At 50.7% G+C, this 60,948-nt stretch overlaps 2 protein-coding genes across 3 annotated transcripts; one reads left to right on the top strand and one right to left on the bottom strand.

The window, feature by feature from the left end:
- Positions 1 to 226: 226 nt before the first annotated feature.
- TMEM271 (transmembrane protein 271) lies at positions 227 to 4,162 on the top strand (the record flags this gene model as incomplete). Its single annotated transcript, XM_081149609.1, has 1 exon — positions 227 to 4,162. One exon carries the CDS (start codon positions 227 to 229, stop codon positions 1,355 to 1,357), a length of 1,131 nt encoding a protein of 376 aa, XP_081005735.1. The 3' UTR covers positions 1,358 to 4,162.
- A 5,236-nt stretch (positions 4,163 to 9,398) lies between these two features.
- Positions 9,399 to 31,211, bottom strand: PIGG (phosphatidylinositol glycan anchor biosynthesis class G (EMM blood group)). 2 transcript variants are annotated; one of them, XM_081117291.1, is made up of 13 exons: positions 30,885 to 31,211; positions 29,790 to 29,995; positions 29,403 to 29,612; positions 27,962 to 28,150; positions 26,983 to 27,124; positions 24,089 to 24,301; positions 22,158 to 22,375; positions 21,618 to 21,899; positions 19,957 to 20,411; positions 17,799 to 17,990; positions 14,633 to 14,942; positions 12,261 to 12,424; positions 9,399 to 10,573 (listed from the first exon to the last, which is right to left on the bottom strand). In XM_081117291.1, the coding sequence occupies exons 1-13, from the start codon at positions 31,039 to 31,041 to the stop codon at positions 10,324 to 10,326; spliced, it is 2,988 nt and encodes a 995-aa protein (XP_080973417.1). In that variant the 5' UTR covers positions 31,042 to 31,211; the 3' UTR covers positions 9,399 to 10,323. The 2 variants fall into 2 exon arrangements, with proteins under 2 accessions (XP_080973417.1, XP_080973418.1); XM_081117292.1 differs by lacking the exon at positions 27,962 to 28,150 and having other exon boundaries at positions 30,885 to 31,192.
- Between the last annotated feature and the right edge of the window lie 29,737 nt (positions 31,212 to 60,948).

The following is a 60,948-nucleotide window of genomic DNA, read 5'->3' as shown; positions in this document are numbered from 1 at the left end:
CCGCGGGCCGGGGAGGGGGCGCGTGCCCTGCGGCCCCCCGCGCCGTGCCGGTTCCCGTGTCGGCAGAGGATGCGGGCTCCGGCGGCGGCGGTGCGGGCCCGGGAGGACGCGGGAGGATGAGCACCAGGCCGGCGGTCCGGCCGCGCGGCGCCGGGAGGAGGCGCAGGCGGCGGGGGCGGCGGCGGGCGGCGGGCGCGCGGGGCGCGGGCCGGCTCGGGCTCGGAGGATGAAGTGCAGCGCCCGCGGGGCCTGCGCCGCGCTCTCCTCCTGCCTCCTGCTCGCCTGCGCGCTCAGCGCCGCCGCCGTCGGCCTCAAGTGCTTCTCGCTGGGCTCGGAGCTCCGCGGGGAGCCGTTCCGCCTGGGGGCGGCCGCCGGCGCCTTCTACTCGGGGCTGCTGCTGGCCGCCGGCCTCTCGCTGCTCGGCGCCGCCCTGCTCTGCTGCGGGCCCCGGGACGCGCCCCTCGCGGGGCCGGGGCCGGGGCCGGGGCCGGGGCCGGGGCCGGGGCCGGGGCTCGGAGTCCCCGCGGCCCCGGCAGGCGCTCCAGAGACCGCTCCGGGCGAGCCGGAGGCCGCAGTCGGGCCCGCGGGGCCGGTGAACAGCCAGAACCTGCTCCTGCTGGGCGTTCTCGTGTTCATGCTCGGGGTCCTCAGCGCCTTCGCGGGTGCGGTGATCGACGGCGACACCGTGTCCCTAGTGGAACGCAAGTACTCCCACTACTGCCTGCCCCCGCGCGCGCCGGCCGCGGCTCCGGGGCCTGCGGCCACCGCCCCCGGCGCGCCGCGCGCCCGCAGCACCCTGGACAGCGCCACGTCCGCCAAGTGCCGCCAGCTGAAGGACTACCAGCGGGGCCTGGTGCTTTCCACCGTCTTCAACTCGCTCGAGTGCCTCCTGGGCCTGCTCAGCCTCCTGCTGGTCAAGAACTATAGGTCGTCGCAGGCCCGGCGCGGCCGACGCGCCCGGCGGAGGGGAGGCCGGGCCCTGGCGCGGCCCCGCGGCGGCCCGGGGCTCCGCGCGCAGCCGCCGGTCTCCCGGGTGCGGCGGGGCCCGCGGGGCCGGCGGGGCCGGCGGCTGCAGCACCGCCCGAGCGAGGCGTCCATCCTGTCTCCGGAGGAGTCGGACTTCGCCGCGCCCGGGGACTGCGCGGGCCTCGTGGCGCACCACGCCGTCTCCTACATCAGCGTGGGCGGCTTCCACACGCCGGACGAGGCAGGCGTGGAGGTGTGCTGTGGAGGGCACCCGTCCGTGGAGCTGCCCGGGTACGCGCCCTCGGACCCCGACCTCGACGCCTCCTATCCTTACTGCTGCAGGCCGCCCTGCGAGGCGGCGCGCCCCTGGGAGCCAAGTCGGGCCTGTTGACCCCCCGGGCACACCCCCAACACGCCAAGACCGCGCTCCACCGCACCCGCCACCGCAGCGCGTGGGGACCGGGGCTGGCGGGGTGCAGAGCCAGGCCTCGCCGTGGTGTCTCATCGCCAGGGGCTGTTCGGCCCGGCAGCTGCCTCCGAGGTCTCTCCACCACGAGACTGGGCCTCCAGTGTTACCGTTTCTGTGTCCAGGAGGCTTCTCTTCTTTTCTGTATCTGTTCGTATCGGGATTCCACTTTAAAGTTTACAATAAATGTTTGGGGTTAGCTCGCCCCCAGCGCACTTCTCTCTGGCAAGTCCGTTCCCTGGGTGATGCTCCCAGGTCCCCGGTGAGAGCTCGCCCGGCCAGGGTGATTCCTGGTAGGAAGACCCCTCCCGCAGAGGACAGAAGGATCACTATGGGAGAGAAAGAAAGAAAGGAGAAGGGCCGGACAGCAACACTTTGTACACGGATGTGCCTGCTTTTGTCGAGACTTTCTTATTGTAAAGCTCCATAAACAGTGAACATGTTTGGTAAATTTATTGCAATTTAAAATTGGTGAGTTCCTTTATTAAATTAATTGCTATGTTATTGGAGTTAGAGGGTGTATACACACAGGTCATTTGGGGGGGAAACGGTTGAATTGATCAGACAGATGTGAACTCCAGCAGCTGTACTCGGGTTGCAGGTTGGCAAAACCCAGCCCCCTTCCGAAGCCAGTTTTCTGTGTGCACCAGGCCCCATCATCTCTTGTTTTGGGAGCTGATGATGAGGTTTCTGCTGCAAAGCTGAGCTTATTTTTGGTTCATACCCACAGACAACCCCATCCTGTTTTGGAAAACCAGTCATAGTTTTTTTGGCAAAGATGATTTGCCTGTTGATTAATTCATTATCTGGTAACTGGAGCATTATACCATTTCATTTAAAATATGCCCCTTAACTGATGTGAAGGTCATAGTTTAAAATCCTTAGGATGTGTGTGTGCATATTTGCACACACAGGATGAAATGTGTCCCAAACGACGGTGAAGATGAAGGTAAAGTGAATGTCCATTCAGTCGGGGGCTGGCTGGAAGCCACATGGGCTCAGAGTCTCTGGGAAAAGGCGATTTGACTCCCACACGTGGGAACTGTGGTGTCGGGCAGGTATGCATTGACTCTGAACTCCTTCAGAGGAGAGCCCCACACTGACCGAAAGGTGTGTGCCTCCAGCAAACCTCAGTGGGGACACACCAGTGCTCTGCCAGGAGGGAGCACAGCACAAACCCTTTAGTTGAGAAAAGTGAAAGAAATAATGTGTCGTGTATTTTTAGTGTTTGGGGTCCACTTCTCATTGTGAAAAAGAACCCAGATTTAGGAGTGGAGGTGGAGTTCCCAAGTCCAGGTTCTGGGGTGAGACCTCTCCTCAGCTCCCAGGTGTCCTGCCCAAAGCCCCTGTCCTGGCCAGGGTCTAGCCAGGCTGCCCAGCTGCAGCAGAGGCTGCTAGAGAGGTGTGGAGGCCTCTCACCGTTCAGTGGCGACAGACCCATCGGCCTGATGCTCAATGATTGTAAAACTCAAATATCTGATCAAAGAGCCAATGTCCTCTCCTGATACATTGATGCTGCCTGAGGAAAAAGGGTCATTCGTGTCCAGGTTACTCGGTTATCGCCCAGAGGCCTCTTCAGATGTGTGTCCTTATTAGGCCTCTGGATACAGCCAGGCTGAGGGCATGACCCAAGCAGTTTCCCCCATGGGGCCTTAGAGCCTGGCCCCTCGCCTGTCCCCACACCAGCAGCCCACTGGCCACCAACCTAAAAAGCAAATGTGATAAGTGGCAGCAAAAGTGACTTTAAAAAATACTTTCCCATCTACCTAACTCAAACCAATCAGGCCCCTCCAAGCATTTCCTGCTTCCTGAGCAGGGCTGAGCCCACTCCCTGTGGGGATGGCTCAGAGCTGCACAGCAGGGGTGGTCGGGTCAGAGTGATGCGAGGCATCAGACCCCCCAGACCCTTGTCCTCTTAGGTGGTTCATGTTACACAATTTGTGCAGCTCACATGTCAGATGCCTCATGAGTCTCAGATTTACATAAAAATCAGTGGCCTCTCTAGTTTCACACTTTTCCTGTGATGGAGCAGAAGGCAGAGCCGATGGGGCAGGCTGGGCCAGCTGGAGCCAGCCGCATCCTTTCTCTGTGGGCGTATGGATGGGCAGCAGGGAGTGCCTGGGTCACATAGAAGTGAACGTTGAAGTGACGGAAAAACTAGGTGACATTTTTTTAAAGATGCAAATGTTTCTAACCTCCCAGATACTCTTAACCCCACTCTATAGACCCTGCTATAATGATGTGGGACACCGGGGTTTTATTTTTATAGTTTACACAGGAAATGAAATCCCAAATATCCGAAAGCTAAAGTTGTTCCTAGGACCGGCAGTCGGGGAACAAGTGGAATCAGGAAGCCTCCGGCCTTCCTGTCCTTGGGACTAGCTTCCCTGGGAAGCCTCCACACCCTCGGATGTCCCACACTCACCCGTGCTCTGTCCACACTCATCCTGCTTTTTGAAAGTTTAAGTTAGTTGTTTAGAGTTGATTCTTTGTGCTCTTTGGAAACCAATGCCAGTCCTTGGACCTTTCTCACAATGGCTCTTATTGTGCTGCTCAGAATAATATTAAATGCTTGGCCTGGTGGAGGCCCAACCAGGAGTTTATTATCACAATGAAATACCAAAATTAAACACATTTTAGCGTTTTTAGATGGCTTCATCTTGAGTTCATAAGTTGTAATTTTAAACATACTTTTAAGGGAATAATTTAATGAAAATAAAACATGATGTGGTCACCAAACAAGCCACGCTTTCTGAAGATAGATAAACAGATGCTCCTGGGCTCCAGGCATCTGGGTTTACCCACCGTTCCTTAGTCAGAGGGGTGTTCTGCCTTGGCAGCACAAACCTGAACCTCACAACTGAATTTTTCACTGGATTCAATTAAACAATCAGTTAATTTAAAAACCAGTTCAGATGGTGTTTGTGGTGAAGATCAAACTGCTGGGGATTAAATTTTACACTTAGTGTCATGATCTAGCACAAGCGGAAGCCTCAACTATGCACACAGACACACATAGGCAAGTACACACACATGCATACAGGAGCACATACACGTGCACACACATGAGCCCACATGCACATGCACACACACACACAAGTGCACAAACACGGGAGTACATACAAACATAAAATGAGTGCATGCACACATGCATCTGTGCACGATACACGCATATTGCACACATGTGCACAGACACATGTATGCACACATGCACTGCCTTCTGGGCATGTTTGAGGGCCAGGCCAGCAGCCTTGCCTGGGGCACCCAGGACTCCAGGTGGAACCCGTATTGGGGAAGTGGCCTGGTGCACGCCTGCTGCAGCACTGTAGGACATGCATGTAAGGAACATGTCTTAGAGGGTAGCTTGTGGGTGCTGAGCTGCACATTGGCCCACACACTCTGTCACAGCCAGGTGAGGCAGGCGGGTGGGGTGCTCACTCACGCAAATGCCGGAACAGATCAGCACAGCTAACCACAATGGGGCTGTGTTGGGGTCTGGGTGAGTGGTGAGGGCCAGGCCGAGTTCCTAGGCCCCGAGGTGGTCTGTGTTGCACAGACATTGTGCTTGGTTGGTGCTGACCCTTGGGGTCACCTTCGGGTCGAGCTCCCCACATGACCAGGTCTGTGCACATGCCATGCTGCCCCACGGTGCCCTCAAGGTTATTATTGCCCCAAAGTGCTGTTTCCTCACCAAGACATAAAGAAAACTGATAAATGGCAGAGACCTTAAGAAAAATGAATTCCGGTGTGTAAGTAAGTATAAACTTTATGGACCTGTGTGCCTGTTTTTAAGTATGAGACAGAGACAAAAGCCTAATGTCAGCTGGTTTACCTTCCAGGTGGGATACAATGTCTTTGCTTAATTTGCTACTTTCCAGCACAGTGATTCAGCACAGGAACAAAACACCAACAAAATGGAAGAAAGAAGTTTAACTCAGGAAGATAGTATGCATATCTCATCATGTCCCCAATTTGAATTCTCAAGACTCCCAGGGGTGGGAGAGGAAAGCCTGGGGAGTCCCCTCACAGAGCTGTGTTTAGGAGAGTTCTCTTAAAATCTCTGCATTTGGTGGGAATCTGCTCATACACACAAGTTTCACCTAGAGAAGCCCTGACCTCAGTTTACCACTTTATCTGCGATTGATCCTCAGTAGGATGCCAATAAAAACCTTGTCGCTATAGGATCAATACAACCTGTGCTAAAGCACAGTGCTCTCCACAGAGCAGAGCCTCGCTGTCTGTGTCTGCTGGGCTCTCATCCTGGCCTTGCAGACCCTGGTGGTGTGGGTGTGGCCAGACCTACCTGGATGTGCCAAAGGCAGGAGGGCTGGGCAGGTGAGTGGGTGAATGGAGGCTGCTCTGGCCCTGCGCCCCTGCCTGGCTCTGCTCACAGCACAGGAGAGGGGCCCAGCCTGCCTGCCTTTTGCCCGTCACCCCAGGCCTGGATTTGGCCTGTGCACTTGCCGCGGTCTTCCGTATGCTTCCTAAATGCCAGCCTGGTCCCTTTTTTGACCTCTACTCCTGACCCAATGTTTTCCTACTCAGAAACTTTCAAGAACTGCCCCTTTCCTGAAGGAAAAGTTATACCTCATGGAGCTGGCCCAGCTGGACCCTCCCGCCTTCCCTGTGGGCCTCCAGGGGCCAAAGGTGAATGGCCAGGTGCTCCAGTCTGTGGGGCCCTGTGAATAAATGGTGTGGTGACTGAGACTGGTGCTCCTTGGACTACCTCAGGGGCCTGGACTGTCTCAGAGCTCCATTCCCTGCTCTCTTCTGGCTTCTGGTGGCTGCTGACAGTCTTTAGCTTGTAGACTTGTCACCCCATTTTCTGCCTCTGCCTTCACCTGGCCTTCTTGTACATCTCTGTGCCCTGTCTCTTGTAAGGACACTGTCATCAGTGTAGGCCCAGCTCTAGTTCAGTCTGATCTTTAAAGACCCTATTTCCAAATAAGGTCATAATCTGAGGGGACAAACATTTGGGGGGACAAGATTGAGCCCAGTACAGAACTGTCAAGGTTGGCAGTTTGCTCATTTCTTCCTGCCTGGGGCTCGCTTGGAAGACCTTGGGGCCAGTAGCCCTTGCTGGGCTGGGGTCCTGCGTGGACGGAGTTGTGAAGCCTCGTCACCAGGGTGCTCACGCACCTGAATGCATCTGTCAGGTGAATAACCTTTAAAGAGCTCAAACATTAAAATTGATTGCCCAAAGAGAAAAGTTTGTTTTTTTTTTTTAAAAAAGTTTTTATTGATCTCAGAGAGGGGAAAGGAGAGGGAGAGAGAGCAATAGAAACATCAATGATGAGTCATTGATCGGCTGCCTCCTGCACGCCCCCTGCTGGGGATCAGGCCTGAAACCCCGACACGTGCCCTGACGCAGAATCAACCAAGATCTCTTTGCTCATAGGGTGACGCTTAATCACTGAGCCACGCCCGCCAGGTGAGAAAAACTTTCTTAAAATAAGTTACCCTTGGCTTATTTGCAAATGTTTTCAGGTAGCAACCATAATAACTTATTTGGCAAATTTATACTGGCACATCACTTTCCTGAAACTCCATGGCAGCTTGGGGCAGAAGTGGCCTCGGAGCTGGGGAAGGGAGGCTCCTTATCCAGTTGGAGAACACAGCCAAAGTGCCAGAGGACGGGAGTTCAATGCCCCGGGGCTGCTCTGAAAGGGACCGTCTCCACTGACCAGGGTCCTCCGGGACTCTCTGCCTCAGACCAAGCCTGAGTCTTGCTCATTTTAGGGGCTATCTTTCTGTCGTCCTCACCTCCCAGCCTGTTTCCTGCCCTCAATCCCAGGCCCCTTGTCCTGACCAGGTGGTATGTTACCTTTGTTGGGACCCTCCCCTCAAATTCACCTACAGGACAGTGCCTTTTCCGCTGGCCCTTTTGCCCCAGGGCTGCTACGCCTGTCCCAGTGGGCCTGCTCCTGAGCATCCCTCCTGCCTCCCAAGTGTGACTCTCCTAGTTTTTCCTTAAGTGCACAACCTCAGTTTTCCCATGTAGGAGCTTGTCTGCCCCTGTGGAGTGCACACAGGCCACCCTCCCTCACTTCCTGCCCCTCTCAGCCATCCCTCCAAGCTCTACCAGCTGCCACAGGCCAGCCCTCACCTGGGACCCTGTGGGGCACCTGGAGCACTCCCCTCCCCTGTAGGTGTCAGCTGGTCAGTGACTAATTGGTCTTGAGGGCTCCTCATGGCCATCTATCGAGCACTTTAGGTTCAGTCTCCCTTAATCCCAAACACAGTCACTTCACAGGTGGGAAAACCAAGGTTTAGGGAACCTGCTTCTGTCCCTAGGATGGAGCCCGTTTGAGAGCCAGAGGCCTCTGTTGTCTCTTCTGTTGCTGGGACCCTGCCTTGTTCTACATGCAGGGACCAAGGATCTGTTCCTAAGCAGCCTCTGTGGGACTTTGTCAGCTCAGGTACGGGGTGGGCAGTGTGACAACCTGAATCTCTTTCCAGACCTCTGGGCCTTAACCACATGCTAACTACCATCCCTCAGTCCCTCAGAACCCCAAACAGCCTTTCCTTCCAAACTCCGTATCTTCCCCTTCTCAGCCAAGTGGCTCCACCCCCAGGATCCTGTCCCCATGCCCTCAGCAGGCCCTTCAAGTCCACACTCTGCTAACTCATCTCACTCAGCTTTCCATTCAATAACCATCATGTGGGCTGGATGCCATGCCTTTGGAGGGTGCTTGCAGTCTGCCACTTGCCATGACTCCAAGGCATGTGCTTGCTCCAGGGGGACCCATAGGACACAGATTCTTCATTCTTTTCCATACTAAGTCCAGAAATCTGGTTGCCTCTGACATGTAGAGCACACCTCAGTCTTTCCAGCCACATTTCAAGTGAGCATCAGCTGCGTGTCTGACTTAGAATGACAGCGTCTTCTCCCTCACACTTATTTTCACCAGGAAATGTGTTAAATGTAAAGTACTTCACACAACATAACCCACACGTACCCACCACTGAGACTCAGTCTGCGTTGCCATTGAAACTAAAACAGCTGGCGTGGCTCAGTGGTTAGAGTGTTGGCCTGCGCACTGAGGGATCTTGGGTTCAATTCCTGGTCATGGGCAAGTACCTGGGCTGCAGGTTTGATTCCTGCCCAGTCGAGGTGCATGCGGGAGGCAAGCCATTGATGTTTCTCTCTCACATTGATGTTTCTCTCTCTTTCTCCCTTCCACTACCTCTAAAAAGCAATGGAAAAAATATTCTCAGGTGAGCATTAACAAAAAAAAATTACAAGTGACATCATTACTTAAAAAGCAGGGGCAGATCCTGGGGAGGAGAGGAATTGGGGGAGGAGAGTGAAGGCTGCTGGTGAAGAGCACAGCTGGGCTCAACCCCCCATTCTCTGAGATCACATTACTTTTTGGAATCAGAAGTTTTAAAGGCAGAGGCAGCAGTGGGCCCAAGAGTGTGCCACATGATGTGTCCTGTGGTAACTGTGGAGAGTGTGTCCTCTGGGACACCCTGGAGAGCAGGACCACAACTGATTGGATGAAATCCCCATCTATGATTGGTGCCGGGTACCCGGTGCCCACCTGCTCCCCTCAGACCGTGAGGCTGTCTCCAGGAGAGCCCCTCAGCACGGATCGCAACGCTTGCCTGAGAGAATGGCAGCCTAATGGTTTGGGGCATACATTTCCTTGAAAACCAAGTGGCCTGTCGTGGAAGCAGCACCCACCATAGATGCTGTTGATTACGACATTTGAGCTTTCACACTAAGAGTTTTGGGAAACTTATATCCGCCCCTGTGCTTCCAACATTTTGAGAGTTCTCATGAGACTGGGCAAAGCAACTGTTGATTTGTGGCTTTGCATAATGAACCGTGCCACCATGTGGAACCCTTATTTTCCAGATGCGAGAGTGACAGAACCACAGCTGGGGAGGGTCCCTCACAGCCCCACAGAAGCAATGAGCCCAGCCCACTGATGTGCTTTCAGACCGTATAGTGCAACTAAGCTTCCTTTTCAAAATAACTTTATTTTGCAGAAGTTTAAATCTCACAAGAAGTTGCAGAAACAGTGCAGTTCCTTGTCCTATGCCCCAGCTTCCCCCAGTGGCATTTAAAGCCACATAGGACCTGTGGAAACCTAGTGCCTGAGGCCGGTGCAGCACTAACTCAGATGCAAAGTCTCACATGCACTCATTGCTTTTCCTCCTACTCATCTTTAAGAGACTGTCATTTGTTGAGTTTCAGTGAAGTGTCCGAACAGAACAGCCATGAGGACCAGAAAAAGAATGAGCTACTCCCCCCGTTCCAGCAACAGGCCTGCGAGACCATGTCACCTGCACACACATCACAAGAGACCGAATGCAGAATCCAACCATCTTCAACTGAGCCAGACACTTGGGATTTGCAAAAATATAAGGTAATGCCACTCTTCTTGCTAAATATTTTTGTTGTGGAAAATAGTTATTTTTCTTAAAAATATTTTTTATTAACATTTTCAAATGAATAAGTTTCTGAAATGTCTTAGTTTTAATTTCAAATGCACCAGTGCCAACAGCTGTAACCACATGAAGCAAAGCTCTGTGGGCCCCTGGTTTCTACGGTTGTGTGAAGGGGTCAGAGCTCTGCAGCCAAGGAGCCAAGGAGCCTCCTCCCCCAGGCCTGCGGGGCTCTCTGAAGGTCACACACATGACAACCTCGCAACCTTCTTATACACTGTTTTAAACACACAAACTCGGTCGTACCATAACTTACCCAGAAGAAATTGAAAGTTCAGCAGTTCTGTAGTGACTGTTGACAGGGGAAGCTGATTCGTACTCGCACCAAGCGCTCTAGAGTGACCCTTGTGATGCGACTTACCACTGACTCTAGTTCAAGTATGGTAAACCGAGAAACTGAAGCCATTCATCAACATGGTAGAATCCGCACCTTCTCTTTAGGATAATCTTGCATTTATAGCTATTTTCCCAAGGTCTGCCTTTGCACTGGCCCGGCCCACGGCGGTAAAGCACACGCAGAGGGCAGCTGTGATGAGCAGGCGCGTCCCCTCATACAGGAGCTTTGGAGAAAACACACTCCATATGAACAGGTGGTAGCGCAGGGCCGTCACCAGGATGATGTAGGCAGCAACTGGGATGGAGCCAACCAGCGCGTAGCAGAAGCAGGCGTGTCTCAGCGCTGAACTTCTGTTAACAAGAGGGAGGCAGGGTTAGCACTTGCCACTGTGCCACCTGAGGCACAAACGCATCGCTGACATTCTTACTTTGATGTGTTTTTATTGATTTCAGAGAGAGGAAGGGAGAGGGAAAGAGAGAAACATCAACAATGAGAGAGTCATTGATCAGTTGCCTCCTGCATGCACCCGACTGGGGATTGAGCCCGCAACCTGGGCATGTGCCCTGACCAGGAATCGAACGGGAGACCTCTTGGTGCAGGGGACAACCTCAACCATGGAGCCACACTGGCCAGGATATTTTGGAAATGATGAGGTAATTCTGGCTACTAGGTCAGGTCAGTCTGGTGGGTGGAGACTGCATTTCCAATGGGCACTGAGATGCTCCAGGAGACAGTGTGCAGGTGGGCACCTCCCCCATGCTCCAGGGCCACTGTGATCTGAAGTATTTTTGAAAACTCTACCCCCACGTCCACACAGTTATCTATTTTAAAGTGATATGCATGTACTACTACACTGTCACATATAAAATATAAACGCTGAAAAGAAAATCACACAAGACTATGAACAGCTATATGCCAACAAACTGAACAATCTGTAAGAAATGAATAAATTCCTAGAAATGTACAATCTTCCAAGAGTGAGTCAAGAAAGAAAATCTGAACAGACTAGTAACTTACTACTAATGAAGTCAAAGCAGTAATAAAAAAACTCCCAATAAACAAAAGTCCTGGACCAATGGCTTCCCACACAAATTTTACTAAACACTCAAAAAAGAATTAACATATATCCTTCTTAAACTGTTCCAAAAAATTAAAGAGGAGGGAAGGGTCCCAAGCTCATTTTACGTGGCCAGCATGATCCTAATTCCAAAACCAGACAGAGAAACTAAAAAAGGAAATTAAAGGCCAATGTCCCTGATGAACATAAATGCAAAAATCCTCAACAAAATATTAGCCAACTGAACCCAGCCACACGTTTAAAAGATCACACACCATAATCAAGGCTAAACAGAGAGCCCAGAAATAAACCCCAGCCTACATGGTCAATTTGTCCACGAGAGAGGAGGCAAGAGCGCACAGTGGGGTAATGACAGTCTCCTCAATAAATGGTGCTGGGAAAAATGGAAAGATGTGGAAAAAATGAAGCTAGATCACCAAATTCCACCACATAAGAATCGACTCAAAATGGACTAAAAACCTAAATGCAAGGCCCTCAGCACAGTGTATGCCGCTTTCCTCTACTCTCAGGCCCACACGGACCCCATGGGCTCCCCCACAACAGCCCTGCTCTGGGAAGCATCCTGACCCAGCGCTCTGGATCTGGTCCACACTGAGGCCCCTCCAGACCTTGAGCTCCTGCAGGGAGTCCTTGTGCACCATAGGCCCCAGTAGGGATCCAACCCATCACGGAGGGGGAACCCAGGGAGTCGTCACCTCCTGGAGCCACGGCACCAACAATAAAGGGGAACCTGGGAGAAGCTTCGTGGCTGGACAGGCCTTGGCCCCTTGCTGCCCTTGCCTGGGGATTGCGTGTCTGTGCTCAGCCCAGAGACTCTGTCCTTCCCCCACCACAGAGCACAGGCCTTCTGTAGCCACACCCAAGGCCACCACTCCCATCACCTTGGCAAAGGGTGACCTGCACTTGAGAACAGACAGCCCTGTGCCAGACTCTGCTGAGGGACAGGGGAAGAGCTGCACCTGCTGGGTTCTGCACTCAGGAAGTTCACCAGGTGGCTGGCCCATAGCACGGGCCCTGTGTATGTCGCAAACGCCGTCAGGAACATGGCCGGGATCTCCACGTAGGTGCTCAGGCCCACGAATCCTGCCGAGATGTCCACCGTGGCGATGTTGTTGGAGTTTCCCTGCAACATAGACAGACAGCGCTGACAAGCCACTCTCATACCACTGCCACTGTGACGAGAAGACGGTCGTGGTGACAAAAACACACAAGAGCCCTGGCCTCCCATCCACCCCTTGCTGTCCTGGCTGACCCTGGACACACTGCCCCTCCGCCAGCTGGCCTCCTCAGACAGTGAGGAGCAAGGGCAAGGTCAGGTCCTTGAGAAACAATATAGACAGAAGTCTGATGAACTGCGGCAAATTCTTAACTTCCTTTGTTCTATCTACTTAACACAGACACACTGGCACCCCCATACCCCCAGGGCCCTGTCTGAGGGCTGCATGTGACCCTGGGAGGTAACTGGTCCCGGGGCCCTGGTTGGAGGCTGAGGGTGGTATTCCCCCTGAGGTCTAGTCTGACAGGATGCTGCTTTTTGGCTGGAGGGCTTTGGCCATTTCGCTGGTAGCGAGGAACCTGCTGCCACCCAACTTGTCTTGCACAAGAGGGTGGGGTTCTGGTCTAGGGAAGGGTTTCCTGGCATTCAGCCCCTCTCTCTGCCTTCAGGCTCTATCGATGCTGGCAACCTCTCCTCAGAAATTCAGGACATTTACAGCCCAGCAGGGCCCCTCTGCTCCAGGTACCCAGCGGCCCAGGACACAATCCTGCAGGTGTTTGCAGCTCTGCAAACTCACAGTCAACCCCACTGTGTCTTCCCCGGGCTGGTGCCATTCCAGGCAGTCACAGTGGGAGGCCTCCCAATATCCTGTCCTCACTGCTGGACCTTGGGCCCATCCTCGACAGTCACCCCTGAGTACGACTTCCCCTTCAGTCCACTTTGCCCACGGCTACCTGGGCTCCCCTGATGCCTCTTAGCCGCCCTCCCCAGAGACCGAGACCTGGAGCTAAGACAGTCTCAAATGCCAGGGTGAGGGGAAGTGTGACAAGGGTAGAAGAGCAAAGTGGCTGGAGGTCCACAAATGTATTGCTGTTTGTGCAGCTAAGGCATGAACCACGCGCCAGGCTTTCTTGAATTAATTCATTTAATCCTCAATAGTCCTGACATGGTGCCATGTAACCCTTAGTGTACAGATGGGAAACCGAGGCAGAGCCCCAAGGACCTGTGGGGGCCAGCAGATGCCATTAAGGAGTTCACTGCAAGGGGCACTTGCCCTGGACTTCACTCCACACCCCTCTAGGCTTCAGGGAACAGACAGAGAAACCATGTGACTGGGCTGCTGTGGTGAGGCAGGAGCAGCAGAAAACCAGGAGAGGAGGGGGAGAGGGTGGGAAGAGGCCCAGGCCGACCTCGGGACACACAGAAACAGACAAGTCTTTAGGTCTGGACAGAGCAGGAGGAGGCAGGAACTTTGAGAAAATAGAGACCCTCTCCTAAGGATGGGAAAACAAAAGCTGAGCCGCCCAGCAGCCTGTGGTCCTCAGGGTGCACAGTGGGAGGGAGTAGCCCAGGAGCCTCAGGCAGTGACCAGGTCAGGGGTGGGGCTTGGAGCCACATAGTAAGAAGGCTGGGAGGTAACTGGGTCCCTGCAAGGAGGGGAGCTGTACCCCCATCCACCTGTCCAGGTGCCCTTCCAAGTTCACCGTGCACACTGAGGTCTATCCTGGAGGTGGCCTGGGCTTGAGTCTGATGAGCCTTTCAACATCGGAGAGGAGCCCGGTTGGGCGTGGCTCAGGGGTTGAGCATGGACGTAGGATCCAGGAGATCGAAGTTCGATTCCTGGTCAGGGCACATGCCTGGGTTGCGGGCTCAATCCCCAGTCAGGGGATGAGCAGGAGGTAGCCAGTCAATGACGACTCTCTAATTGATGTTTCTGTCTCTGTCTCCCTCTCCCTTCCTTTCTCTGAAATCAATAAAGATATCTTTTAAAAAAACTAAAACAAAAAAAAAACATCAGAGAGATGTGCTGACTGCCAGGCACGAGAGCACAGACACTGTCTCAGCAGATGGGTGGTGGACATGTGCTCTGTGCTGGGCAGGAGCCGTGTAGCAGCCAGCTCAGCTGCCGTGGACCCACCACGCACGTCTCACAGACTGTGTTACATCCTATAAAACACACGGAGACTGAGCATCAGTTACCATTCCACTGACAGCTCTTTCACTAACAAACAGTGTAACTTCCCAGCTTACGGTATAACTTTCTCAAAGAAAAATTAAATGATACATGACATTAAGTGTTAGTGGTCTTCTACCCATGATAATGATGAAGCCTACCTGAAAATAAAAGAACGCCTGCCCGAACCAGTAGTGCATGGCGGCGACCTCCACAGCAGCGTGCCGCAGGGGCCTCCAGACGAACCTGGCCATCATGGTCTGGGTTAGGAGGCTGCACACCAGGACGGGGAGGTTATGGGGCCTGAAGAGCAAGGCTGCCAGGAGCACCAGTCCACTGTGCACATCCCACAGACACATGGGCTGGACTGGGACATCGGAAGCGAGGGCGCAAGACTGAAGCATGCCTCTGGTGCCCGTGAACAGAATGCCGAGGACAGACACATACACACAGCGAGCTTCAATGATGCCCCTAAAAAGCCAAAACAAATTAGACCTGTTAGCACCACCTAGAAAAATGCAAGCACATATTTTCCCATGAAGATGCGTGTCTACTCAGCGGGCTCACAGGCCATAAGCCCTGCCTGCCGGGTGGCCAGGGGAGGAGGGTGTCTGCCTGGGCATGGCCCCCGGACCCCTTTCTGCATGCACTCCTCTGATGAGCTGGCATACGGAAACCTTTCTCCTCTTGCCCAAGGACCACAGGGCCCGGCTCTGCCAGGAACTTCATGAGCTGACAGATGTGGACACCACCCACACACGCATGGCCACACAGGTTAAGCTGCCTCTGCACGTGTCTGTGCACACAACTGTGCAGTCCAGCAGGGGTCTGGAGAAAGGTAGGGCAGTGAGTCTGGGCTCTGCCACTTCTTAGCTCTGCTGTTGTGGGCAAGTGAGTCAGGACTGCTGATGCTTAACTCTGTTACTTGTCACTGAAGGGAAATGGCGCCTGCACCTCACAGGGCTGCCCTGGGAACTAGGTGTCTCCGCACTTCGTTTACGGTTGCCTGCAAAAGACACAACTGCTGACACTATGCCGAAGAGCATAAAATACATGTTCCTAGGACATGTTTAAATAAGTTTCACAAAGAAAATATTTTATATGAGAAAGGCTAATTGCTTAAGTAATGCTAAATAAAAATATTTTTAGTGAAATAATCATAACATATATTTTGAAAAAATAAACTTTCATATTTTCTCAGGAAGGTTTATGCATTTGATTTACTTTTTAAAGAATGGCTTATTGATTTGTTGAGACAGAGGGAGAGGGAGAGAGAGAGAAACATCGATGGGCTGCTTCCTGCTTGCAGACTGGGGAAAGAGTCCCTAACCCAGGCATATGCCCTGACTGGGAATTGAACTGGAGACCTCTTGGTGCACGGGACTACACTCAACCAACGGAGCCTCACTGGCCAGACCAGGCTTATGCATTTTAAAAACAACTCTTTTTAATACGATGAGTTAATTCCAATAGTGGAAGCATGGTTAATTCTACCGTGTGATGACTCAAGCCTGTCCCAGGGCCACGCCCTGCCATGGAGCTGAGGTCAGGTGCACTCACAGTCCAGGTGAGCTAAGCTGAGCTAACGACAAACCCCTATGGTTAAAGGAGAGAGCAGCGGAGGCCTGAGCAGTCAGAGCTGATGGAAGAGAGGGCTGGGCTGTGTCTGCAGCCCCAGGGCAGGCTGAGTGGCACCCAGGAGGAGGAGGCCGCTGAGTCCAGGCTTAAGCACGAGCAGCCAAGAGTAAATGTAAAGGAGGGTTTTAGATACTGATGGGCAGCAGTGCCTGAGGCCCAAGAGGAGAGAAGCAGCTGTCCGGTGATCTAGAATCAGGACAGCTCTGGAACCAGGGTGGATCTAGAATCGGGACAGACAGGTGGAGATAGAGCATTTTACAGGAAAAGTGAGTCAAGCAGCACAGACCAACCAGGACATGCTGCTCTGCGAGTGCCCCGTGCCTTGGAAGGGAACCTTGTGCGAGTGCTCCATGCCCGGGACAGGAACCCTGTGCGTGAGTTGTGCCTGGGACAGGAGAAAGCCTGTGTGTGCCAGTGAGCCCAGGAAAGGTAAGACATGTGTTCCAAGTTTTGAAGTGAGTGATGCTGGAATTGGGGCATTGGCCCAAGAGGAAGTGAGGGATTTATTCGTGTCTAACAGTGAGATTTAGACAAATGACCCTGCAGTAAACACCAGAAGTGTGACCTCCAGCCCTGGCACATGTCCAGTCTCAGACTCTGAACTGCACGTTCTTTGAGATGCTGTCCCCACCTGGCTGCCTCCTCAGGTGAAGGCCCACCTCCCTGCTGTCCCCTCAGCTAGGCCCTGGCATCACCTCGACTCCCCACACCAGTTGGCAGGTCATTTCCAGGGATGCCTCTGTGCGCCTTGGCTACCCACACGGCCTAGCTCAGCCCTCAGCTTTCACCAAGACCTTCTGCGAGATAACACTTGGTTTTCTCCCTCCGATTAGACAAGCAATACAGAACTGAGTGAAGGGAAGATAGACCCCCATCTACAATCCGTGTCCCAAACACAATCACTGCCAATTACGTATTTTAGTCTTTCACACAGGAAAGACTACTTCCTAAGGTCAGGCCGCACACAGCTGACAGCCTGCTGCTCCACATCCCCGCGCGTCCTAGAAACACAATGCTCCCTAAACGATGCGTGGCTGTGAGAGTCCAGCACAAGCTCCCACTAGCTCAGAGGCTTGTCCACTACAGGTAGCCAACCACCCCGTGTTCCATTCTGTGCAACTGTGGGTGCCTCAGAGAGCAGAGCAGTCTGCACCCGTCTCAGGCCTCCTCTCCACTTGTCTCTGGACATAAATTCTCCAAGAGGATGCCTGAGACAGAGGGTTCTCCATGTTTCATACAGTCATCAACACACCACTCCACATCTCCACTATAGAGCAGCTGCCCCCAACCTGCAGGGATGGACACGGGCTCAGCCAGCACGAGGCTCCTCCTCAGTTCACTGCAAAACGTGGAGAGTTGAGTTTCTGCTGTTTCCCAAATGCTGGGAACGCCCTCTGTCACCTCATTACCTCCCAGATAAACAAAGCCAAATCCTTTAGATCCCTTGTTCTTAAAAAAATCCCTTATTTTAAAAAATGACCTTCAAACCTCTCCCTCCCGAGTTACTGTCTCTCTCCCACCAGAAGAGAGAGGGAGACAGTTCACTGGGGCCCTTTCAGTTGGGCCCTAGGAACTGTTGCGAGATCACTTCACAAACAGCAAACCCAGTGCCCTGAAGACGGCAGGGCCTGTGTGAGCCACAAACCAGGAGGGACCTTGAGACAAACCCAGGGGCTGCCAGTGCACTACCTTGAAATGTCTTTGTTGCCTCGTTGCCATGGGGACAGCACCTGGCCAATGGCTGCCCTGTAGCAGTAGACGCCCAGCAGGCCAAGCGCCAGGGCTGCTCTGGACACTGGGGAGCACCTGCCCTGAACCAGCACGAAGATGGCAATGAGGGACAGGGCAGCCAGGACGGAGAGCTCGGCCTTGTGGTCAGAGCTGAAATGGAATGGAAAATGCCAGAAATTACTGACCAGTGTAGCTGGTGATGTTATGGGTCCATACTGAGTGGGTTTTTAAGGGCTGTACTAAAAATAGCCGATTTCCCTGAAAAACATGAAAGAAAATTGCCGATTTAAATGCAAACTGAGATTCTCACAATGAAGGGCTGCTGACATGAACTCCAGCTTCTTGCCGTGGTTCCCCTCACTGGCTCCGCCCTGGCCAGGACAGTGATGTGTATAAAACACTGTCCCCTGCACCTCTTTTCTGAGGCAGCCACACGTGTTCCCCAACACAGGTGAGGAGGTGCTGGGCAGACCACATGTTTCTCAGGGCACATCCACTCACGGGAGACACCACCTTCTTGTGGGATCCCGTGCCCAGGTGGGAGAACCCAAGAGGTTCTGAGGCTCATAGGCAACACAGGGCAGGGTCGGCCTCTCTCTGCCTGGCCCATGCCCACCGCTGCTGCCCCGGGGAGCACTGCTCAAGAACAAAGCCCAGACATACATTAGCTGCAAGGGGATGAGTGACTCTGCCCAGTTACATAAAGTGAAACACGGCTGGGAAACATACAGAGGGCACGTGTGGCCTGGTCTTTGCTCTGGAGGTGGTCACATGGGTGCTCACTCATTGCTGGTTTGAACTAAGCATTTCATGCACTGTCCTGAGTTAATTGCCATAACTGAAAAAGAGAAACAGAAAACAAGTGTGACACCCCAAACAGGTCTGTCGTGGAGCAGTGGGGTCCAGCTGCTGCCTCTGCTAACTGGCAGGGACAATGTGACACAGGAGAGGAGCCCAGCCAGAGGGACGGGTCCAGTGTCGGTAAGGTCCAGACTGGGCAGGGCACCACTGGGCAGGAGCCGGGCAGGGCGGTGGGGTGCCCTACACATACGTGAGTGCACCTGGGTGGGGAACCAGCAAATTTTCCTGCATGGCTGCAGTTTTCTGAACAAGGGGTGGGGCCACAGTGCTGTCCCAGTGCCATGGGGCTTGGGCTTGGCTCCCTCACCCCAGGTGGGACAACAGTGTCCTCTCTCCAGGGCCGCTGTGAAAGTGAGATGAGTGGGCTTGCAGCAGGATGCCCACCAAACCTTGTCTCCCGTGGCTGCTGTGGCTGTCAGGGGCTTGCTAATGTTGTTGATGGCTGGGAGAGATCCCCCAGGAAGCACTTGCCAGAGAAGTAAACACACTCACTGGCTCTGAGGCAAGGTCAAGCTGTCTTCCAGAAGGACTGTGTCAGCATGTGGTTTCAGGGTCCCTGGGCTTCACCCAGGCTGGGTTCTATCCCTTTTGTTTCTCTACATTGTTAGGTACAAAGTCACACCTTGTCATTTACCTGAAGCTTTCTAACTGCTAGTGGGAGTGAGCACTTCCCTTGCTCCTGCTGGAGCCCCTCCTTTAAAAGCAGGGGTCTGTGACTGTCCTGAGCCCTTCCTTGCAACGACCAGACTTGACCTTATCCACTGCACTCCCGGGAAACTGTTCTTTCACTGGGCCAGTTCTCCATTGATGGACAGTAACGGCTGCACTGCTGCCAGGCCTGGACCTTTTCCTGTCTGGCTTCCACCTGCTGTACCTTCTCCCAGGTGTTGAAGGACCTGCACAATCAGCAGCCAGCGAGGGTGAGGGCAGAGCTTTGCTGCTTCCAACCACTGGCTGAGCCCTGCCCTGTCGTCTTGTTGGGAAGCAGGTGAGCCACATCCTTGCTGCGACTGTCACTGAAAACTCAGTTTTCAGACACTGATGACAGGGATTTGGCAATAAGACACCACATGTACGAGGCTAACATTGTGTGAGGTCACCCTTCAACATCAACTCACAGGTTAGGGTGCATTTTTCCCCTTCTTCCAACATCAAATACTGTGTCTATCCTGAAGGTGAAGAATAAACAGATCTACATTTGGAAAAAGGAGATTGCGTGGGGCCAGGCAGCCATGGCCACGGCGCGTGCTCTCACCTGGTGAGCCAGTGCCCCAGATCAGGACGGTGGGCCCACTGCACCCCAGTCTGGTTCAGGGACCGCAGGAGGCGGCAGCAGCCGAGGATCAGCCATGGGCCAGCCAGCATCATGCACTTCTCATGGCCTGGGAGTGTGTCCAGGGAGGACAGGCTCTTATGTTCCTGGTTGACCTCTAACACATCGCAGCCAGTACTCTTGTCCTGCAAAACTGGTGCCACGCTGGCAGATGCTCCTTCCACATGTGAGCACCGCTGCGGCTCCCTGCCATCCCGCAGGAAGCAGTCCCTGTAGCTCCTGTGACCCAGGGCCAGACACAGGGTGCTGAGGAGGAAGTACCAGGTCTGGTGCTCCTCCTCAACGAAGCTGCTTGCACCCAGACTCAGGGCGTGACCCACAGTCCCAGCGAGGATAAGGAGACTCAGCTCTGACCAGGAGCTGAAGAGGGCCAGATTCTGTAAAAAGGAAGGTGTGTTTGTAAGGGAAAATCTGAAAATTGCACATGACCTGCTGCATGCTGGTCACAGAGCTTCACTCTCCGTGACACTCACCGGTGATCCCTGCTCTGGAGGGACGGCCCACTCTCCTTGGCACAGCCAGGGACTTGGCTGTCCGCACCCTGGCAAGCCTGTCCTAAGCTGAGTGACATGGTGGATTGTTTAGACCTGAACTGCCTGAGCAGTATAGGGCTGAGAGAGCTTGTCTTGGTCCCTGGCCTAATCCTTCATACAACGTCCTCACCCTCTCGAGCCTGGGTCATCAGGTGGCCACAGCCAGTCCTGCTACTAAAATCAAAGAATCTTGAGGACATTTCCCAGTGAATCAGACCTCTGACTTCTCCATGAATGTTCCAGAATTTCAGAAGTTTCCACTGAAAGGGTTGATTCCATTGAAATGAAAAGTTGGCATCCTAGTACCATCCCCTCTGCACCCACTTGAAGCATGAGAGGGTGAAGATGAGCACTAGCAACTCACTGGATAACTCCTTGGTATCTATTCTCCGGTGTTCAGCTGGGATGCATCGGATAGGCACAGTGGGCCTTATCAGGCCCTAGAGTCATGCGGCCCAGGAAAAGCCTGCACTACGCAGGTCCCACAGATGCGGTCCTGCGCCAGGCCTGGGCTCTGGGCCAGGCCGTTTGCCCACCTCTTCCGTCCTGCCCTGCTGCCACACAAAGCTAAGAAACGAGGGTGTGAGAGGCCACAAGCTTGAAGAGTTCTAAAGGAAATCGTCCACAAATAAGACGACCCTGTACCAGGCAGGTTGGGGTTGGAGGGCAAGGTTTGGAAGGGGTCTGTGCCGCGTTCCCCCTTCCCTGGGCTGCAGCCCAAACACCCTGAGAGATGGTCTGACTCACGCACATCCCATCAGCCAGCTGCCTACTTGGCTGTGACCAGCAGCTCTGCATAGCTCCTGTTTGACAGTTACAGGACCCTGTCTTTCCCCGACAGGGGAGGCCTGTGATATGACAACATAGAGCTCAGAGTCTGAAGTAGGCACCCACAACCTAGGGACAGGCTGCCCTCACCAGCTCCTTTCCTGCCCCAGCCAACGATGTGCCTGCTGCACACCAGGGCTTTGCCCAAGGCCCAGTGAGTGAAAGACCGACTAAGTAACAAAATCCAGAAAGATGGCGCCACATCTGTGGAACCAGCCTTACCCTCCTCAGAAGCTGCCCGTCCACACACGTCCTGGTCAGAGCAGACACAACTGCGCAGAACATCACGGAGACCAGCACCATCACCGAACCCACTGTGGGCCACGAGAGGCTGCAGAGGTAGCAGAAGCCCTCGGCCGAGGTACACACGACGACGTGCGTGGCCCAGAGGAGCAGGAACATCAAGTAGAAGAGCAGAGAAAACAGAGGCGACGACAGGGGAACCTCCAGCTCAGCCGTGGCGCCCAGGGCCTGTGGGATACTGAGCAGGAGCAGGGCGAGAACCTGCGACAGGAAAGCAAGGGCCACGTCCACGACCGCTGGGCCTGCAGAGAACTGCCCAGAACGGCACCTGAAGCACTGCGGTGAGCAGTGCCGGGCCCTGACAGGACTGTGTGCATAGGACCCACGTGAACAGCAGGAAGATGCCTATTTTTTCATTTTTGGGAACAGTGATATCCTACAGACTCTACACTGTAATGTTCTGGCTGGGTTATCAAGTCTGTTCCACACCTGAGCCACGAAGCCACATGAGCACTGTACCTCCAGAACCACGACGGTCCCCACCACCATCGAGTAGATGTCGTAGTGTGCCACCTGTCTGCTCAGGGCCAGGCTCAGGGCCTTCAGGGCATCCAGGTACTGCCTGCGGACCTTGGTTCCCAGGTTGAGAAGGACTTCTGAGTTATTTTCCTCTAAGTACAGTCTGACCCAGTTCCCGTGCAGCTTTTCTGACATTCTGAACTGTTCAAATCCAGGCTCTGACAAGAAGAGAAACACGTCACACAGACACAGCACAGGCAAATGCAGATGTGTAACTTCAAATATCGGTCATCCGCGGCCTGGGGAAAACTGACACCTGATGTAGGTGAGCTCTTCCTGTGTGTGCCAGGTCATGGACCACAGCCTTGGACATCGGCCTCCCCGCCCACCGCCCTGCCCACTCCTGCATCCTGCCCAGACCTTGCCCTCTCCCCTGCTCTTCTCTCTCACTCAACTGCTTATGATGTGCAACAGAAAAACCATCCAGAAATGTGTCGGGCTAACAGGCCTTGGCTTTACTGAAACTTCCTGTGCTCATGCTCCGTGCGAGAACTAGGTAAGCAGGCCTGACAGTGTCTCCATCGTGTCCATGTCCCCAGCGCAGCTGCCTGCCCCGCCTCTCAGCAGCAGCTAGCATTGTCTACAGCCCCCGTCACCACATCCTCCCTTCCGGGCAGGACAGCCGTCTCCCTAGCTCTGCTGCCACCTACGCTTCCAATGAGCAATGTGGCTGCAGGACCCACCCGATGCAAAGCCAGGGCTCCTCCAGGAAGCCCAGCCCCAACAGCTGCTGCTCCCCCGCTGGGATGGCAGTGCCCTGCTCCCCAAGGTCAGAGGGCAGCCTTCCTTCCTCTTGGAACTAGGCCAGATGCACAGCCTGGCATCCACGCTGTATGAGCCCTGAGCACAGGCCCAAGGCCGACAGCCCCACCTCTGCTGCTGCATCAGCCAACCAGCACCCCATACGGGTACCAGCACCACCCTCATGAGCAGCGCTCTACACGGCTATGCATTTCCTCCTCCTTGAAGTTCTTTCTTTGCCTACTTGGCTTCGACACCAACCCCCTCACCCACAAACACTACGTGGTGAACCTACCATTCTCACCTCATCAAGGCCCCCATTCCTTCACTGCCAGCTGAAGCCGGGTACTCCTGACCTCTGGCTCGCTCGGGCCCAGCATATAGGCACCAGCACATTCTGCCAGCAACATCCAGATCGCCACCCCTGCCCCAGCTGCACTGCCACTGCCTGGGCTCCACACCCTCAACCGTCCCCAAAGGGCTACAGCCGCCTCCACCTCTCCTGCAGCACAAAGCACAGCCTGTCATGGCCCAAGCTAGCCTCGGAAAACGCAAGTCCAAGAGCTTGGGCTCTGTGAAGGCCAAAACCCCTACTTCAGCCCAGTGTCCCAAAGGGCCCTCACACCCCTATGACCTCATGTCCTTATGCCTTCCTCGGCGTTCACTCTGCTCCAGCCACTCTGGCCCCTGGTCATTCCTTCAAAGTGCAGGCATGTCCTCACAAGACCCTGCATCTGCCACATGCTCCCTCCCAGACCCAAAGGCCAGGCTGATCGAGGGCCCTCACCCACATGCACTCTCCACCCCTCTGGAGGACCCACTGTCCCCGAGGCACCCATCCCCCCTTGACGCTGACTACTACTTCTCTCTCCCCCCTCCCAGACATAAGCAGAGCCCCTGTACTGCTCTCTCCAGAGCTTGTAATGGTCCCTGATCAAAAAGAAACTTAGTGAAAGAAACTCTGTATTTGTTGAGTGAATAAACTTATGAAAGAACTTGTTCAGATGATGGCCTCTGTGGGTGTTGCTCACGGCAATGGCCGGGGCTGTAAGATAACAGGGCACAGTCCACAGTCGAGTAGTCAGGGACAGAGGTCACGTACGCCTGACAGACATCAGCAGCCGACTAACCTCTCTCGTATGATGGCACGTTCTCCTGCAACAGCCTGCTGAGCTGCACTGTGTTCAGGTGTAGAAACCTCAGCTGCTCTCGCATCGCCCTGCCTTCCACAACCGGGAATAGGAGGCGGCCCACACTGTGCTTTGGAATAGGCAGGCCAAGCCCTATTGCCAGTGTGGCAGCCAGGTCAGTCTGCTGAGCACGTGCTGGGGGCCTGACATCACCTAGGGAAGAAAACAGTTTCAGGGCCAGGCTCTCAGACATGTCTGATCTTCTGCAACGAACACCAATCACCCATCTCTTCCAACCATTCTCTATAGGTTCCCATGAAAGCACCTCATTGTTCTGTAAGTGGACAGACTGAACTCCACTGTGTGGGTCATGTGCCTCCCTGGAGCAGTGACAACGTAGGGAGAAGCCAGCACACACTCAGTCCCGAGTGAGCCTACAGCAGGCAGGCACAGGGGCAGGTGGCTCAGCAGATGTTCACCCGAGGGATGTCACTCAGCGAGGGTGACAGTCATACCCCTGGAGAGGGTGAGGGCGGATCCCTGGTGGGGCTGCCTCTCGGATTCAGAGTGATGCACACAGCCCCTTGGAGAAGCTGATGCAGACTCCCTGTGGCTCCAGGGTGGTGGCAGCACCTCTCTTGGGAGAGTGGAATGAGGCAGGTCCAGCAGGGCTGAGTCCCAGAGCCAGCTAGTCAGACAAGCCTCTGCCTGCTGTGGCCTGGGCACGTGCAGTGCTTCTAGCCCAGCAGTGGTTGGCTGTCCGACTAACTCCTGTGAGGAGACTGGGTGTGACACCAGGACCCCGGGCTCTGGACCGGCTCTGCCATCATCCAGTGCAAGGGGTTGGACAAAACTCAGCGTCGTAGGTTCTCTTATCTGTGAAGAGAACACCCAGCCCCCACACCCTATATGCTGCAATGCAAGCCCTGCAGGCGGTGTCTGGTACAAGTCTCTCACTCTAGTGTGTTTGTAGAGGTTTGGCTTTGATTGTGGGAATTTTTGGTTATATAATTTTTTTAATTGGGTAAAATTTATTCATCTTTTCTTGTCCAACCCTCTACTGATGGCTTCTGGGTTACGCTTGGAAAATTTTCCACTCCAATATTATTACTTTTCTTCTCATATTCTCTTACGTTAGGTGCCTGATCTGAAGCAAATCAAGACTCTTCTGGCACTTACTGGTGGTGGGCGACCATCATCCTGAGACCACCAAGCTGTGAGCCCCAATGCTTACATTGACCACCTCACAGTCCAAGCCCCAGTGCCAGGGCCAGCTGTACACAGAGTTGGCTGTGGGATTACGTCAGCCGGTAACAAGCAGAAATGTACCTGACAACATCGGCACAGAGAAGGGAGGTGGGGCAGAGGTGTAATGGAGGAAAAAATGACACTATGTGGAAATGTGTCTCAGAAACACTTGTTCATGAATGCTCACAGCACCACTACTCACAAGGGCCAGGAAGTGGATGCAGCACCCTCCCGATGGATGGACACACGGACATGTGCATCCACATGACAGACATTCCTGAGTGGTAGGAAGGAGTGAAGATCGGGCACAGCAACAATGTGCACGAACCTTGACACAGTCTCCAGCCGCATGAGCACAGGCCCCTGTACATGAAGCAGGAGAGGCAGAACTGGCAGCGGGAAGGCAGCTGCTGCAAGTGGGGGGTGCTGGGGTGGCAGGAAGTAGCCGTGGCCACTAAAGAGGTGGTGAAATGTCCCAACACACATGCTGATGGCGCTGCCCAGCTGAGTGAACCAAAAGGAGTCATTCCTGGTTCGCAAACTGAGCACAATGAGATTATAGAACAGAATTATTCTTAAAGCAAACTGACAAATTAAATAAACCCAGAGTCCACTGTTGGCACTGAGGCCCATCACCAAGCAGCCTTGCAGGCCATCCACATGCATAGCCACCTGGGGCCTCCCTGGCTGGGGGACGCAGGCAGGCCTCCCAGGGAGGAGACACAAAGACCCACTTTAGTTAAAACAGTAGCCCTAACCTGCTGACAATGAAGACCCGCCACCTAGTGTCTTTCTTTCTCCCCTTCCTGCCACTCAGGAATGTCTGTCATGTGGATGTAAGTGTCCGTTTGTCTGTTGGGTTGGGTGCTTGCTTCCACTTCCTGGCTCTCGTGAGTGGTAGTTCTATGAACACAGGTCTGTGAATCATGTTTCCACAGTGTGTCATTTCCACCACAGAGCTCGGGAACCTGCGGGACGATGGCAGGGAAGAGAAGGCTGTTTCTGGCATAGGACTGGCTCTCACTCAGCTCTATGGGACCCTGCTGTGGTCTGAGTGTGGACAGCAGGGTGTGGAGGCCGGTGCTGTGGTGGGCTCTGTGCAGCTCACGGGAAGGCAGGCTCCCAGGGAGGGTGATGGAGAGACAGCTGAATGCAGGAGGCAGGCCTTGCAGGTGACAGGGGCCCACACATGTGTGGATGGAGAGCTGGGTGTGTCAATGATGATAGATGAGTCCCCAGGTAATCCTTCTCAGATTGGCCTGTGACGCCTGTTGACATGACCATTGAATATATAATATCCGATAATGTATACTTTTCAGGCAGTTCAAGTATTTAAGTTCCTTTCAACTTATATATGTGGCTCAGAAGTCTCTAAGCCATGGGAAATTCTCATCAACAGTTCCAGATATCCAGGCAGTGATACTCATTCAACAAAATTCCCACAAAGGATATTTGTACTTTAAGAATCTGGGCAAGAAATCTAAACTCCCAATCCTGACTGCCCCTCGCCCCGTTACAATTCATTCTGCCATTACTTAGGGTGTTTCAAACTTACCTTCCAAAAATAGCTTTTAAAATTAAAATCAGATGACAGAAAACAGAAATAAAATAGAGTTCCAACCTGTTAAACATTTCTGAATTCTCACCAGGTTTCCTTTTGAATGCAGAGCTGATGAAGAGCAAAGCAGTGTTCACCTCCTCCAGGGATGAGGCCCCGTGTCCCCCATGCTCAGACATGCCGTGATCGCCACAGAGAACCAGCAGGCTGGGCGGATGGGCTTCTCTCTCCTGTAAGGCAAAGGGAACGTTTCAGCTGCATTTACACGAGAACGTGTACTCTCGTTAACAAGGAACTTCAGGTTTAGCTTTATCAACAGTTGCTCTTTCTACATTAGCAGTTTCTTGTGTGTTTTTTTAGCTATGAGCTTACAATCAGGTCAAAAGACCAAAGTCAAACAATGTAATGTACAAAACGAGTAGAGTCCCACAGAGATTACACAGCATGGAGGCCTGACTTGGGGCCTCTCGTGGCAGAGGGTTTGGGTCCGGACATCTCTGTCATGTCCAAGCTGGGAGGTTGTGGGCACATTACTCTGCATGCCAGTGTCAACTCAGCCACCTTGCTGCCTGTGGCTCTGGCCAGCGGCCTCTGCTGCCCTGGACATGCCTGGCAGGCTCTACCCCACCCTTGTTCTTGGCCTGGCAATGGCACATCTGCCCCATGTCCAGTCTCTGCTTGCATCTCACGTGACTGTTCTGCTCAGGCTGCTGAAAGTCCAGCCTTGCAGACACTGCCTCCTCCTCCTGCCCTATTTCCTGTGGCCATCACCTTTGAGAACACTCAGGCTTGTGCATTCTGTTTGCTCTCCCAAATACAGCCTCAGTCCCACAGACACCCAGAAAGGCGGTGATACAGGTTTCTAGATGTGACTGGGTGGAGGAACAGAACACTGGGAGGGGAACCAGTGCAGGTGGGCACCACTGTGGCAGCACATGCTGAATGAGGCTATCTGAGGGATGCTGGGGGCAACATCACTCAGGCAGCCCAAAACTATGCTCCAGCTTTAGTTCCCCTGGGAAACATGGGCACTAGGACCTCCAGCACCACATCCCACAGCAGCTCACCTCTGACAGCAGCGAGGTGTGGATTTTCATCAGGATGCTGTCCATCTCGCTGAGCTTGTGCCCGATCAGGGGACTGCTGGGCCCAGAAACGTGGCCGATGTGGTCCAGCCCCAGGTAGTGGAGAATCAACACATCCCAACCCCCTCTTCCCAACACTCCATCCAAGTGCCGCGTCACGTTGCTGTCCACCTTGAAGGGGAAAGTGCCTGTGAAGAGCTCCTGGCTCCTCCTGTCTTCACCCCTCAGGACAAAGGGTGTGGTCATTATGAACTACAGGGGCTTATTTTAGGTTAATAGGACTCCTGGGAGTTTGAAAAGCCCAAGGGGGGGAAACACTGCCATAAAGAGCTAAACAAACACCGTATGAGACCAAGCTGTCACTAATGTCATGTCTGTCTCCAGGCTGTGGACAGACTTGTCCTACAGGGTCTGTCTGAGGACACAGCTCTGTGGGGCCACAGCTGGGGCTTCACTGAGCAGAGGACCAATGAAAACAGGTGCGAAGTCACAGCGCAGCAACTAAGGGTGGAGGGCAGTCAGTGAAGACAGGACAGTGTCCAGGGTTCAAGGGGCCAGCAGGGTGATGTGGGGGCATCTGTGTGCACTACAAGAGGAGGAAGGAGGAAGGAGATGCAGCCCCCAGCAGCCATTAGCCCAGTCAGCGTGACTCTTCGGTTGGCCCACCTCCCGGACACTGAAAAGTCTACAGTAGAGAGAAGTGTTTCCGAGTGAGTATACACAGGACAGGGAAGCCCAGCCACCACTGGTCACGACTGCTGTCTGCTCCAGCCACTGCAGCAGAGGGCACCCATGTCAGCAGGAATGCGGGGGATTCACCGGGCCCAGCAAATGGACAGGGGTGGGTGTGCAAGACTGTCTATCCCAATGCCAAGTCCAGACATGTGGGTGCCACTGCCCAGGGGTCTCCCTCTGCACCCAGGCTCAACTTTCCAACGAGGGCTCTAATCACACTCTCTTCCCTGTTGGAGATGGCACTCCCACCATGGGGCCGATGCCCCAGGACCAGTCCACCCAGCTCGCCCTCTGCCCTCATGCCTTCCCACTCCAGACACTGTCCCCCTCCCAGAAGAACCAGAAGTCCCAGGGGTCCTGGGTAGCCATGGAGTCCTCAGGCTCCGCCTCGGATATCCGTTGCCACCTACTCTGTCCCCTTAGGACGTCCCCACTCACCGGTTAAACTCAGCTTACACGGCTGCCTGCTGGGAAGCGCTTTTGGATCCTTTATACTCACCAATCAGTGCATAGCTGCCTATGCTGCAGGCTTACACCTGCACCAGGTCTTACATCTCTGATTGTAACTGACTGTGTGAGTGAACCACATTGACAATGTCTCCATGCTACTCCTAATACAATAACCAACACCACTACAAACAATGCTGTCTATATAGTAGGATACATGTCTCCTATTTTAAAAACTGACCTCTGTATAATCTGACACGAAAAATGAGGTGGTTCCATCATATTCCACAAAATGCTTTGGGAATAATTTCACCCATGTTTCATCTCCATAGAAGATAATTCTTTTTCCAGCTTCTTTTGCCTGTGTGATGATGTTGTCTTCCAGCAGTGCAGGGGAATTGAGGTTTCTGATGACATCGACAAAGCCAGGAAGGCGTCCTGTCATCATTGCCTGCAGGATGGAACACCCAGGGATTAGACTATGGATCTAAAGAGCAGCATTCTACTGTCCCAGCCAGGCTGAGAGCAGCAAACTCAGTTAAATTTGGAGAAGTAAAATACTATAGAGAGCCCCTCTAAACCTCTTAAAGAGCCAGGCCACAATTTATAAAATATTAAAACCGTTCACCTTGATTCGAGGCATAGTAACTGTAGGGGGCTTTGCTTCAGCCACAAAACTGCGAGATGGTCCTTTTTCCACAAGGTAAGTTGTGTAGGGCATAAATTTCACACCCTTTGACCCAAACACGAAATCATCTCTCAAGGCATCTATCAGCATAATAACGACTTTACTGAAAAGAGGTGGGGGCAACTTGGTCCAATTGGAACTGGCTCCTAAAAGTGTTTGAAAGAAAAAAGGAAACTGAATTTTAAACTTTATTTAGCATTCAATCACCTATACTCTAGTTTCTACCCACTTCTCTGGCATGTATCCCTCGTATCTGTAGGTACCAACCCAAAGAAAAATGTCCACAGTGCGGGTGGTGGTGAGAGGCTTTCAGTAAGCTCAGAGAGCCCCAGTACTAAGGTTATGAATGACCTTAGCATGATGAGGAGTTCTCGGGCAGGGGAGTCCCTTCCTGAGGGTCCTGGAATGGTAAACTTAGGCAGCTTAACCTAAAAGCACCATGCTTCACTGAGCGGAAGGGTGAGTATTTACAAAGTGTGTTTACATGGTCAGTGGCTGCTATGGTGTGGACCTGGTCCAAAACAGGAGTGCCTCTACCTGGTATGTACTGCTGGGTAGGTGAGACCAGGAAGGGGTCCAGGCAGGGCGGTCTTCACTACTGGTTAAGAAGAGGTCTCGAAGGAATGTACAAAAAAACCCCACCACAAAACAAAGACAAACAAACAAACAAACAAAAAGGGGTGTAACCAGGAATCTTTATCTGTGGTGACTCATTGGGCAAAAAGGGTGCCAGGAACTGGGCGGCTCAGAGCCTGCTCCGGGCAGGGGTGCGGGCGTCCCCGCGTTAGAGCCCGAGGGAGGCGGGACCCGGCTGTGGAGAGCTCACCTTTCGGTGACCAGGGAGGAGGGTCGAAGTGGGGCCGACAGCGGCGGCCGCCACAAAGTTGTGGGACAGATACAGAAAAACAGGCTGGAGCGGTAAGAAGAGGGGTCCCGGGGCGGGGCGCCCCGGGGAGAAGCCCGAGAGGAGGGGCTCAGGAGGTCCGTCTGGCAAAACTGGGCCCGAGGAGCAGGGCGCGGGGAAGGGGTCCGTACCTGCCGAGGGCTCGGGCGCTGCGGGCTCTGTCTGGTGCTCGGTCCTGGAAGAGGAGCGAACGGGAGCCGGGAAGAATCCCCGAAGGAAGAGCGCGACCCCGAGCACCTCGATGACCACGCAGCCCGCGGCGAAGGCCCCGGAGCCCAGCCGCATCATGCGCACCCGCCGGTGGGGACCGGCTCCCACACCGGGCCGGGTCCCGCCCCGCGGCGGCCGCTCCGGGCTGCAGGAAGAGCGTCAGGGCAGGGGCGCCCGGCGGACCCCCAGGTGCCAGCCCCTGCGGTCTTCACTGCGGGCCGAGGGCCGGAAATACGCACGAGAGGGACGGGCGCTTCCGGGCGCCGAGCGGCCGGGAGTTCTGAGGCCCCTACACGTACTTCCGGCGCGCCGGCCCAATCCCTACAGTGGCCCCGCCCACCGCGAGTCCCGCCCACTCCGCCCGCCGGCGAGTCACGCCGCGCCCCGCCCACCGCGAGGCCGCGCGCGCCGCCTGGAGCCGCAGCCCTCGTTTCCCCGGTGCGGGGCCGGCGTCCCTCGTCGGGCTTCTAGGTTCGGGTTCGGGTCCGGGTCGTGCGAGGAGCAGTGGGCGGAGGCTAAAAGGTGTGAGGGGCGCAGAGGCGCGCCCGGGGAGAGGCGGGGTGCGGGACTGGTCTCCGCCCGGAGCCGGGCCGGGCGGGTCACCCCCGGGAGCGCCCGAGGCCCCGGGGGCGAGTCCGGAAAACCCGCGGCGGCAGCGCGCCGCTCGGCGGTCCCTCGGCCCCGGCCCCGGCGCCGGCCCTCGCGCGTTACCTCCAGGCCCCCTCGGGGACGCGCTGCGGGACGACTTGCCCCGAGCGGGGCACTTCCCCAAAGGCCCCAGAGCCCGGGCCCGCGGCATCGCAGCCCAGCCCTGGGGCCCATCTCAAGTCCCCACCTGCGCCAGCTGGCGAAGCCTTTTCCGTTCAGCCCCGGGCCCCCCGGACCTGCCCCTGAGGACGATCCTCATTCTCACGCTGCTTGGTGGGAAGGGCACAGGCGACCCCCGCCTGGGCCTGCCCGGCGTCTCCTGTCGGGACCGGGCCCCGTGTTCCCGGCTGCGACTGACACCTGGCCGCGCGCCCTTCACGTGACACACGCGGGAGTCCACATGACCATGTGACCGCTGTGGAGCAGCACGCGACCCCCCCCCCCCCGCCCGTGACCCCCGTGACCCCAGCTGTAGGAGGACAGTGTCTGGCCTGGGCAGTTCCGCCCTGAGGCTGCATGTACTGGAGGCCAGCAGGTGTTCATGGCCCAGGCCCTGTGGCCTCTGGAAAGCCAGCCAAATGCTCCGTGGTATGGAACAGCAATTTTCAACCTTTTGCATTTTATGACTCATAAACTAATTCCTAAAATTATGCGGCACACCAAAAAAATACATTTTTTGCCTGACGGAAACACAAGTATAACTTGGATTCATGCACACGGGACGGCTGTTGTCCGGTCAGGGAGAAGAGGTCAGTGCCCCTGACTGCATCGTCAGGTGTTGCGTGCTTTAAACATGCTTTCAGCACAGTGGTTGGAAGTCGCTGTGTAGAGCATCCCTGAGCTGCTGCTACACGGAGCAGGAATTTCCTTCCCAGCCTAGCCTTTGGCTCTGCTCTTTGTAAAGTTAGGCAGAAGATGCTGGGAAACGAGCCGGTCGGTTCTATGGGGATGGCTGATTAATGTGGCCTGGGCAGGTGTGACTCCTGGGCTCCCTTTCCCCAGGCACACGCATGGGGTGTGTGTGCCTTCCAAGGGCAGGCAGATACTCTGGGCCAGTTTCTGAGATGTGAGGACCTGTTGACCAAGGCAGGAGCCTTGAGTTTCCCACCAACAGCAATGCTGCTTTTCTATCAAGTGGAAGAGCTTCCTGCTGTTGCAGGGGGACAGCAAGAGCACGGAGCGGTGGCTGCAGCCCCAACCCTGTGAACCCCTTCCTTTAGATCCCACAGCTGTGCAGTGGGCATCAGCGATGTGGAATCGGCTGCTATCACCAACCCAGCGTCTGTTCTGCCCATGTCCAGCACCTCAGCTTCCCTTTGGGAGTTCATCCCACCTGCCCCCACTCCAAACAGTTCCTGACCCCACATCTAGCCAATCCCACATTTCATCCTCTGGGCACTCTGATGGGTTCGAGAATGAGAGTGTGATGTGAGCTAGCTCAGAGGCATGCGAAGCTGTGGCTATAGGGAACCCAAGGGATGGAGAAACCCTTCCTGGTAGAATGGGTGGTGAGTGAGTGTCTGCCTGGAGCTGCTGGAGGCCCCAATACAGTGAGAGAGACTGTGCCTGTGAATTGGGCTGAGCAGGACAGAGGGCTGAGAGGGACCAGATAGCACTGTGAGAACGTGAGAACCAACCTGCCAGATCCAAACCCACTCTTAAACTTGCAAGTACTAACTTATTCCTACCATTTAAAAATTACTAATTTTTTTACTTCAGTTAGTGTGCCCAGTCCCTTTGAATCAAATGGTGTTAGCTGACATCAGAATCGGTCACCTCTGAGACTCCCTCTGCCTTGTGTCCTCACTGCCCAGGCATGGCTGGGGCGGGGAAGACCCCGGGTGGGGCCAGATCTTAGGGAAGTTCCTAACTTCCTGGGAGAGGGAAGCCTCAGAACAATGGGGAGAACCAGCAGGGGGAAGAGGTCCCTGGCTGGGGCATTTATCTGTATTTTCCTTATTTTATTAAAGTTTACATTACTAGGAAATGACCCATTTCCTCTAGATTTCTGTTTGATGCAATAGGTTTGTTTTTATTTCTCCAGAATTGTCACAATTAATAAATATTGATACATTATTATTAAGTAAAGTCAATGAGCACTCAGGCTGTCTCAGTGCTGGTGCCTCTGTTGAAACCCTCACCGATCTTCCAACCAGCGGTGAATGCTGACAGCTGGGGATCCTGGTAACTGAATTGAGGTGGCATGATAGGAAATGAGACCAGGGAAGAAATGAGCCTGATAAAAAGTCTCAGCACTGTTCCAATGATGGAGGCACTTTATTCGTTAGGCCCCAGGGGGAAGTTGTTGGTAGTTCTTACAAATGAGAATTAACAGGATTAAATCCCTAAATTAGAAAGATCAAGCTGGTCACAGTGTGGAGCTTGGACTGGATGGCGGAGACCAGTGACAACACTGGGAAGAGGTGGTGCTGGCCTGAACTCAGGCAGGGACCATGGGTTTGCAGAGGAGCAGGGATGTGAAGACCAGAGGAGGCTGTGGTTCACACTGTCCTGAAGAGGGAGCCGACACAGGTGCAAGAGTTAGTTAAAGGGGGGGGGGGGGCTTTGGCTACTTGGACACCAATAGGAGAGCTCGTTCTGCTAAAAGACTTATTTGGTGACCTCTTGATTTATCAGCCTACAGAAGGTAGGAAAGGACTAAGGGAAGAGGGAGGGAGCACTGATCACATGCCGGGCAGGAGCTGAAGGCTCCACCTCACTGAGTCCTCCCAGCCACCCGAGGGGGCGCAGCTACCCCCAGCTGACAGAGGGGGAGACTGAGTGTCCATTTTTTGCCTGAATTCACAGTAAGTGATGGGGCCAGAAGTCAGCTCTCCGCCTGTCTACGGCTCAGGCACTCCCTCTGTAGGGAAACTGCCACCCTAGACTTCACACTGAGCTCTTGTCAGGTGAGACCTCAGAGGAAGGGAACATGCATGGGCAGAAGCAGACAGGTGCTCTGGACAGGAGGAAAAAGTTTTCAATAGGTTGGAAAACAGGCAGGGTGTAAAAATGGGGAATGTTGTAGGGTCTGGTGTTAACGGTGCTCCTGTGAAGGCCAGGCCATCTCCTTCCTCCCCACCTGCCACCATAACCAGCTGCCTGCCCACATCCCATCCAAAAAACAGCTTTGGTGCTTACATGGCAAGCTGGGAATTTGGTTATGTGCTGATTTCCTTCAAACAGAATGAACATGGTTCAACCGAAAACTGCAAGAAATACTTAGGTTACTCTCTTTGTCTAAGATGCTGTGTGTGCTCACTTTTCTCGCGAATCTTGGCCCATTTAGGCCTCCATTCTGGACTTGGAACTGTTAGCATCAGTCTTCAGTTTAAATAGTTGTCAAATGGAGATAATAACTGTCCCTGCCTCATCTGGAAAATAGGATCAGTAAGTGAAATAATGCGGAAAAAAACACCCAAGAATTATGACAAAGTGAGCTTAGTACCAGGGGTAAAAATTCTCATTTTGATGCAGAGTGGGCAGAGTCCATAAAACCTTTGCTGCCATCTGGTGTCCATCTTGAAAGTAATACCTGAGTGGAGGTAACAAGAAAAAGCTATTTTCCGCTGCCCTCTGGAGCTCACCTTGGGAATAATACCTGAGTGGAGAGCAGGAGGGAAAGCTCTTCTCTGTTGCCATCTCCTGTGCAGTTTGGGAGTAACATCGGAGTAAAGGTCACCGGAAAATCACTACTCTGCTGTCATCTAGTGGGCGTCTGATGAATAACACCTGGCTGCTACCACAAAAGCTCTTCTCTTCTCTCACCTAGTGTTCACCTTGAGAATAACACCTGGCTGCAGGTGGTGAAGAAAAGCTCTTCTCTGTTGCCATCCAGTGTGCAAATTAGGAATAACTCCACAGTGACACCAAGAACACATTTCTCTGCAGCAGTGGATCCAAATGGACAACTCTGATGTGGGATGTGTGAGGGGTTAGAGGTGCCTTGGAGTCAGCACCTTGCTGTGCTTCCACCTGACACAGGCCTGTCCTGCACGAGAGCCTATGTGAGCTGAAATCCCAAGGGTGAATATGTCCTGGGCTCAGCTTCATGTTTCCTGTCTGTGACCTGTTCTGGAGTGACCACAGATGGATGGACATATGAGAGGGGAGCTGGCAGATGAAGAGGGGCAGGTGCATTTTTCCAGGTTCTGCTCTGCTGCTGACACTGTGGAGGAGATGGGGAGAGTGAGCAGGGCCCCTGCCTATGGAGCTCGGGGTCCAGGACAAACCTGGGGAGATTGTAGACAGTAGGAGACTGAGGGTGGGATTGGGCCGTTGTCTGGAGATACTGAGGGACAGCAGAGGGTGGGTGTTGTCAGGATGCTGTCCAGCTGGTTCTCATGATCCTGGTGGATTCTCCATGTGGAAGCTGAGATGTGTTAGAACACAGCCCCCAGCTGCTCTCAAGGACGCACACAAAGTGCTGCCCATCAGGGCTGTGGGGGGATCATCTCTGAGCTCATCTCCCTGTCTCCTCCACGTGGAAATCTGGGAGCTGTGTCTGGTCCTCATTCAGGCTGGTTCTCATCCAGCAGACTGAGGGATGGAGAGAATGAGGGGCAAACTCATATCAGCGTCGACCAGAGTGGATGGGGAGCTCAAGGTTCCACAGCCCCAGGGAGACCGAGACTGCCATGGGGCAGCTGTGCTGAAGAAGCTAAAAGGGACAGTTCATTGCCTGAGGATGGACTCCTGTGGGGACAGATGAGTGTTTGAGAGCAGAGAGAGTGAGCTCAGACACTAGGCGCATGGACTTCATTGATGGTTCCCTTGGAAACTGCTTCCCAATCACAGGGATGGAGAGGATGCTCAGGGTACTCAATTTTTCAAAGAGAAAATGGGTCTCATGGGAACCTAGTGTGATACTGATCCCTGAGACTGGAAACAACTCACCTGGAAAAAGAATGTTATTTACACCACCGTCGCCATCAGTGAGAATGAGGGAACTTAGAGCCCAATAACAGTGGATGAGTGTCCCTGGGATGTTGAACAGCAAGAGAGCAGGGGACGCCATGATTTAGTGAGTCTTTTGGTGGGTCCTGAGTGCCCCATGGTGTCTTGAGCGCCCCCTGGAGTTTCTGAGCAGTACCTGAAGTTCAGTTCCTCTTGTCTCCCTGCAGGGAGATTTGTGTCTGGTTCAAAGAGACAACCTAGTTAGGAAAATGTCTCATGTCTAGTGTTTCTCTCACTCATGTCCACTCACATACTCAGTGTGTCTTGTTCTCCATAAATTGCCTTTTATTTATTTATTTAAAATGTCTCTTTATTGTTGAACATATTACAGATATTCCCCCTTTTCTTCCCCATTGATCCTCTCCACCCCACATCTGCCTCCCTCATGCCTTCACCACACTATTGTCTGTGTCCATGGGTTTTGCATATATGCGTATAAGTTCTTAAATCTCTCCCCACCCACTACCCACCTCCGCCTTCCCACTGAGATTCCCTGCTTCTATGTCTCTATTTTGTTCCTCTGTCTATTATGTTTATTAGATTCCACAGATGAGTGAGATCATGTAAAACTGAATGAGGAAGAACCAGGAAACCTGAATAGGCCAAGAACAACTGATGAAATCGAAGCAGCAATAAAAAAACTCCCAGCAAACAAAAGCCCTGGTCCAGACAGCTTCACAGGGGAGCTTTCTAATTCTTTAAGTTGTAGGGTTAGAGAGTCTACTAAAAATTGCTCTTGCTTTTTGAGGTAGGCCTACAGTGCTGTGAACTTCCGTCTTAAGGCTGCTTTCACTGTGTCCCATAGATTTGGGGCGGTTGTGTGTTAATTTTCATTTGTGAATTATACAGTTTTGCAACAAATTGGATATGGTAGGGAAGCAGTCTAATTTGACTCAAAAATGTCAAACCTAATTGACTGAGGGAATGATGGTACCATTGGAAGTTTTAGTGAAAGAATTGGTTTGGGAAGGAGAAAATAGTGATGAGATTCTGTTTTTAGCTAGTTTTGGTTGAGTTGAAGAGCTGATGGGAAGTCAAGGTGGAAACACTTGGGATACAGCTGGAGCTTGCAGACCTGCACCTTGGTGGAGAAGTTAAGGACAGAAGAGATTGAAGACTGATGGTCTGATTGACTTGTATGTTTATATATAGTATTTCTTCTCTCCGAGTTTTTCTATGGCTGACTGAAATATGGGATACCTGACATGCTGACATTATTTTGAGTACATGACCAAACTTCAGAATTGGTGATGAGAAATTATTCATTGCTGGTCCATTATTACATGCTTCTGCTCATGTGTTTACCACCTTCCTGTTTACTTAGCAATTTTCTCAACATAAGTCACCACAGCCTACTCTTGACAGATCATGGTAATTACTTTCAGGGTGAAATTTGAGAAACAGCTGAAAAAGGTGGAAATAGTAAGTTGTCATTGTTGTTTATTTTGTTTTTACTTTTCACCAAATGGGTTTAAGTAAACTGAGCCTTTGAAAAGAACAGAGACTTGTGTGTTTATAAGTGTGTTAAATAATTTGCTAAACCCAGTTTATTTTTTCTACAGAATTTAGAACTCTGCAGCATAGTTTTTTAAGAAAAACTCTTACTGAACTTGTTCAGATGAGAAGGAAATTTGAATATAGCCTGGAATTGTTGAACCAAAACAAATATTTAACTTCTGTTTTGTTTTGCTTTCATTCTAGTCCTCAATAATTTAAAATTTTAAACTCATACTTCTTCAATGTATTTAAATCTGCAGATAGTTTGGGAAAATTTTGGGAGGAAATATTAAGTGAAATTATTTTAATTTTTGTTTTCATTAAGATTTGAGTTGATAGTAATTAGATGAGAGAAATGACATTATATTCTAGCTGGCATTATGTGTGTGTGCATGCACACATTAATATTCTAAATCATTTACATTGAGAAATGTATTAGGTCTTGTGATTGATATAGAGCATTTAAATGTGTTAGCTTACCAAAAATTAGCATCTGTGTTTAGGTATCAGTTGACTACTTCTAAAATGTTTTTCATTTTTGACAGAATTAAATTTAAGTGTGATCATTTAAATCTGTATTCATTGATAAATATCCTTAAGAAACAGCATTTTATACCATTTTGTTTCCTGATTGTTGTCTAAGTTTGAAGAAGATCATTATAATGCTTAATGATTTGGAAGGTGCTCATTGTAATTTTTTTTAGTTTTTAATTGTGACTATTCTCCCAGAAATAGTGGAATCCAAACATATATCTTTCTACACATCTCCTTGGCAGTGCCAAGATAAATAAGGTAGTCTCTCCCAAGACCACACACCATGAGAAGGGGAACAAGGAAGGAGAAGCATTGGTCTGACTAGTCCCATTCCTTCTGTTCACAGTGACTGTTGACCATCGAGCTTCAGAAAATTTCTGTGTTTATTTGGAGCAGCTGTTTCTGTTTTAGGTATTGTTTACTTTTCCAGGAAAAAAAAAAGTTAGTTGTATGTCTGGGATGATCATAACATACTTTGTTTCAAGAAATGAGTTGCCAATTCTAAAAACATAATATGTGATGGTATCTTAAATTTTAAGAACAGTTATACTCAGCTTTCTGTTAGCAAAGCCTGCAAGTCCTTCTTGGGTGTATTGAGTGACGCAGAACTGGCTTCCGCTTACTTTCCCATCTTCATCTTTTCCCCTCCCCCATTTTCTTTCTTCTTTTGAATCTCTATAAACTGTTTTTACTTTTGAAAGAATGAGGAGTATAAATAATTTGTGAATAAACATGATCTATTAAAAATATTAATAACTTATTAGAACTGTTTTTCAAAACTGTGTTAATCACAAATTTTAAGCTATACATTTTACATATCTTCCAGGAGATGCATTTGATATAATGCATAACATGCTAAACAGCTTTTTTTATATTTAGTATCTTGGGTCAACCACAGATACTTGAGGTTTCCTGTAATTGTGTATGTGTTTTTCTATATGAATTTCTGGGAACACAGTCTTTCTAGTGTTTTCATTCTATCAGGTAAGTTTGGACTAATTTTTCCCCGTTAAGTTTATCTTTGATATTTCCAGTATTATTTCCCCAATAATGTATGGAAAGACTATATATAATTAATTGGAGGCATACAGTGTTGCTCCATTTTCTCCTTTCTCCATTCAAAAATAAGCATTTCTGATCTTTAGAGAAGCAAGCATTGATTTATCATGTCTCGGATTTCTCAAAGCAGGCCCAGTCTGTGTGGCTCAGTGGTTGAGTGTCAACCCGAGAACCAAGAGGCCACCAGTTTGATTCCTCATCAGGGCACGTGCTCGGGTTTGGGGTCCATCCCCAGCAGGGTGCCTGCAGGAGGCAGCTGATCAGCGATGTTTCTCTCTCATTGGTGTTTCTCTCTAAGCCTCTTCATTCCTCTCTCTCTAAAAAGCAATTAAAAATAACATAACAGTGCATAGTGAACTTTTTAAAGAATGTGGTTTATACCTGAAAATGAAATTTTGTATCAAACAAAGCTAAGCATATTTATTCAAATAATAACTTCCTTTAGGAACACTTTTAAGTTTGTTTGATTTCACATGCCAGTTTTCAAGTAATGACTTGGAAATTCCAAATCACCCACCTTTTTGCCCCCACGCTCTCTATTTTGTTCTATTAAAATAAATTTGGCATAAACTGTCTAAATAATGGTACACTTAAGCCTAGTTCTTGCTGGACTATGCTGTAAGAACTTTCTATAGCATATTCTCAATTAAATGGGATTTTTCCTCCTCTGAAATTGAAATGATAATTATCAGAAATGATCAGAATGTGTTTTTATCTCAATCTTGGGACAGATTCAAGATTATGATTGATATATTAGAACAGATTTCTAAGTAAATATTCATTTTTAGGAGACATCTAATTTCCAATTAATTTTTAAAAATTTAATTTTTTTATAGCTACAGTTTTATTCTATAAATATGGTTCATTTCCTAATGATTTTTTTCTTTATGTTCTTACAGTTATTCATATACATATATGAGGGGCTTGCTTTGTTTGTAGCACATAAATTGAGTAACATTCTACATTCTTTTCTGTATCTTGTTTTTCTTGTTTTTCTTTTTTTAAATATGACAGATGTCCCTTTTTCTCCCCAGTGACCCCCTCCCCCCGTCCCACCCCCCCCCTTCCCAGTCCCTCTCCCCACCATTGTCTGTGTCCTTGGGTTGTGCATATATGCATATAAAGACTTTGGTTACTCTGTCCCCTCCACCCACCTGCCCTCCTCCATCCCTCTGACACTTGTCAGTATGGTTTATGCTTCCATGTCATTGATTCTATTCTGTTCATCAGTTTATTAAGTTCTTTAGATTCCACATATAAGCTAGATCATGTGATATTTGTCTTTCTCTGCCTGGCTTATTTCACTTAGCATACTACTCAGCAAGAGGAAGACAAACAACCCAATTAAAAAATGGGCAAAGGACCTGAATAGACACTTCTCCAAAGAAGACATGCAGATGCCAAGAGACACATAAGAAAATGCTCAACGTCACTAATCACCAGAGAGATGCAAATTAAAACCACAATGAGGTATCACTTCACACCTGTCAGAATGGCTCCATCAACAAATCAACAAACGACAAGTGCTGGCGAGGGTGTGGGGAAAGGGGACCCTGGTACACTGCTGGTGGGAATGCAGACTGGTGCAGCCACTATGGAAAACAGTGTGGAGTTTCCTCAAGAAATTAAAAATGGAGCTGCCTTTTGTCCCAGTGATCCCACTTCTAGGAATATATCCTAAGAATCCTGACACACTAACCAGAAAGAACGTATGCTCCCCTATATTCATAGCAGTGCAATTTACAATAGCTAAGATCTGGAAACAGCCCAAGTGCCCATCAGTAGATGAGTGGCTAAAAAAGCTGTGGGACATTACACCATGGAATACTATGCAGCGGTAAAGAAGAAGGATCTCGTGCCCTTTGGGACAGTATGGACGGACCTGGAGAATATTAAGCTAAGTCAAATTAATCTAAATTCATCCACATGCCCTTCAGTTACCTAAGTTTATTTTAGATTTTAATAAGGATTTTTTACATGTTGGAATTTAGTGATTGAAACTCTTCAAGTGTGACCCCTGTGTACTTGGTAGCAACTAATTTTGAAAATGCATGCTCAGGAAAATTTTGATATAGATGTTTTTATTTTTTTAAATGTATATAGCTATTAAGTTCAAATTTTACTATGCATTTGTATAATGCACACACACTTTAAAATTTTTTCTGTAAGCTTCATAGTGAAATAACTAAATTTGCTTTTTATGGCTGGTTTAAATTCTGTTTTCCGAAGGCTTTCCAGGCATTTATCACAACAGTGCTTGTTGTTGGCAGGCCTTTTAACAAAGTGTCAGGTGTCCTGCACTTTAAGTGACCAGCTCATCAAAATCTTACAAGCAAGTTACCAGCATACATATATTTCAGGAAGCATTTACTTTGCTTAACATGGCTAGGTTTTGTATCTTCTCTCATGGAACTTGTCCCACAAAAGAACAAATTATCAAAAGAACATTTTAAAAAATGTGGTATTATTTTGGTTGATAGGAGACAAGAGTTGCATTAAACTTTCAAAAACCATTTTGGTAATATGTTCATGAAATGACCACAACTTTAAGTTATTATTTATACTCATAAATATGGATTTTTGCCTTCACCAGGTGATTACATTATAAGGCTGTGCTTTGACAAATGACAGTAAAGTTGTATGATTTTATTGAAGTCAAACGTGTTGTGAGATTACATTTGGAAAAATCCTAATAGTTCTTCAGATTGTGTGGGACACTTTTAATTGACAATGTGTAATAGAAAAATGCCATTAAAAGTCTAAAACCTGTAACAGGATAACTCCAACCCCTGCATTTGGGTCAAATATCTTTGGAAATGGCTGCAGAGTTTTCTTTACAAAGCCATCTTGGAGCCTTCTATAGCTTTGTACATGTTGGTCTTCCTTAACAATAGCCCCCTTCTTTCCTCTCCCCCTTACCCCATTACATCATTAGGGGGTTAATTTAGGCAAAAATATGCCCATAAATATGTGGGTTGCCTTTTCTGTGGAATACTGGCAACTGAAAATATAAATGAGCATTCTTATCAGGCAGAAAATGTTAATATTACCCTTTAGTGATTAAAATAGATGCCCAATTTAAAGTTTTTTTTGGTAAAAATTTAATAAATATAAGATTATATTCTAATGAAGTAATTAGTGTCATTATTAAATCTTCCTACTCCCAATTTTATGTGCCCGTACAAGGATGAACAGTAGGACCACTTCTGAATAGGGCACATTGTTACCGCTATTATATAAAACACATAAAGTAACATTTTATTATTTCTATCATGTTGTCTAATTTTGAAATGGGGGAGTGGTAGAGACAGACTAGGATTTAGGTATAAAAATTGCTGTTTTGATCATTTAAATGATCAATATAGATTATAACTGATCCAGCTACCTGTGCTATAATTTAGAAACTCATAGGTGGGTGTGGATCAAACAGTAGAATTCCAGTTTCGTTCTGCAGGACTACAAAGCTGTCTATAGCAAGTTGTGGTGTTAAATCATAATTTCTGGATCATGATTTTTTTTTTTAAACATATCTTTATTGATTCCAGAGAGAGGAAGGGAGAGGGAGAGAGAGAAATAGAAACATCAACGATGAGAGTCATTGATCAGCTGCCTCCTGCACGCCCCCGACTGGGGATCGAGCCCGCAACCCCGGCATGTGCCCTGACCAGGAATCGAACCGTGATCGCCTGGATCCTAGGTCGATGCTCAACTGCTGATCCACGCCCGGCCGGGCTGGATCATGATCTTAAACCTGTAATTGATTCCATTTCTATTGACTCTTCACTGACAAGCATTCCTGATGGCCTGAAAGTCCATGCTGAAATTTAAAGTTTGAGGTATCCAGATAAAATATGAAGTTATTTTACATTAAAAAAATAAGTATAAAATACCAGTTGTGTAATCATGGTAAAACATAAAACTTTGCTATAAAAGATTTTTAAAGGCTATTTGATTAAAACATTTATTCACTTAAACTCTTTGCTAGAATTTTTTTAGAATTCAGCGTCAGAGGGGGAATGTGACATAATAATGATTGAGAGCTGAAAGGTTAAAAGTTGTGATGCCCTCACATGGTTGGAGGGTTATTCTAGCTTATAAGGGCTGAATGTTGTCCACAAGAGTGACTCATCAGGTCATAAATTGGTAAGACTTAATGGATTAGATATTATGTATTATACCTGATGTTATTGTGTTAAGATGACTATTTATGAACAAAACAAGCATTGTGTAACTAAGAGTATAGTATTAAATATAAGTTAAAACTCTGAATTTTAAATACTTGATATAATCCTTTCAAAGTCCCATGAAACTAAAGCCCATATCTTTGCAGTGGTGTTTAATAAATAATCAATTTTTAAAATAGAGTGACATCCTTTATTATAGTAAGATTATTTAAATATTGCTATTGCATCTGCTGTAGATGTTTACAATGTAGGTAAGAGCCCCAAATAGTTTCTAGTTATTATCTCAGGAGCATCGACCTAGGATTCGGGAGATCAGGGTGGGATTCCTGGTCAGGGCACATGCCCTGGTTGCAGGCTTGATCCCCAGTAGGGGGCGTGCAGGAGGCAGCCGATCATCATTGATGTTTCTCTCTCTCTATTTCTCTCTCCCTTCCTCTCTGAAATCAATATAAACATATTTTTAAAAATAATAAAATAAAATAAAAAACTGTTGACACTCCCCACCCCTTCTGTCTCTTCCCCGCCTTTGTCTCTTTCCCAAGACCAGGAATAACCTCCTCTCCACCACCTGTTAGATCCAGAAACTTCACCGTCCTGCGCAGGGCACTGAACTGATGAAAATATAAATCCTCAGAGGATGTTGAAAATGCTACTTGGCTCAAGTGATCACACAACATTTTTCAAACATGTAGTTTTACATGAAATCTCAACCAGGAAGAAGCAGTGCCTCTGACGAGGCGTTGTATTTGACGGTGCCATCTCACACTCCTGTGTCCTCAGCTGACCTGTCCCAGAGTAGCCGAGTGAGTCACACTCCGTTAGATAGTGAGCACAGAGGAACCAACAGTATACAGGAGGGCAAGACATGTGATCAGAGGGCACAAGGTCGAACACAGTGGACCAGAACGTTCTTCTAAGACTGTACAGCTGCTTAGAATAAATACACAAATACCATGAAGTGACCCATGATTCCTACTACTGACTTTTCTTGTAAATATGTGCTATCCTCGAATCACGAAAATATTCCTTATAGCAAAAACAATCCAAAAAGTCAGAAGGTGGGAGCAACCTAAGTGCATCAATGGATAAACAAGATGTGATATATTCATACAATGTGATATTATTCTGCCTTAAAAAGGAGGGACACTCTGACATATCCCGACATATGCCACATCAGAGATGAACTTTGAGGACACTGTACTAAGTAAAAAACAAAGTCACCAAAAGACAAATGCTATAGGATTCCACGTATAATATGAGGCATCTAAAGGTGTCAGATTCGTAGAAACAGGAAGCAGAATGGTGGCTGCGGGGCCTGGGGGGTGGGAGTGGGGGTTATTGCTGAGCAGGGACGGAGGTTCAGTTCCGCAAGACACAGCCTGTGGCCCAGAGGGGACGCGTGCTAACCCGAGGGCGCAGGAAGCCCGCGCGGGGCCTGAGGCGCCGAGACCCGCAGCAGCCGCACAGGGTGGTCGGGAGGTAAACTCCTCACTGCGGTCAGTCCTGGCTGGTCACGTCCCGGGCCTGCAGCTTCCTTGACAAAGGTCAGTTTTTACCTGACGTAAGCCCGTCTGTTGTCGTTTTGCATCTGTGATAACACACCTTGGAATGCCGGAGGGATCCCCTTTTTCGGGGAGCAGGGGCCACAGAGCCCCTCATGTTGTCTCGTTTCCCGCACACCATCTCTACGTGCTGAAAATGTTACTGTTTACTGTCCTGGACCCACCCATGCAAAAGAAGAACGTATCTCTCCATTGTTTTTAATCCAATCTCAGAGACCTCTCTGCTTTGCTTTCTCCTGCCTCTTTAATCTACCGTCAATGGATTTCCTGTAACCCCATTACCGTCTCTTCCTTTGATTGTAAGGTATAAAATAAACTGCAAAAGTGCCACTATTTTGGCTCAGATAAACTCATAAAAATTCTGTACAAGTTTGAATGTTTCTTGTGTTGACAAAAAGTCCTGGAGATCTACCTGTTTCACAACAGTGTGAATGTACTTGACACTACTGAACTTTACACGTGAAAATGGCTGAGCTGCCCAGTGGGCGCAGCTCCATGGTTGAGCATCGACCTGGGATTCGGGAGAGCAGGGTGGGATTCCTGGTCAGGGCACATTCCTGGGCTTTGGGCTTGATCCCCACTTGGGAGCTTGCAGGAGGCAGCCGATCAATGACGACTCTCATCATTGGTGTTTCTCTCTCTCTCCCCCTTTCCCTTCCTCTCTTTGAAATCAATATATCTTTATTGATTTTAGAGAGAGGAATGGAGGAGGAGGGGAGGGGAGGGAGGGAGAGAGAGAGAGAGAGAGAGAGAGAGAGAGAGAGAGAGAGAGAGAGAGAGAGAGAAACATTAATGAAGAGAGAGCCGTCACTGATCGGCTGCCTCCTGCACGACCCTCACTGGGGATGGAGCCCGCAACCCGGGCGTGTGCCCTGACCCAGTCAGCCGACCGGCCTTCCCGTCACAGTCACTGCTGAGGAACACTCTTACAAACTGTGTAGTTTTATTATATGGTCCAGATACCACACTCAGTATTCACCTAACAGACTTGAGAACATGGCACACACAACACTGCACGTGAATGATCTTCGTGGAGTCACCCTAATTACCCAAACCGAGGGCACACACATTCCACCTGAGTGAGTGGACAGACCATCTCTTGTGTACCTGATGAACCAAACTCTACGCGGCAGTTTAAACAATGAGGAACAAAACTCTGAGAACACAAGAACGAAACTGAAATCCAATTACACAAAATAAAACAATTTACAATGTTACATACTGTATGACTTTTTATATATATATTGCATTCTTGCCAAGGCAAAACTATAGATATAGTGAAAAGACCAACGTTTGCCAGGAATTTGGAGAGAGAGACTTAAAAATATCTTTATTGTTTTCAGAGAGAAGAAGGGAGAGGGGGAGAGAGAGAAACACCAGTGATGAGAGTCATTGATCGGCTGCCTCTTGCACGCCCCCTGCTGGGGGTCAAGCCCCCAACTCGGGCATGTGCCCTGACCGGGAATCGAACCTCGATCTCCTGGATCCTAGGTTGATGCACAACCGGTGAGCCATGCCAGCTGGGCTGGAGAGAGATTTTTAAAGGGCATTTTAAAGGGTGGTGGAGCTTCCATGTGAAACTGATGGTACTATGAATTTGTCAAAAACCATGCTCCTTGACAGCACAAAGGGAAACATGAATGTATAGAATTAAAAAAGTATTTAGGAGATCGGTGTTTCCAGAATGGAACGCAGACTGTTTTAAAGTACCCAATTGAATCACAAGTCTATGAAAAGACTTCTGGGAAGGAGATGGGGTGAGAATGTGCCAAGCTAAGTAACTCTGGACTTGAGCCAGCATGTCTGACAGAAGCTAAGCCACAGTTCGTCGGCACTGTGTTCCAGTTGATGAAGGTTTCCAACAGGGATGCAGGCGCATGGCTCCGATGTCACCAGCCCCTGGAACTGAACGGTTACACGAGTGCGTGGTCTGTGGTGGGAGCTGGGCCCATTGCTGTTGGGATGGACAGTTCCAGCAAACATGGATGGAGGGCTAGAGAGGTCCCTGTGTTCCTGGGTTCAATTTGGACACATCCATCTGCTCTAAGTACCGAAGTTTAGATGTAGAAATAGCTGCAGGTGCCTGTATGTCCCTGAGTTAGTGTACACACAACTGCCCCTGGGACTGAGCGCCAAGGGGTTCCAAAGCGACCACAACACGGGACGGCGGCGATGCCACCACCCCTGTCCTGATGCCCTGGTTTCGGTCCCTTATACCATTCCTGCCCGACAGAGTAGCCGCAGTCCATCCAAGAGCCGTCTGTGTTTCTAGGGCTGGGGAGGGGAACACGGACGATGAGCCTGCAGGTGCTCCTAGTGCTGAGGAGATTTGAGGAGGGTGGAAACCAAGGCCGTGGAGGAGCAAACCGAGAGCTCCCAGTGGCAAAAGATCTGGAAAATCTGCAACAAATTGTTTCTTTACCCAAGTTATAGAATAAATATGCAAGAACTTCAAATATTTATAGAGAAAGAAAATGATTGGTGTATGAAGGACAAATCTCCAATTCAGAATGATCCCAACTCACTTACGCTGATGTTCTTTGTATGTTGTGTCCTGGGCTCAGACACATGGCAGAAATTCTGGGTGATCTTGGACTTCACAGTCACTTTTAATTTTTTAATTGATTAGTTAATTAATTTTAATCCTCACCCAAGGATATTTTTTCCATTGGTTTTCAGAGAGAGTGGAAGGGGAGAGAGAGACATGGATCGGTTGCCTCCCACACACGTCCGGACCAGGGCCGGGGATGGAACCTGCATCTGACGTACGTGCCCTTGGCTGGAATTGAACCCTGGGCCCTTCATTCCCTGGCCAGCGCCCTAACCACCGAGCTAAACCAGCTAGGGCTTCACAGTCACTTTTTAGATATCCCACCGAAAACATTGTCTGTGAAAACAATTTAATAAATTTTACTGCATTAAAATTAAGAACTTGCATTCTGAGAAAAGCACTGAGAACAGAGTGAACAGACCAGCACAGACTTGGAGGGCATGCCTTCAAGTCACGTTTTTGACAAAGAACTCACGTGATGAGTAAAAAAGGAGACTGATGAACAAAATAAAACAATTCAATTTAAAAAGGGCACCGATCTGTCCATACACCTCATCGAAGAAGCTGCCAAGAGGTGCTGAACTTGGTTTTTCATTATGGAAATGCAAATAAGACAGCAAGATACCACTGCTCATTCATGAGCATGACTGAAGAGCCACGTGGACAACACTGAGCCCTGGCAGAGACATGCAGCAGCAAAACTCTCTTCCACTTGCTGGTGGAAATGACAAGCAGTCTGGTGGGAGACAGCAGAAATTTTTTGGTTGTTGATATTTTCTCCATTGATTTTTAGAGAGAGTGGAGTGGAAGGGAAGGAGGGGGTGAGAGAGAGAGAGAGAAACAGTGATGTGACAGAGACACGTCGATTGGCTGCCTCCCACACCCGCCCTAACCAGGGCTGGATCGAACCTGCAATCCAGGTAGATGGCATTGACTGGGAACCGAACCCGTGACCCTTCCATCCACAGGCTGGCGCTCTAACCACTGAGCCAAATTGGCCAGGGCAACATTGCACTATTTTTTACAGAGTTAAACACAGAGTCACCCTGTGATGGCAAGTCTACAGTCCCACAAATACTTTGTTGTGAAGGCTTTTATCAGCTTCATGCACTTCAGCATTTCTGAGTCTCTGAGTTTTACTGAGCTCGTGATTGGTTTATGAAAATTTCCAAGAAAATTGGTGAATACATGTTCCTGTTGTACATTTCCTGAAATTACTTAACTTGATTTCCTAAGAAAGCCTTTGACCTAATGGTCCCTGTCATCTCCTCAGCCCAGCACAGCTGCCCTGTCCCTCGGGTTTGTGACAGGCTCAGGATGTGGGTCTGCACACCAAGTCTCTCGCACAGTAATACATGGCTGTGTCCTCGGCTCTCAGGCTGCTCACCTCCACATGGGCTGTGCTCGTGGACGTGTCTGCGGTCATGGAGACTCTGCCCTGGAAATTCTGGGCATATCCAGCGCCACCACTGTTAGGGTTAATCCACCTATCCACTCAAGTCCCTGTCCCTGGGCCCATCCCACTCAGTGCAAGTAGTACTTGGTAAAGGTGTATCCAGAGCCTTGCAGAAGACCTTCACTGAGGCCCCACGCTTCTTCACCTCACCCCAGCTGCACCAGAATGTGGGCACCTGTGCCCGTTCACAGGAACACAGGCAGGAGCCCCGAGGGCAGTACCATGGAGGACACTGGGAAGGTGTGTCCCCAGAAGCAGAAGCAGGTGCTGATGCAGGAACAGGGGACCCAGAAAAGCAGGCCTCGGGGAGGGGTCAGCGTCTCTGACAAACATCAAGATGGTCGTCTCCTTTCCCCGTCCTGATCACGGGCATCTGACCTGGCCACGGAGTCCCTGTTCCACCTGTGCAGGTGTGGCTGTGGAGGGCACTGACTTATGTTGGTAGTTTTCCTGCCTGAGGACAGAAGAGCCGCAGTTGGGAAGCCTCAGTTGAGGGCATGCGTCTACTTTCGGGCCTGGGTAAAATAGTTCCTGGCTTGAGCTCGTGGCTGCATGTGGAGGGCCTGAAAGGTCTCCATGTGGGGTGGGCATGTGCTGCAGTGTCTAGGAGTCTCAGATGATTGAGACAGTGTCCTGTCCTTTATCCTATAAACAGTACCAAGTGCCATGTGGGTTTGTAGCCACTCCCGCACACTCAGAGGTGGGTCTGCGTCCACCTGGGCCCTGGGACTCGCTTCTACCCATCCTGAGGCTGAGACTGGAGAGGACTCTGGGTGGCGGCCACTACAGCTGGGACACTGCAGACACTACCAGGTGGTGAGCCTTGGGCCAGACCTGAGGACAGACCCAGCAGAGTCCCCTGTGACCATTCTCGGGCCCACAGATTGAAGCCCCTTGAAGACCCCAAACCTGCATGAGGGGACAAACCAGAGAAAGGGCAGGAGGAGAAATTGGCAGTGCTTTGTCGGCTGACTCAGGTGAGGCTGCTCTCCCAGGTCACCTGGTGGGGGACAGCAGCAGGCAGGTGAATGAGGTCAGCTCTGTGAAAGATGCCCAGCTTCCACAGGACACCCTGTTACCAGGTCAGGCTTGGGACTCTTCCAGTTTGGGTTTCCACCCCATTGGTCATCTTCCCTCCTCACCTCCTGCCCCGAACACCAGGACCCGGCATCCCATGTGGAGACAGACTCACTGCTCAGTGACCCCTAAGCTGCATCAGCCAGTTCCCTGCAGGAGCCGCCATCTCCTTCCGCATCTGCGTCTCTAGGTGACCCCGGTGTTGGTTACACCCAGGCTCTCCAGAGACTCTGGAGGAGGAGAGAAACTTTGCCTGCGACATTAAAGAAAGAGAGAAAAGGGTCTGAGGCCCTGGAGAAGGGGTCTTGAGCTTGGGGTGGAAGCTGCACATGTCGGGGCTCCAGCAAGGATATGGGTCTGTAGTTCTGTTTCCTTGGAGGGTCCTTCTCTGGTTGGGTATCAGGGTAATGCTGCCTCATAAGTGGGTTTGATGATGTTCTCTCTAACAGAGAACCCTCACTCTGAGGACCCTGATTGTCCCTCTCCCCCGAACCCCCACTCTCCTTCCTTAACTTCACCCTCGAAATCCTAGCTTCCCCACCCTGGTACTCTCATAAGGGCAGAGCCCCAGGTCCCCATTCCCCTTGCGCTGTGTGGCCTTGGGCCTGCCATGTTCTCTCTTTTGCCTGTAAGTTGACCTTGTAGTTCAAGCCTCTGAAGGTCGTTGCTGAGCTGGGTTCTGCAGTCATGACATTCCACAGGAGCCAGTGCAGCACAACCTGGCCCAGGTGGGGCCACGAGGTCCTGGGTGGGTGCCTCAGAGGTTCCTGCCAAGATCATCCTCTCAGCAGGCTGGGACAGACCCATCGTTCCCTGTACTGCCTGTGGTTCTCCAGGGTAGGAAGGCTGACAGTACCCATCCAGGCTCAGAGTGTGTCACTTCCTCAGCGTTGGTGGCCCTGATAGCCACGCATTTGTGGCCACTGCTACAGAGCGCCTATCAGGCAGAAACACAGTATTGGTGACTGGCTTTGTGTCAAATAGCACGTTCTTCTTGGAGGTTGTACTGTTGACACTCCCACGGGCACCCTGCTGAGGGCACCTTGGAGGGTCCCAGCCTACAGGGCTATGGCAGTTCCTTTTCTGTTGCAAATTCCTTTGTAACTGCATCTCTCAGGGACACACACACACACACACACACACACACACACACACATCTCCGGGCAGCCAAAGTTCCATTGCAGAAGGTGTCTCTACTGGCCTTTCCAGGGCATGGCAGGTAGCAGATCACACAGGACTGGCATCTTTAATTTCTGCTGACGTGTTCATCCAGCCAAGTCACCAACTCCCAGAGATCAGAGTCTGGTGGAAGGCGGAGGCTTCTCCCTTCACTCGGGTACCCGTGGGTGCTGGCACCCTGCAGCCTCCACACTTCACGTGCTGCTGCAAGAGCATGAAGTGGCGCCAACGCTCAGCCCGTCCACAGTGTCCTAGAGGGAAGAGCAAATCTACTTGGACTTTGAGAGGCCAGGTACTCATGTTCCACCCCCCGTGGACACAGTGAAGAGGGAGTGAGGGAGTCTGTCGCCATCACAGTATGAGGGGGGAGGTTAGCACTCTGTGAGGACCCACAAGTCATAGAACGGGGAAGGAATGGGGGCCAGCAGGACACTAGAAAGCAGAGAGAGAAACGGTACAACCCTCAAAATGTATCAGTGGTCACATTATGTTTAAATAGTGACTATAATACACTTTAAATAAAGGGGAACTGGCCCCCCTATATGGGGAAAATAATGATCACTTCCTACCACGACCTGCTCATGAATTTCCCATCCCTTACTAAAGAGCTACAAAATTGGATAAGAATCTGTAAAATACTAGTTCCTCAGATTGAGCACCAGCAGAGGCCCGTTGTGTCTGCAGCTGAGAGCTGATCAGCACATGCAGATGAGGAAACGCTCAAGGGCCAGGCGAGAACCACACAGAAGGGCTCAAGGGAACACCCCCTTGGTTTCCACTGCGCCAGAAATCTTTCGTGTTATCACCAGATGGGGGAAGAAAAGGAAAGCCTCCTGATTCAGGAAGCATCCGGTAGGACACTAGGAGGTGATTTCCTCACTAAGTCCAAAAGAGCTTCAAGCAGCAATCAGAAGGAGCTCACAGTTTGAAAACTTCTTAGTTGCAAACCAGAATGAGACACATGTAGTTAAAGAATTAAATAATTTGAACACCTATGAAGGTAAAATTAACAAAGCCCAGCTCCACCTGCCAAGGAGAAAGCGAGCTGGCAGGGAATGTAACTCTGCTGTAATTATGTAGCATATCCGCACATGCTTGAGGGAAGGGGAATGTTACTGTGCTGTAATTATGTAGCATATCTGCTGGTGCTCTAGGGAAGCCTGACCTGACCCTGCTTCCTCCTCCTCTCTTCTTTCCACCTGGCACTGCCTCTCCTCCCCCAGCTCCACCCCAGCTGGAAGCAAGTGCAGCCACACCCAGTGCCACGCCCTGTAACTGTTACCTAATCCCCTTAGCTGACCCACTCAGGGTAGGTTTTCCTTCAGTATCTTCTTGGTAGGAAGTGGCCAGGCACAGGGTTGGGGCCCGGCTTCACTGAGGACCTTCCCTTTCTCCATTCCCTCTGACGGTTCTCCTCCACCAAGAGCATGAGGCTGGTGGAGGGTTCGGTCTCCCTGAGGGTGCCCCTCTTGCTGCTTGGGCTCTGGGTGGTGCTGGCTCCAGCCCAGAGTTCCCTGTTCAGGGTATTAGGAACCCTCCTCCCGAGACTCCCCTGTTCCTGCCTTACTCTCCACTGTCTATGTCTGATAAAGACAAGTTCCCCACGCTCAGAGGCAAACTGCTTCACACGTCAACTTCGTCTCTCCTGGAACGCTGTCCATGCTCTGCCTTGGGTTAGGGTTAGGGCTAGTGCTGAATGTGCTCGGTGTGATATTTCACTGGGAAAAGGGTGACACTGGGAAGGCTGGTGTGAGCCTGACCCATGGGCATCCTACAGGCCCACCCGCTCCTTCCTCGGGGTGGGGCCTCGGCCTTCTACCTGTAAACACTACAGTTGTTTGTTTAGTTCTGTGCCGCTTAATGACCTGAACACCTTTTGAGAAATGTGTCATTGGGTGACACTGTCCTTGTGGACATCACAGATCCGATGATCCAGCTGCCAGCCTGGACAGCGTCCTGCACAGAACAGTGGGAGGTCAAGTCCAGCACAAGGGAGAGGACACAGCCCAGAGACACGTGGTCAGGAGGCGACGAGGCTGCTGCTGGCGCCACACTCGCCGTGTGCAGCAGACTCTGAGGATAGAGAGGCCCTGAGGATAGTGGATCCCTCGCTGTCACTGCCACGCGTGGTCATCCTCAGTGCTGGGCCTGGTTCCCACGTGAGCGGAGTTTCCATGGTGGCTGATGGGACCACGACAGCCGTGAATGACTTTCCACATTCTCCAGGGTTAGCTCTACGTGGAAATGTCAGCTCTGCCTCGGGTCCTCCCAGGGAGCACCCCGAGGGTCAGGTGTTACTGCACTCGTGGCTGGTCAGTTGAGACTCAGAGGGAAATGAAGCGTGGGTCCTGCTCTGAGGACCGCCTTTGAGGGGCGTGTCTTGGGGGCATTTGCTGGTGTCTTGCGCTGTCAGTAACACTGTTACTGCCCATGTGTTACCTGGTGGTTTCGGTGGTTGTCACAAATGGTGTGTGTCAGCCAGCTCCTCCTAACCTGTCTCCTTTCCTTCCCCTGCTCTCCTTCCGATCTGTCTGCACACCTCCGAGGACTGCCGCCCTGCTTTGCCGTTCAAGGTACCCGCACCTCTCCGCGCGCCCTGCCCGAGGCTAACCCTGCCGTGCCTGCCCTGCCTGGGACCCTGCGACACCCAGGGTGCAGCCTCCGCTGCCAGGCGCACGGCCTGCACCTGTGACTTGCGGTCAGACTGCAGCGGTCGGGCTTATTTCAGCCACCACAAAAGGGTTTTCTTGAAACACCTCAGAGTCCTGCACTTGAGCGAGAGGCCAGCCTTAGGGGAAGCTCCAGACATGCCCAGTGAAGTTCCTTCTGGTAAAAGGCACTGGACAGACCTGGGTGGTCATGTCCCAACCACAGCCACCCAGACGATATGCTGACGTGACGTGGCCTCTGACTACCATGGGCTGTGACCTTCAGGCTCCCTGTTCTCTTAGGTTCACCAGCCTCCTCACACTAAACCCATTTTTCCTGTTCAGTGCAGTCCTGGGCCTTTAGTTGCCGTCGAGCACAGCGGGGTTCCAGGGGCAGCCAGTGGGGAGCATGGCCAGGATGAGGGCGGCAGAAACCCCAGAAGTTTCCTTCCTCTAAGCAGGGCCAGCTGCCGGGGACGGACTCTGGGCCACCTGTCTGTCCATCTACTAGAGCAGAAATCTGCTGGGAGGTTTCTGTACTGAGAGGGCCTGTGCCGTTTTCATGACTCTCCTTGCCTTTGAGACGGGTCTGTGGGCCGTTTAAACCAACAGCCGGTGTCGGATCTGGGTAACCCTCTCCCTCCTCCCACAGGACTCGGGACACCCCTGCACGGCCACGGACCCTGACAGCTGCTTCATGCCCGTGTCCCCACAGCCCTGCATCGACCTCTTCAAGTTTTAAAGGGCCCTCCCCATCATCTCGTCAGAGCTGGGCCCATGGGTCCTTCTGGAGCTGCAGCCAGTGTTCCTGTGACTCAGTGCTGCCTCAGGCCGGGCTTCAGGCTGGGACGAGTAGGAGCTGCTCTGTTCATCTTTGAAAGGCGGTAAGGGAACCCAGGTGAAATCACTTCAGCTTCCTTCTTTAAGAAGTTATTTTCTTCTGAGCATATAAAAATTTGAAACTGTGTACTTACAAATATGGTTCAAAAAGGACTCTGGGTTTTGAAGCCTGTGTTCTGTGCTGAGTTGACAGTAACAGCCATTAACATGCTTGACTGTCACACGATATTTTCCTGGTTTTGCAGTAATTGTGAGGGGCAGGACGATTAATCCTTGTAAATACATTGTACAGAATATTTATTTTTCTTAAGATGTATTTTAACCACATTGGTTGTGACCAAATGACTCCTCTAAATGCAGAATGATCCTAGGGAAATATTTGTATGTCCGTTATGGTGTTTAGCAATTGGGTTGTGAATTGTGCAAAGTGTTTGTGACCAGCAAAGGTATGAGTTGTGTGGCCGCCCTCCAGGCCACAGCCTGAGACTGTGCAACGTGCTGCCTGGGCACTCTTGGACAGACGCCGGCCGTCTGGGTGTCCTCAGCAGCCCTGGGGAGGGACAGACAACTACTGAGAATGACAAGTCAGCAGCGGCCTGGGGCAGCCTGACTTCTCTGTACTGAAACTGGTTTTATAGACAATAAATAATGTTTACTGACTCCGTCAGTTTTGCATCTTATTGAAAATGTAGTGTTAGTGATTTTGATAACATTTATTTAACACTTTGAAACCTTTAAAAGACTGCTTTATTTTTAAAATAATGTGTGTCCATTTTAGAAAAGTTCTATAAAGGTGTATAAAAATAAAATCAATCATAATCTTGCCACCCAAAGGAAACTGCTTGGTAGAAAGAATGTGGACATCACCCCTAGGTAGCCATAGGGAGAGAGTCACTATTGTGTGTTTTCATCTGTGCTTGGAGTTAAGCCTCCCATGGAACAGTAAGTAGCATCTTTGATGCCATATTCATTTCATAACCAGTCTTTTCCCCAGAAGCATTTGTGGAAACATGGTTTTTATTGGCTACATAGTATCACAGAGATGGAACAGTCTACAATCCGGTTGTTTCTGGGTCTTGCTGTTCACAAAGTAACCCTGTGATAAGCATCATTATAATAAACTTTTGTGCACTTGCTTATCTCCATAAGGTAATCTATAAATTGAGAAGAGAGATTGAGTCAGACAGTTTTTAGGGATATTTCCAGATAGTTCGTGAGAATGAAAATTGTTACATTCTTTCTAAGAGATTATACATTGAATGTGACTATTCACCGTTGAATGTGACTATCCCTTTGCTGTTGGTGCTATTTTAATTAGTATGGAATGGGTTATGAGGATTAATGTTTCTGTTGCATATTTAGAGGCCATTTGTTTTTGTTTTTAGTTTTGTTTTTGCTAAATTACCTGAAGTGTTTACCTGTTTTACTTTGGGGGTTTTGGACTATTTTGTATTAATTTTTTCTTGAAAGGATATTAATCTTGTGAAGTCACAGTTTTTGTCCAGAAATAATGTTACAGTGTCAGTAGAGGAGTCCAGCTCTTCCGCTGTGATAGGAAGTTTCCATATGACACAGATATAATCAGGTCCTGTAGCACAATGCACTGGGGTAGGGTCAGGGTCAGGGGTCAAAGATCAAGGGTGGGAGTGAGGGTAGGGTTTAAAGTTAGAGGTTAGGGGTAAGGGTTTTTGGGTTAAGGTTGGGGTCAGGGTCTAGGGTCCAGGGTCAGGGTCAAGATAAGGGTAGAGGGTGAGGGTTAGGGGTTAGGGTGAGGGTGAGGGTAGGGGTGAGGGTGAAGGTTAGGGGTTAAGGTTAGGATTTAGGGTTATGGGTTAGGGTTAGGGTTGTTAGGGTTGTTAGAGTTAGGGTTTGGGTTAGGGTAGGGTTGGGATTAGGGTGAGGGTTGGGTTAGGGTTAGGGTGTTTAGGGTTAGGGTGGTTAGGGTTAGGTTGGTTAGGGTTTAGGGGTTAGGGGTTAGTGTTAGGGTTAGGGGTTGTTAGGGTTTAGGGTTAGGGTGGTTAGGGCTAGGGTTGTTAGGATTAGGATTCTTTCATCCTGCAGGGAGATTCAACTGTCGATGGTGACCACACGATATTTTTCTGACTTATCATCTATATGTCTGAGTCCATTTGTCCACTCAGAGCAGGAGTCTCACAGGGAGGAGCCACTCCTTTGTGTCTGTACCAACTTGTTCCCCCTCACCATCTGATCCTTAAGGAGGAGCTCCCTGTTCATACAAACTCCACTCAGTACACAGAGCTAACTATGTTATGCCCACCCATGATCTAGCATGTAGAAGGTGGGCTCCCACCAGGCCACAGGAGGGATGTGTGAAGCCAGAGGACAGGGGAAGAGGTAAACACTTCTCACCAGCCAGGAGTATCCGCTGTTGGCTGCATCTTCATCTTCTGTGATCTGGCCCTCATGAAGGGCAAAGTGCAGACTCACCGGCAGATCTGTGTATTTATGCATGTAAGGGGCAGACAATAGTATTTATGCATGTAAGGGACAGACAATAGTGAGGGGAAGGCCAGGGGAGGGGAAGGGAGCGGGCTCGAGGGGTAAATGGGAAAAAAGGACATCTCTAATACTTTCAACAATAAAGATAAATTAAAAAATAAGAAACAGATAAAACCAAAGCTTGAGGGACTCAGTCACATTTCACCCACAAGGGTATGTCACCCCAATGGGGTATCTGGAGACACTGTGGATTGGTTCCCCATCTACGGAGAGACATAAATTCCCAGCCAAGAGTCAGAGGCGTCCCTGCTAGTCTCTGGGCTGTCCGGGCAGTGGTCCTGTTGCTTGAGAACCACAGCAGGGTCCCTTTCGCCCAGGGAGACAGGGGATATGGAGCTTTCCTCGTGCCCTGAGGGCAGACCTCCCAACAGCCCCAGATGCCCAGTCGCAGGGAGGGTGGACATACTCCCTGCTTGTGAGCTGGGCAGCCAGGCAGAGACAGCACCTCCGGCCCTGGGGGTGAGCCCTGTGGGCCTTGTCTAGGAAGATTAGAAACTGCCAGGTGTCCCTCATTTTCCAAGTCAGAATATTTTAGGCTCTCATTTATCCAGCATCATGTCCTGTTCAGACCCTCACAAAGCAACTCCAACAGAAATGTGAATGTTAAAGAGCAGCCCCCCCCTTCATTCTTAGTTCTCTTGACCCTGACCTGTAGCCTAGGGTCTCTCAACCCTTAACCCTTAGTGCTACCTTGAGTATTTCAAAAAGCTCAAAGAAGTTCATCTGAGTTTAACTACAGACACAAAGGAAGGAATAGAAAGTGAAGAAAAGAACATCCTTCCAGCCAAAGGGCAAAGATCTCTCTCCCCAGCCTGGCTGGGTGTGGCTCAGAGGTCAAGCGTCAACCTAGGATCCAGGAGATCACGGTTTAATTCCTGGTTCAGGGCACATGCCCGGGTTGCAGGCTCGATCCCCAGTCAGGGGCATGCAGGAGGCAGCCAATCAATGACTATATGTCATCATTGATGTTTCTATCTCTCCCTCTCCCTCTCCCTTCCTCTCTCTGAAATCCAGAAAGATACATATTTAAAAAAACCCCCCCAAAACTCTGTCTCCATTGGAACTAGTGACCTAAGAGAGAAAAGCTGCAGGAAGGGCCTTGTGTGATTTCACAGTGTTCCTGGGTGTATGGATGTTGTCTTGCAGTCCCCAAGGTCCCTAGTGCAAACTTCCCTGGTCCATGACCAACTCATCCAGTCATGGGAGTGGCGAGTGCCTAGTAGCTCTTGAATAATCCACCCATGCCTGCACAGTGTGGAAGTCTGCGGGGGGGGGGGGGGGGGGCTCCATAGTTACCAAAAGATGCAGGGAGGAAAGAGACCACAGTTAACCTTGTCCTTCAAGCCACAGTGTTGAGGACGACTGGCTTTATTCTTTTCCTGCAAAGAGTTTGGCATTAAACACCTCCAGATACAGGTTATCAGTTGCCAATTTAAAGAGCTAGCCCAGCCCGGCCGGCTTGGCTCTGTGGTTGAGCATTGACCTAGGATCCAGGAGCTCGAGGTTCGATTCCTGGTCAGGGCACGTGCTCCGGTTGAGGCTCGATCCCCAGCAGGGGGCGTGCAGGAGGCAGCCGATCACTGACTCATCATTGATGTTTCTAGCTCTCCCTCTCCTTTCCTCTCTTTGAAATCAATAAAAGCATATTAAAAATAAAATAAAGAGCTAGCCCAGCGATGTTCCCTACAATGTCACTAGGGCACAGGTAAAGAGAGGAGGTTCTATTTCCTGTCTTAGAAAGTGATTCCTGTCTAACGGTTCCTGTCCAGTTTTGAACCCAGCGACAAATGGAACAGTGTCCCTGGAGCAAGGAGGCCTGCGAGAGTGTAGGTTAAACAGACCACTTGGGCAGGTGAGGCCTATTAAATCGTAACAACACATGGGTGATAGGAGTATACGGCGAGAGTGTGGGTGCGAGGGTCACGGCTGCGAGCCGAATCCTTGGGGATCAGTTTGGTGGGTCAGTGTGTGCTGCTTGTGTAGGAGGCTCTCAGGGGCTGTGAAGCCTAATGGTCATCCTTGCTCAGTTTACGTGCCTTGGTTTCTCTCACAGGCTGTCTGAAACAACTCTGAGGATCCTGAATGCTGAGCGACCAAACCTTATATGCACTCCCCAGACGGGTCAAAGTCTAATTACAATTGTACTCTGGAGTCCCTCTGAGGCCCTTACACATCACAAGGGAGATCCTCAGTCACCTGAGAGTGTCTGCTTGCACAGACTGGAGGGAAGACATGTCTCGTACCTTTGGTGCCAGTTCATCTTCGCCAGGCGTTATTTTAGTTATTTTAGTTTTAAGCTTGTAGTTATTCTCTTTTTAGCTAGAATTACTGCCTCGCCCTCCTGATCCTGGACAAGAAGGGAAAGTAAAGAAGCCCTTTCTCCAGCCTGTTGGGAGCTGGTGACGTGTCTGGACATGGTCCACGTCACCCGAGGGTCTGAAGTCAAGGACTCGACCCTCCCCACAAGTTCCCATGAGGAGCCGAGATAAAGAAATTACCAAGGTCTGGGCTCACGCAGGAGGCAGGGTGTTTACTCTGAAAGAGTGTTTATGCAGCCTTGAAGGCACTACTTTGTATCACCCTCATCTCATTACCAATTGTCACTTACTATATAATAAAGGCATTGAAGCCATTTGGGGCTGCTCCTTGTCAGAGAGCAGTCCTCCTGATCCCATAACTTTGTCTGTCTCTTTCATTTCCACCGCTCGAACACCGGCCTGGTGGCCAGAGGACAGACGGTTTGAGCAATCAGAGTCTTATGGTTTGTAGCCTTTTCCTGAGGCAGTATTTTTCACTGAGAAAGGTTAATTTTCACATTAACCTGTTGTCTTTTGCATCTGAGATGACACACCTAACAGATGTCTTTGCAAAACAAAGTAATTTCCAGGCCCTGAATGCAACAGAGCAGAGACCAGGAATCTTCTCATTGTTATTGATATCTTAACTGCTGTTAACTATCCTGTACCCACCCATGTAAAAGAAGTATGTGTCTATCATTGTACTTTTTATCCAATCGCAGAGGTTTCCCTGCTTTGCTTTCTCCCACCTCCCTAATCTATCACCAATGGATTGCATGTATGCCATTTACAATAAACTCACAAAAAATCTTCACAGGTTTGAATGATTTCTTACATTAGCATTACTTGGTGCAGTCCTTAGGCTTCCAAAGATGCTCCCCCAAGACCACCCCTTGGTCCCCACCCGGTGCTAGGATCCAGGAAAGGGCCCATTGAGCCTGCTGGTTCCCCGCCCATGTGGTGAAGTTGTGTGTCTC

This window comes from Miniopterus schreibersii (genome assembly GCF_964146895.1).
Source record: "Miniopterus schreibersii genome assembly, chromosome: 1".
Taxonomy (NCBI): Eukaryota; Metazoa; Chordata; class Mammalia; order Chiroptera; family Miniopteridae; genus Miniopterus; species Miniopterus schreibersii.
This window is presented reverse-complemented; position numbering and strand designations above follow the sequence as displayed.

Bases quoted from the DNA above. Each gene is read 5' to 3' on its own strand.
- PIGG (XM_081117291.1), bottom strand. From the start codon at position 31,041: ATGATGCGGCTGGGCTCCGGGGCCTTCGCCGCGGGCTGCGTGGTCATC. The intron at 27,125-27,961 runs GTGAGCTGCTGT...TTTGCCTTACAG, and splicing joins ACACCTCGCTGCTGTCAGAG to GAGAGAGAAGCCCATCCGCC. The intron at 21,900-22,157 runs GTACAGTGCTCA...TTCCTGTCGCAG, and splicing joins GGACCGTCGTGGTTCTGGAG to GTTCTCGCCCTGCTCCTGCT.